Source organism: Mastigoproctus giganteus, chromosome 4 (genome assembly GCF_048544385.1).
Source record: "Mastigoproctus giganteus isolate SK-2022 chromosome 4, ASM4854438v1, whole genome shotgun sequence".
Taxonomy (NCBI): Eukaryota; Metazoa; Arthropoda; class Arachnida; order Uropygi; family Thelyphonidae; genus Mastigoproctus; species Mastigoproctus giganteus.
In genome coordinates this window covers 239087054-239159142 of record NC_143578.1, presented here as the reverse complement: position 1 = coordinate 239159142, position 72089 = coordinate 239087054, and the positions used below count along the sequence as shown (strand labels likewise).

Genomic DNA, 72089 nt, shown 5'->3' with positions numbered 1-72089 from the left:
ACACCAGGCTAACAAATCCTTATAGAGGATTGGTTGGCCTGGTGTCGCATGAATATTCATTCATTCATGACGCCTCACCTTACTTTGTAACATCACGAGGGAAAATCTTTGTCTCAAGGTCGAACCTAACTACAGAGTGAGCGACTATCAAAGTATTGGCGCTGATAACACAGCACAGATGGAGTCAAACAAACCGAAACAAGGCGCATACTTTGTTTGTCTCTTTTGTCATCTTCTGTTCATCAGAGAAACAACAAATTATCTTAGCCACTAACCTCAGGCCACCAGGAACAATCATCAAACCATACATCGACAGCGACAGCAGAAGGAATAGGTCCACCACCGAAATCACATAACTTTATAACATACTGCAGTAAAATCAATGGATTCTGCATAACAACCAAAACCCAGGTATATATCAATCCCAGATGCCTCCTTTAGACATTTATCCAAAGTGTCAGAAGCCTCATAAATAAAAAAAAAAAACAATGCAATTCATGGTCGTAATAAAATTATTTGTATCACAGGAACCTAGTTAACTATGACAACCACCGAGGCACTGGTTATCTAGCAGCGCCTAGGTGGTTGTCAACTTTCAGACCATATCCATAATTCTGCCTAATAAAGATGTGCAGATACCAGTTTGTGTAATACAGTGTCCAGTCAAAACATTAAGAACGTGATTTGACAGATTAGAAAAAGGGCTGATTGTCGGTTACCAGGTGAAAAGTAGCAGTATTACGGAAACTGCTGACCTTGTGGGCTGTTTTCAGAGTGCTGCAGTTAAAGGTGTTCTAAGGGTGGATGGATAGTGGAGAGAGCAGCAGCAGCCGGACAAATGGTCGTCGTGAACGCAGGCTGTCCTCTTTTGTGCGAACCGATAAGCAGAAAACGGTGGAGCAGATGACGATGGACTTTGTGGAGGGGACAGCCAATAGTGTTTTAAAGACGACGATCATCAGGAAATGACAGTCCAAAATCTCCCAGAACTGAAAACCAACCAGAGAAAAAATAAAAGTAAAGAAAATTGATCTTCTCGGCAAAATTCTTTCAACCAGAAATCATCCCACACTTACAAATTCTTTTAATGAGATGGAAAGTAAATAGTAGGATAAATTATTGCTTCATTCTATTATTTTCTTATATTTTATTCATTTAATAAAGATATATCTAGATTCGTATCGCTGCCATGTTAAAAATTTGTTGACATGCCATGATAGCAAATGATAACTCCTCTTGATAAGTAAAAAGAATTAGAGCACGTGCTTGAGCGTCGGTGCGGACGCAAACTCTATGTGCTCCGCGTTTGCGTTTAATAGTGAAAGAAATTCTCTATGAACGGTTCCATGTGTAGTATCTACATGATCCCAAGGACACCAGTTACATAGGGATACTCTTCGTTGACCTGTGCCTTAATCAGGTAATTATTTATTAATATTTTTATATTAATAGTAATTGAACTATGGACGCTGGCCATAAAACCGCCTGACCTTGTTTCAAGGTTAACGTTGATCCTGCATGAATAGAGCTATTTGACCAGTTAGCCTCAGGAGTCGACAACGGCCGCAACCCTTCCTCAGGGACTTTTTTAATCTTTTAATTCAGCAATAACAGGAAGATGCTTGCTAACGGCAATGATGACTAAGAACACAACACTCGTAGTAACTGCTGAGACATGTGACCTCTGTCATACTTCTGCAGACGAAACCATAATCTGCAGCAAATCTCTCGCTTGTCACTGAGCAAAAGGAAAGGGTTCTTGGGGAAATGTTGTCTAAAGAGTAAACAAATAGGAACCGCAGCAACGGCCAGTAGGAAGGATGATACCACCCCCTCCGCGAAGAGAAGACAATCCATCGGTAGAAATACTTTGGAAGAGGGCAATTCCGTAACCCCTCACCGTTTCACTGATATGCAAAACATTGACCTCCAGAATACAGAAAGTAATTTGGATCAGGAAGGAAGACTTCATTTGGAATATGAGCGAGACAGGACAAATGACTCACCTAGCGATGGTAAGGGAAAAGCCATGAGCTCACAAACGCAGCCTGACACCCCTATTATAAACAAATCGTGTTGTTGTTATTTCTGTCCTGACAACTGCCAAAATGTTTATCCACTCTACTCAGTATAAACCAAGAGCTTCGCGCACAGAACGAGGAAATTAGAAAGGAAATGAGATTGTTGAAAAACGAGATGATAGATCTGAAGAGCAACGTTATGCTTTCTGAGAGATCCGCATTGAGATCATTTCTGCGGGTTCCTCAGACCTCAAAACTAGCTAGCAGAGATTGACACTGTATCTCCTCAATTGGGAAAAGACTGTGTTGAAAGTGTATCCTTCCCGACGACTAGCTCTGGCGTTGAAGCGGAAAACCGACCAAAAGGGGCTGTCGCTAACACGCCGCCTATTACTGTCTATGAGCGTAATAGAGGAACAAGATATTGCATTGTATTCAGCTCCCTGTGATTTTTTTTTCATCCAAACTTAAACCCTAGTACGATCAGAGATTTTCATCCATTTCTGGAAAATTATTCTGAAAGCGACACAGGAACTATCATCCACACTAAAATAAGACTATCAGAATGTTTCCTGAAGAGGATTATTTAATATTTTTTAATTACCTACTCAGTTGAATCCTGTCCTTTTCTCCAGGAGCAAGAATTGCTTGAGGGTTGGGATGTGAGCAGAATACGGGCGCAGAAGCTAGATGAAAGGAAAAGAAATTAAGATCATTACTTGGAAATCTGTTAAAGCCACACACATTTCAGTAAAGTGGACTGGTTGAGGGTTGCGAAAATGAAGAAACTGAGTAAAATATGGTGATTCGAATCCCGTCAAAAAGGAGGAATTTTTATAGGTACTTGGTATCCTAGCCACCTGGTAATTGAGGTGTTTTATGAAGCAAAAAAAAAGGCAAATAGATAATAAAATATATGCAATTCACAGGCGTTATATATAAACTCTCAAGACCTTAGTTGTTTGGTGCAAATATAAACACCCTTTTAACTACTGTCCTCCATGATATATCCTCAGAGAAATTTCTGTTGGGGTACTGTCCCTTAGTCACAGAACCCGATGTGCAACTTACGAATATGCCATTGAACGATGAAGTCACTCTTAACACCATCTGTACAATACAGACTTGTCCGATGCGGTTTTCATATATTTGGTGCATTGAAAACAGCTTTAATAGGACGCTTCAATTCGGATGTTGAAGTCAGAGCAAAATACCCCAAAATCAGCTGAGCTTGGTCTGTAATTACTCGTGTCACCCTTCGATCCCCCTTTGTGAATTGGCGATACATTTGTACATTTCCAGTTCGTGGGAACCTCTCCTGAGTCCAAGGATGCTCTCATAATCATGGCTAGGGTTTGCTTAGTTGCTTTGCCGCCTTCTTTAATATAACTGGATATACAGCTTTTACGCGTTTCGCACAAGTGCTCTTCAGCCGAAGGAAATCCTTATCTACAGTTCCTGTACCGGCACCACAACAATCCCAAGGAAGACAACAGACGGTTTGAGACCATGATGGACTTTCGTCCAGAATAGACAGTCTTGAACTTGACCGTCACACCATAAAACTGACAACTATCCGACGACTGGAGTTTGAAAGCTACCATTGGATTGAATTAAACCCCTGGATTGGACGCCACCCGATGTCAATGACAGAGGCGCCAAATGGCAATCTTATCTGTGCTCCCTTGTACAGTCACATTCGACCCCATTCCTTCCCCTTTATTCTCCTTCGCCTGGTGGACTGTGTCCACTGATTGGTTGGGGATGTCTTCGCCTATATCCCCTTACTCTTACTTTCATTCCCCCTCTTCATCTGAACATCTCTGCGAATGTTCTATGTATCGGTGACAGTACCCTGTCAGAGCCAGAGATTTAGAAGTGTGTGGGTCATGAGTAGTGTTATATGTTGTGCCCATTGTTTATCCGGCTTAGTGGCCGCCAGGCCCCTAATGGGAACCGACGTTGCCTATACCTTGCCATGTGGAGGCTAGCCGGGTGTTACCAGTGAGTCAATTGTACTCTGGCAGGTCCTGCCACTTACTTTCCTGGGATTTTAGTGGCTAGGACCTAAAATAAAATTGGAACGACTGGGTTGATTTTAGTTCACTTACATTAAAGCTCTAATGTGGGGATTGACGCTGAAGTCCTGTTTCTGAAGTGCCTAAAAAGTTGGGCGAAATTTTTTTGGTGTATTTTAAATTTAGACGTGTAGGGCTATGCATTGTGCAAGAGAAAGTGCTGGGAGGGGAGAGTGAAGGCTGGGGATGAAATAGGAAGAAGAGGGTCGATAGGGTAGGTTATCCCCAATTATTCAGTGAGGCATGCATATGCCACAGAGGGAAGGAATGGTGTGACAGGGAGGAGAGGAGACAACGAGCCGTCACCTCCCCTCCCCCCTGCCGGGTGTGGGAGTAAAAGAATTGCACTGCACAAGAGAGTGTAGAGCCTTGAGCCAATATGACTAAGTCAAGGCAGCAACTTGGAGTTTCTCTATCTTCGTCGGTCTTCTCTGTCATCGGTAGCCTTTAGTATCAAGATTTGTTCTCAACTATGAATACTAGTCAGGTCCGTTGTTAGTCTGTTATCAATGGCTGTGGTTCGTTTCATCATGGGAAGGTCCGCATCTCCATGGGGTTATTCTTGCGATCGCTGGTTTTAGATGATTAGTAGTGAGCAGGTTCTTGAGAGAGGTCTCCTTGAGTCCTATCTACGCGTGTTCTGTGTCTTTTTATTTATTTATTTTATTTTAGTATTATTTTTTTTTTATCTTCTTCTTCTGTAGATGGCTATCAGTGTTTTACGCCTAGCAAATAGTTTTTGGGCATATTCCTTTAGCTCCCTATATTCCTCTAGTGAGTCTAATAGATGTGATTCAAAGTTCTTGGGGAGGTACTGTATTGCAGTGATCAGTCTGCACCTGAGGTCCTCATAATGGGTGCAATCGTACAAAATGTACTCCCAGCACTCAAGCTCCCCACAGGCACAGCTCGGATCCACCTCAATCCCCAGCGCTGTCAGCTTGGTTTAAAGGCCCCGTGACCAGTCAGTAAATAGGTGGTGTATAAGCCAGGTTGAAACCAAGTTGGGGGACCGGGGTACATCCTGTCGATGTTCGGAATGAATTTCCTGGTGATATTTCCCTTATTTGAGTTGGCCCAGCGCTCCTGCCAAACTTGCATCAGGTGTTTTTGCAGTCGTCTTTTCCTTTTTTGTGGTGCATTAACGTCCACAGTATAGCCATGGTATGTACAATGTATTCCTTTCTCTATGTGGTAGCTCATCCACTGCGCGTGATCTCTAAGTCAAGGTGGAGGGCCCCGGCCAAGACCTGCAGTGCGTGGGTACTGGTCGTTCTACAAGCACGTGTAACTGTCAGTATTAGTATTAGTATTAGTATTAGTAACGGCCGCATGGTGCAAGAAAGCCTATGGCTTATGCTGCACCAGCCAAAAAAAAAAAAAAAAAAAAAAAAAATTAAAAAAAATAAAATAAATAAATAATAAATATAAATAAAATAAATAAATAAATAAATAAATAAATAAATTCGAACAAAACAATGATAAAAACAAAAAAATAAAAAAAAATAACTAAATAATAATAATTAATAAAATAAAAAATAAATAAAAAGGAAATTAAACCTATCATCCTATGTGCTTCCCTTACCCGAAAGTACTATCCAGATGACCTTTGAATTTCCCCAAACTGTCGGCCTCTACCACCCATGAAGGCAACTTATTCCAGTAATTTATAACTCGCTGGCTAAAATAGAACTTCCTGCAATCCAATCTAAACATTTCCCCCCGTAACTTGAATTTATGTCCCCTAGTTCTAGCATCATTTATAATCTTGAAAATTTTGTCCTCATTCATTTTACTGATGCCTCTCAGAGCCTTAAACACCTCAATGAAATCTCCTCTAAGGTGTCAAGTTTCCAAACTCTGCAATCCACATATTCGAAGTCTTTCTTCATAAGGACGCCCTTTTGCCGATCTCACCAGGCGAGTTACCCTTCTTTGCACCCTTTCAAGAAGCTCGATGTCTTTCTTTAGGTGCGGTCTCCATACTTGAACACAGTATTCCAAGTGTGGTCTAACATAAGCCTTATATAATGGGATTATCACGTCCCTATCTCTACTTGCAAAAGTTCGATAGATCATTGATAGGACACCATGGGCCTTCCTTGCAACCTGTTTACAATGCTCAGAGAATTTCATGTCTGACCGTATCGTAACACCCAAGTCCCTTTCCTCCAGTACTGGCTTTAGTTGAACTCCACCAAGTGAATAAGTTTTTTTGGGATTACTGTTTCCCAGGTGTAATACCTTACACTTTGTTGGATTAAAGCACAGCTGCCATTTTTCTGACCATTCCTGAAGTCTATCTAGGTCTCTCTGAAGAAGCTCAGCTTGACAGTGATCATTAACTACTCTCCCAATTTTAACATCATCTGCAAATTTAGACATCACGCCCTCTATCCCTTCATCAATGTCGTTTATGAAAATTAAAAACAACAGTGGTCCTAATACTGATCCTTGGGGAACCCCACTTCTTACATCAACCCAATCTGAGGAATAGCCATTTATCACAACCCTCTGCCTCCTGCCCTGAAGCCATCCTTCTATCCATCTAAGGATTTTCCCAGTGATTCCAACCTGTTCCAGCTTATAAAGCAACCGCTCATGTGGGACTGAGTCAAAAGCTTTGCTGAAATCTAAATAAACAATGTCGAAATTATTCCCTAAATCCAGCTCGTGAGTGACCCTTTCGAAATAGCGAACTAGATTTGTTAAACATGATTTTCCCTTTACGAAACCATGCTGAGTATCCTTGAGAATTTCAATTCGATCCAAATGATCCTGAATTCCACCCTTGATCATTGCCTCCATGATTTTCCCTACTACTGAAGTCAGACTGACAGGTCGATAATTTCCAACTTCACTTTTAGAGCCACCCTTATGTATGGGAGATACATTTGCACTTTTCCAATCCAAGGGAATCTCCCCAGAGTCTAATGATGCTCGCATAATTAGCCTCAATGGTTCAATGCACTCGCTTGCCGCCTCTCTTAAGATTATAGGGTATATTCCATCAACTCCAGGAGCCTTACTGGTCTGTAGGCTCGAAAGTTTTTTCATTAAATAATCTTGCGAAATTTCAATATCATTAATTACATATTTTTCAACTTCGCTACCACAATTTCCGATTGCCACAAAAGGCTTTTCATTTGTAAATATCGATGCAAAATAATTGTTGAGTTCATCTGCAACGGCAGCTGGTGTATTTATTACTATCCCCTTTCCCTTACATAAAGGTCCGATCTGGTTTGTCCTGCTCTTCTTGGCATTTATATATGTGAAGAATTCTTTATCCCCCCTCTTTGCTCTGTTTGCTAGTGATTTCTCATAAACTGCCTTTGCCTGTCGAACCTTTTCTGTGGCTCTATTACACATCACCTTGTAGCTGTTATAGGCTTCAGTACTTTTTGTTGTTCTGTAACGTTTCCATGCCACCTTTTTCTGCTCAAGTAATGCGGCAACTTCACTAGTCATCCAACTTGGAACCCTCCTCGTGGAGTATTTTTTTAATGGTATATACGCATTCAAGGCATCTGTGATTAATGTTTTAAAAGCGTACCACAGTTCAATTGTATTCATTCTCTGCGCGATATCTACCCAGTTAATAGAGGCCATGTAGTACCTTAAGGCATCGTAATTTCCTTTTCTGAAATTAAAACCCATTCCTTTGCCTTTTACTTCTGCTACCTCTCTCGTCATCATCCACCGTAGAACTCCGTGATCACTTCCTGCTACTGGTTCCTCTACTGTCAGCCCTGTTATGTCATCTGATTCATGTGTGATGATGAGGTCTAGGATACTCTTTTCTCTAGTATTTTCCCTGACATGTTGATACAAATAACAGTCATCTAGTTGATTTAAAAATTTTGTTCCCCATGTCGAGTTTCCTTCCCATTTACTCCAATCAATTAGAGGCAGATTGAAATCACCCATAATAAGGCATTGACGCTTACTTGCCCATGCCATTTGCATGTAGAGGCTTTTGTCATAATCTTCACAATCACCTGGTCTGTAGATTACTCCTACTCGCATTATACCTTTGTTTCCAACTATCTCACACCATACAGACTCTATACTAGCATGTGAAACGTCTGAATCCGGGAAAGTTATCGTCGCACTCAGGCTGCTTCTGATAAGAAGCATTACCCCACCACCCCTTCTATCTAACCTATCCTTCCTAAATACATTATACAAGCCGTACTGAAACTCATCATCCCCAATTTCCGGGTGGCACCACGTCTCTGTAAGCCCTATTATGTCCGCGTTACTTGTTTTAACCAGCAGTTCGAATTCGCTCATTTTATTGACGACACTTCTAACGTTACTGTATAAACAATTAAGATTTACTGTTCTTGTATATTTAACAACCCTAACACAACCCTTGAAGTTTTTTAGGCTCTCTTCCCTCGCATTAGCTACCCGCCCACGTGAAACGTTTGTGCCCCCAGAACATCTAGATAATACGTCCAGTTGGGGTAACAGATAAGAACTCTTGAGGTATGTGCAAGAGTTACTTTGACCAATATTATCAGATAAACGCGTGTCAGTATTACCCACATCCCCCCTAACTAGCAGTTTCCCTGAACCTTTAAGGTATCCTCAATAATACTGGCAAAAACTTTTGCACCACCTTTGTTTAAGTGTATCCCGTCTCTACAAAACAAATTCCTTCTACAGTAGATATGGTTCTGTGCGTTGCATCAAGAATGCGTCGGTTTACTACAGTCGCTGTTTTGGGAAACCATATTGCTGAGGCGTAAGTGATGATCGGTAGAAAGGTTGTTTTATAAAACAATGACAGGGTGCGTTGGTTTAACCCCCAGTCCCGCCTGGCTCTGATATAAGTTAGATGGTGTTTAAAGGTAAGATTACCATCCAGTATAACTCCTAAATATTTTAACTGGGTCACTAATTTTATTGTGGTAGGTCCCACCTTTATTTGTGGCGGTCTACGTATATCCAGCTTGCCTTTTAGCAGGATGGAGGACGTCTTTGTTGTTGATATCGTCAGGCACTGTGTTCTCGTCCAGTTTTGCAATATCAGCATTGCCTGATTGGCCTTTTCCTCTAGCTGGGCCCGGCTATCTGCAGCAATGGTGAGAACCAAATCATCAGCAAAGGCCTGGGAGCGCATATCACCGAGGTGCAACGCCAAGAACCCGCCCAGAACCATGTTCCACAGGAGTGGCCCCAGAACAGAACCCTGGGACAGCCCCTGCGGACATCGCGATTCACTCTACTATAAGGTGCTTCCACGATAGAGGATGTGCAGCTTGACACTAGTGAAGCCGTCAAAGGGACCCTGACAGCTAATGTAAAGGAGCAAATGAAGACTGTCAAGATTAGGAGTTCCGGAAGACCAGGCATCCAGGCATGGTGATAGAAACAGACACCAGGGAGGAGGCACAAACTATCCTTAACAATGTCGATTTGACCAAGTTTGGACTAAGGGCAGAAGCTCCCAAGAAAAAAGGGCCTTCAATCGTAGTGTTTGACGTAGATCAGGGCGTCACCTCTGAGGAACTTGCAGAAGAAATTTACAGTAAAAACCTTAGCCTGCACTTACATGAAAACGTAGATGAAGATGACGTCACTCCAAAATACAAAAGACTAAATCAAAAACTCACTCTAACGTAAACTGGGTAATCCATCTCTCTCTACTAGAGCGTGGTAAATCCTAGCAACGCAGAGCCGTATTTTCATTGGCTGGGGAAGCCACAGATTTAAAGGACATATTCCTGTCCCCAAATGCTATAAATGTCTTCGCTTTGGCCACACTTCGCACACGTGCAACCGGCGAGAGTCGAACTGTGGCCACTGTGCCCAAAAAGGGTATGGATACAGGGACTGCCCAGCAAAAGATCAACCACCAACCTGTGCCAACTGTAAGGCGGACAAGGCATCCCACCAGCACTCAATCAGGGATGGAAACTGTCAAGTATACCTAAAAACTAAAAGACTGTGCCAAATAAGAATCAACTATGGATAGAGCCCCTTTAACCAATAACTACAAAGAAATAAGAATTGTCCAACAAAATGCACATAGAGATCGGGGGGGGGGGGGTACCCGACCAGCTAAAAGTAAAAATAGATGAAAATCAAATAGATGTGATCTTACTTCAAGAATCGTATGTCCGCTCGGGAGCGGTTAGAGGGTATCCTGCAACGTACAAAACAGTTTATAGCCCAACAGAGAACCCTTGGGCTGCAATAATAGTCATTATTATTATTTTTTCATTATTATTATTATTATTATTATGTCTAAGGCGGCACCTAGACTTCCGTCCATCTCCACCTGATAAAGTTGACTTTGTGCAGAACCTCTGCAATAATAGTCAGAAATCAAGATATCACTACTACCAAGATAACGCCACTCTGTACTGCAAACAGTGCCTGCGCACAAATTATAACTCCGCTGGGCCTGCTCTTCTTGTTGTCCTTATATACCCATCCTGGAGAAGATATTTCCCCAACATTCTCAACTATCCAGACAGCTCTCCAACTTCTTTCAGGGGGGCGGTTGCTGCTAGCCATGGACGCAAACTACCGATCTGTGCTTTGGCACAGTCACACACCTGACAGTCACACACCCTCATAGGAATGGTGCACGACTCGAAGATTTCTTCCTCACAACAGGGCTTCTAGTTATAAACCGCGCTGGTCATCTCCACACCTACAGCGGCCCCCTCTGGGAAAGCAACATTGACGTTACAGCGGCGACTCCAGATATTGCTGTCAAGCTTACCAGATGGACTGTTCAAGAATCCTGGACTACGTCGGACCACAGAGCGATATCATTCTCCCTGGTTCGCTCTCTGGAACGTACCCCTTAAGTCCTCCAGAGATGTGATACGTTATAAACTTCAAGAAGGCTGGCTAGAAGCTCGAACTGAACTGTCAACGAGACTCCCTGAAGATATTCCACTCCCTGACACACTAACTCGGAATGACTGTGTGAAAAGCATTACCGCTACTATCAGAACCGTCTGCGACCTTTCCATCCCACGCAGAAGGCCCTACAGGTATGCAGTCCCTTGGTGGAACCACCACCTAGACGACCTAAGAAGAAAGATCCACCATGCCAGGAAAATGTTCCAGCGGGCAAGGGCGACGATATCCACTCCTCAAGAGATTACGACAGCCAGGGAAGCTTACCGCACAGTCACGAATGAATATACTAAAGAAATTCGCAAAACCAAAAAAGCAATCATGGCAAACTCTGGTGTCTACCTTCGGAAATGAGAACCCCTGGGGCATCGTTTTCCAAATTGTAACTAATAAATGGCCACTTGGTGAGGTGCTCGATGCAACACTGAAAATAGACGGTACTTCCGCCCATACTTGGGAGGACACTATAAATAACATTCTTGATACCATTTACCCTGTTTAAGAGGCACCCTTGACGCAACAGCAACAAGAAATTATCAACCAGAATTTAAAAAGCCACACAGCAACGGTGGAGCCCCCGTTCACCGGTTTTGGGATGGCCTGGCAATTAACAAGATGAAAGACGGAAAAACACCAGGTGCAGACCTGCTGGAGGTAGAAGTTCTCAAAAAATTCGCTGAGGCCTGCCCAGCTATACTTCCAAGCCTACTGAATAAGTACCTGGCAGAGGGCACCTTCCCAGCTTCATGGAAGACTGCAACCTTAATACTAATTCTGAAAAACTCGGACAGGTCACCACAGAACCCAGCTTCATATCGCATGATTGCCTTACTCTCCGTGATGGCCAAACTACTGGAGCGTCTACTCTTGTTTCGACTTTCTGCCTGCTACGAGGAACACCAACTCTCCTCAGAAAAACAATATGGCTTTAAAACAGGCTGCAGCACTGAAGACGCTATCAACAATCTAATCACCCAAGCAACGCACTCAGCTTTCAAGTACTCTCTTGCTATATTGGTGGACTTTGCTGGAACTTTCGACCGCCTGTGGTGGCCCAGTGTTCTTCGGAGACTTCGGCAATGAAATGTTTCTAAAAATCTATATAACAGTTTGAAGTCTTATATAACCAACAGAAAAGTACCAGTTACTAACAAATATCAGGCAGTTACAAGATTCATCCTCCGGGGATGTCCGCAGGGCTCTGTGCTTGGCCTGTTCCTCTGGTCTATTGTCTTGGACGAGTTCCTGGGCTTGGACCTTGGGGACGCTGAGCCATTGGCCTTTGCGGACAAACCTCTCCTGTTGGTGCGTGCGGACACTCGGTCGTCCTTCGAAATTATTGCAAATGCGGCGCTTGTGAAGCTCCAGAACTGGGCAACCTTGCACAACCTTACCATCTCGGCAGAAAAAACAAAATCCATTCTCCTCAAGGGCAGACTACAAATTAGAACACCACCTACAATGAAATTAAACTTCACTCCCACCCGACTGTACAAAGAGGTTAAATACTTAGGTATTTACATTGACTCGGGTCTTACTTTCCATAAACACCTGAAATATTTAGCCACCAAAATCCGAAAGTGTGCCGCCATAATCAGGAGAGTGAGCGGAGCCGACTGGGTCCTGAAGCACAAAGCTCTGACCCTCATATACAAAGCAGTATATGTCCCGATTGTTTGCTACGGTGCCTCCACCTGATACAGACAAGCTACACTAGCAAAAACAAACAGAAGCTGGATACAATTCAAAGGTTCATGCTGCTATCAATTCGTAGGGCGTGCCGCACTGTTAGCACCCCTGCCTTGCAAGTTTTAACAGATTGTCAGCCACTCTACCTAGAAGTAGTCATGCAACGTCTATATTACCACATTAGGAAAGGAACACCAGCTGAAATAGTAAATCTCCAGCTGGATCTTGCAAATGACCCCATGATAGAGAAGAGGAGAATCACCCAACACCTACAAGCGATATGGCAACAGAGCTGGGAGACATTACGAGGCGATTCCTCCCAACTATAAACCATACTCACCCAGAGCTCCCTCCCTGGTTCTCGCCTGGTCTGCACATGACGTTTATTATCACTGTAAACGGCCCCTTCCGTCAGAAACTCACAGCTATGGGGACTGAAAGAGACCCGCGGTGCTATTGGGAAAAAGAAGAATCCGGGGGGAATCTCATGTATGAGTGCCCTGCCTATGACAACAGTAGAATCAAATTTGTTACCGCAATTCAAAGGAATCCACGTAATCAAGAGTCCTCGCTGCTGCTCGATGAAAAGACATACAGTACACTAATTGTGTATGCACAGGAAATCTTCGCAGTGAGGCTAGCCAAGATTGCTGAAATGAGAACAACATTGGATAATGCTGCCCAAGGCCTGACTGGCGTGAGTTAGCTCCTTCTCTGCAAGGGGACACTGCCCTGACAACTTGCTAATCCTTTAAGGGTAGGAACACCGCTGGCACCATTCTGGTGCGGGACTGCTGGCACTCATCGAGTGCGGGATACTGCTGCAAGCCCCTTATAGGATAGGATCAGCCGGCACCGTTCTGCTGCGGGATTGGTGGCACTCTGGAGAACTCCTGAGTGCGGGATACAGAGTCCAGTGGCTTCTGGGGATCATGCAGGGACAACTCCCACCCCTAGACCCTTATTTTCATCTCACAAAGAGCGGACTGCCACTCAACTTCAGTTCGTCCTCCTTTTACCTCTTTCTGTTCCTTCTAACTCGTACCCCTGTTCTATGTCCCCCCTTCTTTTTTTTTTATTTTTAACTTGGCCTCTGTCAGGAAGCTCAGGCAACCCTGGCAAAGGCCAGCCAGAGTATAATGGGCAGCCTGGCTCATCTACCAGTGGTGGTGGGGAACAACGTGGAGTCCCACTAGGGGCTCTGCGGCCAAACAGACAGAGACACAATTATAAAACTTAACACTACTCTGACAGAAACCAGACATTACACTTTTTCGGGCTTTTACAGAGATCCTGTACTTCTTTACAAAGTACCGTGGTGCAGATGTGGGAAACCACAGGTGGCGCCTTTCACAAAACACTATGCCACTATATTCCGTAATATAGTCTCCCTTTTACAACAATAGTTTCCAAAGGCGTTTTCTTAAGTTTTCTTAGAGAAATTGGGCAAGGGAACCGGTTAGATACCCCGTCACTCTTTTTGAAACTATTTGAATTTTGCTTGAACACTGGAATGCAATATTTGTTTAAAGTTTCATGTTACTTGTTTATCAGGTTACTTGTTACTTGTTATTGGTTAATACGCTGCTACATTCTTACATTAGTTGTTTTGTAAAGATTTATTATTGTGTTCTTAGCACAAAGACAGTAAACTTTTTTTAATATATTTTAATAATATTTATTTGCATAATAAGCAGAAATATATGCGGATTCGCAGCTTGAAATTGTGGGGAGGCCGCGATTCCACCAACTCTGCAACTCACGAGTGCCAAACTTAAGTCTCTGTCAAAATTTGCGCATAAATCTTACAATAAAATCGGAGCCAGAATTTCTCCTGTGGATGAGGAATCTTTGAATGAGGAATGAATCCTAACATGCTGAACTATACTCTCAGAATTGCTAGTATATTCAACCAATTTCGATTTCACTTTTACTTTTGATTGAATACTACCCATTGAACAAGAACCATTGTGCACAAAACACCACCTATGAACCCAAGGACTTGTATTATATATGAGCTGCTCACCATCCAGTGTCAGCAGCTGTGATGGAATTCTTAAGCTAGTGTAACACAAGTTAGCAAAGAAAATGAATCCAAGCCAGAGAGTACACCTTACCTCTGTCATCGGCAGTGTATGAGTGCCACGTGGAAGTCGCGGTAACGCTTGGACAGGAATGCTACAAGTGTTCAGTCAGTGCTAGCTTGGACAACAGAAAGACTATTCAATTTCAAGACACTGTTTAATTGGTTTTTCCAGATTTGAAAGCATCTTTCCAATCTCTTCTCTATATTATAAGTGTCATGCGTTCCACCAGATCGTGCAGAGCTCTTAGTACGGGATAACAAAAAACTTGAAAGCCTTCTCACAATTAAAAAACCCTATAATGTTAGATCAAGTGAATGAGCTGAATACGGTAATCAATTCCACTCTAAATGGGATGGTACCGAAGCGATGTCGTAATCAGTTGAGGATGGAATCAACTTCACCGTATGAGACGATTAGCTCATTGATGAATAAAATTTCTTTGGACAAAGTCTAAAGATTGAAACTCCCTAAATCAGAGAACTAAAAAATTACAGTAACTGTCCAAAAAAATGCTAACCATTGGCAATTAGCTTCAACCTATAATTGAAGAGACGGAAATCACTGAAATCACGGATGGAAATCACTGGTGTATCGAAGTAACCATCTCAAAAATACACAATGGGTGGAAAACGAATGGAGAGTGCTCGAAATGAAAGATGCGGCAAGCAAGTCAGTACTCCAAGAGCTGCAGTTCCGCTATGCAATCAATAGACGGATGGTGAAATGGTCAGTTTCGATCTGTATTTCCTCAAACACTTAGTAGAATACGTACTACATGGTCTGTGGGATGTAATTTGGGTTAAAAAATAGATCTGATTAAAATACCACATGTCTTTTGGAGGGATCGTGCAGATCTTCTTGGGACTTTAGATCAGTCATTCCGGATGTCCTTCAGAGAGGATATCCGAAAGCATTATCTGTTTCCGTAACTAGGTATTATTGTAAGATGTGTGTCAGCCAGTAGTAATAAAGATTATAAGTCAATTAATATTCTAAAATCTTAAAATCTCATCTAACCAGCAAAATTGATCACTGCTATACTCACCTATCAGACTATTTCCAATAGCTTAAGTGTACCAAACACAACAAATAAACTTGGCAAAAATTCTTTATTGTGAACTACAAGGTTGGAATTAATTGCTACATTTTCTTGTGGATTCAACAAGGAAAGCCGGTCAGTACGAAGTTATCAATAGCAATCACATGATCGCCCCCTGCGATAGCATTGGCCCTGAAGGCAATCTACAAAACACAAAAGAAACACGTGGATTAAAATTACCTGCTCAAATGTTTTCGTAATAAAGGATTGTAAAAAATTCTGGAAAATCGCTCTTACCTGGGTTGTATCAGTTGTCATATCCACTTCAGCTGATATGTGTTGCCAACTGTCAGACCGAGTTCTTGCCAAATAAATATTTCTTCCGGTACCTCCATTAATGGCGCTGAAGTGACTATTACTGTTGAAATAAAGGTCAAAGTGTAAACATCCTATCCTTGGCCACTGCGTTTGCAGCAACTCTGTTTGAGTAGCCGCCTTTTGATTTCCGAGGGTTCCTATTTCGACATACGTGAAACTACCTGCAGAACAAAACCAATGAATAATCCTGAAAACAACCCATCGTTTGGAGTTGTTCATCAATTTGTAACTATTCATGGTTACAAACAAAATGATACTGGTATATAAAATAGAATAAAATTATATAGTAAATAATACAGGATATAGAAAACATATTTCGCAATCTGCAAAGATGACGTCTTATGGGTATGTATTGTAAATCTTGGGATCTTCCTCGAGCCATTTAGATGTTTAGCACAGTGAATGGTTGTGTTGTCATGATGAAAGAATCCATCTCTTATGGTTGCAAATATGAAGCATTGCAGGTGAACATGGTCCGATACGACAGAAAAATATTCATATGAGGTAAAGCGACCTTCTCACGGTATGAGTGGACCCAGTCCCATAGTACAAAATTTTTGGGGAGAGGGCGCCACCGGTGGTTTCCTACAACTGCGCCATAAGTACCCTTGTGAAGTATACATCACTCTGTACAAGCCAGACAAAAGTATTGTGTGTTGTATATGAGAAGTATTACGTTGGGTTCTGTTGTTGTGGTCTGGCTTTTGGCTGAAGGATCCCTAATGGGACCGCGCGTTGCCCGTACACACCGCTAGGAGATAAATCAAGCTGCCCCTTATTCTCTGGCAGGTGCTGCCACCTAATTGCCTCAGGATTCAGTGAAAGGATCTATAAAAAAAAAAGAACAGTTGAGATTGGGGAACATGAAAGTCAAGTGGGAGGGAAATAGTAATAAATATTGGGACGTAGATGAAGTCGTCCTCAAAATTATTCGGTGGGGTAAATTGCACTAGGCGAGTTTGTAAAGGGAATGGGAGTCAAAAGATACGTCAAGAGAGTCTAGTATTGATTGCCACTTTGCACACTAAGCATGGTCAAGAAGCAAGGTCCTTTTTGTGGTTTAGTCATGTCCAAGTAACTACCACAATTGAAGATGTGCTGGACACGGTTAGGAGACCAAGTGTCCTCAGTGGCTTAATCATGTCTAGAAATTTTTCATGGTCCAAGTAGCTGTTTCAGTTGAAGATGTGGAGGTCACGTTTCGGAGATCAAGTCCCATCGATGGTTTAGTCAGTCATGTCCAGGTATTTCTCACAATTGTTGGGACACCAAGGCCCCTCAGTGGTTTAGTCATATCCAGGTATTTGTCAATTGGAGGTTCTCAGTATGTGCCTTGTTTACGGCTTTTATTCACATCAAGGTATTTAAACGCATCCAAGTGATTATCATAATTGGTAGGTCACAATATCAGCAGGTGGATGTATATTATTCACTATTCAGTGATTACTCATCGGCATGTATGTTCCTAGACGGGTTGAAGGGTTCTTTGTCTTTAAAGACCTCCTGTGCAAAATTTGCTAATGCCGTATACTCCACAATATTATCCAATAGGGGGAATTCCTGATTTCTGGGTAAGTACATGATTTTGGTGATTAATATAGAATGAATGTCCTCGTACATGGGACCATCATACATTAGATGGTGCCAGCTTTCCAGCCCTCCACAAGCACAAGATGGATCTTCAATGATGCCCAGTGATGTTAGCTGGGCTTTAATGGATCCATGGCCAGTAAGTAGGTAAGTTGGGTACAAACCCGATGAGAACCATGGGTGAATTCTGGGGAAGATAATTTTTACATTCGGCAAGAATTTCCGGGAGATTTCACCTTTGTAGAGTTAGACCACCTACTCTGTCACTCCTGCTTCATGTGGTTAAGTAGGCGTTGCTTCTCTTCCTTACATCCATTAGCCAGGTTGGTTGTGTAGTTGAGAATGGCATGCGAAACTCCTTTTGAGAGCTGGTATAGCAATCCCCTTAGTACCACCTCCAAATCAATGGGCAGAGCACCTACAAGAAGCTGGAGGGCATGGGTGCTGAACGTACAACAGGCGCGGGTAATAACAAGCAGAATGGACCGCTGAATGGTATCGAATATTTTCCTATTGGAGGCCATAACTCCTTTGGTGAACCAGATTCCTTGTGCATACCTGACGATCGGTATAAAAACAGCCCTATAGAAAAATGAGAGGGTTCTTCGCTTAAGGCCCCAGTCCTGGCGTGAGACACTGGCAACAAGAACAGCATAGTTCCGGATTTTGGTTCGGAACTATGCTGTTCTTTGCCTTGAAAGTTTAATGGTCTTTCCATCTATTTTAATTTGGGGTGGTCTACCAATATTTAGTTTGCCTTTCAAGAGTATAGAATTAGTTTTGGTTGGAGATATTTGAAGGTTATCCTCTTTTGCCCAGTTTTTGAGAATGTAAAGGGCATGATTAGCAAGGGTAAAAAAAAAAAAAAAAAAAAGGGGGTCTGAAGGCCGGTTCTGGAGTCCGCAGTCACAACGATGAAAAGATCATCGCTGTGGCTGCGATTTCATGTGGCTGAGATTTGATCCCTCCCAGATCAATGATGAGGAAGTCATCCAAAACTATATTCAATTAATAAAGGTCCCAGGACCAGACCCTGCGGGCAGCCGTGGAAGACATTTCTGTAGACTCTCTTATCTGGAGCATTAACTACGACGGTTATGTTGGAGAGATATGATTTGATGATCTCATAAATATTTTTAGGGATGGAAACTCTGCGAAGCCTGCCAAGGACGCTAGGCCACCAAAGTGAGTCGAATGCCCCAGCGAAGTCGATACCAATAATCAAGAAGTACTTCTTGTCTGTGTCAGCAGCCGCTGTGAGAAGATTCTGCAAGGCACCAACTGTGGAGGAACCATGTCTGAACCCATTTTGTTTTGTTAAAGGCACGTTTGCACCATCGCAGTTCTGTAAAATTCTGTTGTGGAGTAATCTTTCGAATAGTTTACTAAGGTCTAGAAGAAGTGCGATTGAGCGGTATGATTCTGGTAACTATGGAGGTTTTGTGGGGTTCTTAAGGATCAGTTTGAAATTGGCTGTTTTCGAATGCTTTGGGAATATTACAGCTGTTGAGGAGAATTAAAATAACCTCGGGGGTGTATTTGACATTCTTTTTTATTATTTCAGGCTCCAACACATCTGATTATGGGAATTTTCTATCCCTAATCAGATCACTTGCAGCGTGTACCTCATCAACACTAAATGAGGGCTCCAGGTTTTACATCGTTCTCATGGCATAGTTTGAGCTGTTACTCAGTAGAAGGAGTTGGTGGCTTTTGGAACGTCACATCCAGTAACGTTCCAAATATGTTACCAATAGATTGTTCCCAGGAGGTGATCATTGTGCCCTGTGGGGTCCTAGTAAAAGTAACAATCTCACCCGTAGGGAGTTTGTTGGTGGTGACTTTTTACATCACACCCCATGGGTCACTATTCGCTGAGGCAGATACCAATGCCTCCCTGGATTGCTGCTTACACGTCCTTATTTCTGCTGTGTACGTGTTCCTGACTTCGCTGTTCAGTTGCGTGAGGGCTTCAACTTTAGCGGCGGGCCAAGATCGTCGCGCCCGTTGGAAGGCCTTTCGCCTTGAGTTCACCTCCTTGCAGAATAGTTGAAGTTCCTGGTACCACCAGGAATGGCTCCACGAGCAGCGTTCTTCTTTCTTATTGCCTTGTCACACGAACTAATAATTATCCTTATTCTATCCCGCTGGAATTCATTTGGCTGTTGCTGTTGGTTTTACCCTATTGTAGTCTGATTTGTAGAGGTCATCAGCGAGGTCATGAAGAGCTCATAGTTGGCCTTGCTTATTGCGTATCTGTTAAGATCTCGCTTAAGAGCAGGAAATCTGACAAGGGTTCTGGAGAGCTGGTATGTAGTGGTCCGAAGTGGGGAACGAGTCCTGATCTGTCCATCCAGTGATTCTACCCGCAATACTTCTAGTGGCAAAGGTGATGTCAATAGTTGCCTCCCACATCGTGTTGCAGAAGGTTGGTAGATTGTTTGGTTGATTTAACACTGCAAAGGGAGAGTTGGACAGGAACTCTTCGAATCGCTGACCGTTCCTTGTACCCTGCCGAAGTGGTGCTAATCCAGACAGGCAATCTGCAATTGATATCTTCTAGAACCAACGATAAACTTTATCGATTGGAAGAATTTGCAAGACATTCTCAAGGTAACTAGTGTCAAAGGCAATGTCCTCCCCTGGCCTGCAATACAAAGATATAACATAGCAGCTTCCCATTGAGCTAATGACGTGGGCACATACTGCCCAGGCCGTGCATAAGTGGTAGATTTTGTTAACAGTGATTTCGGGGTTTCGTATCGTGCTTGTGGACCACGGTGTATCCTTCTATGATTAAATTATTTTATAGGTTAGTGGGTATCGTCTGACCTGTCACATTGTGAGTATCCCGTTCTTAGAGGATTTTTATATCTAAATTTTCTTCAGCGGCTTTTATTCTGATTTGGTCGGCCACTGCTCTTGCCCGCTGAGCATTAATTTGAAAGAATTTGGTTATACACGTATATATATCTTTTATGGCGTACTGCCATAGTCCAGTTTTTATTGGTGATAACTCTCGGCCTTTAGGTACACAGGGCATTTGTTATCCCGGATGGAATGGGCATGATCAATTTTTAGGGATTTACATATAATATCAAGAGCACATATAATATCAAACAACACAGCTAACCACTAGTGGCGTTCATCGGGACTCTCCCAGTGAACATACCTCACACCGATATCACCTTGAGCCGCTTGAATAGTGGACAAGAGAGAGTCTGGATGGATGGCTTTATGCGGTTCGCACCACACTTTCGCCGTACCATTGGAGCAAAAAATGTGCATCGAGACTCGTCAGACCACATGACCATTTCCGACTGTTCCACAGTTAGCGTTGGCGGTAACACTACTTTTGAATCTTTCGATTTTTTACAACCTATTATAGAAATCTGAAGGAATACTTTCGTGAACATCGATTTTCAAGCTGTAAATGGCTTTTTTGAGAGACCAGAACAAAGCCTTTTTCTGTATTTCTCCTTTGCCTTCAAAATGGAGGTCATTTGTTGATATCCAGGGTATATGTTTCAGGAAAAAATAAGCTGTGTCTTTGTTTCACAGAGATAAATTTCTAAGTAAGCAGCGTCTACTCATGTAAAATAAAGCAATATTATCTGTTGCACTGTTCAATTTGAAATTTTCCATCTACACTCAAAGATTCATGTGGTGTTTTTACAAAATAAAAAGAAAATTTCTAAAAATATAAAAAATAGTAAATTACTTGTTCTTCCTCCAAGTGTTCCTTGTCCGTATGACCAATTCAATTGTCTATTAAGATATTTAGTAAAACCGCAATCGTCTTCTTCGAAATCGCAGGTGATATCGGGCATCACAGGAGGATCGGGGACTTTCACACCTAGAAACAGAAGTTCATCTGTAAATGCAAAGCTTTCAAGCGGTAATCCAATGATATAACGATAATGGATTATTTGATCTGTAAAAACAACTTTAAAAGTTATACACTTCCGCCTAACGTTTCGGATCAGAACGTAACAGTTTTCATCAATGCATTTGAAATGAGTGATGACAATGTGCTGAAGACTACTAAGCCACTCAGGAGTCTTCAGAAAATTTTCTAGAATATTCTCCAGATTTCTTAAATATTATTTCCTGATTTCGTATTTTTATATTTAACACGAGAAAAATGCAATGTGGTTACAAACTATTAGGCGGAAGTGCATCTAGGGCGGGCACCCTCAAGGAAGGATAATTGCACATACCCGGGACACACTGGTACATTGTATTCACACGCCTGATATCACTTGCGCTCATTCCTGGCTTGCGTATAATGTTTGGTAATGCTCTCCCACTTTTGGCCTCCATGGTGAATGACTTCCCATCCTTTGAAGAGGCTGTGTTGTCATACAACATTACGGAATCGTAATCGAAATTATCTACTAGTATGTTCATCCACTTCTGCCTTTTCACAAAGTTGTGAGCTTGACCTGAAAAAAGAATAAAAATGAGTATAAAAACACTCGCATAAATTTCATTTTTCATTAATATTCGGGTGTCCGGGTATTAATGGCATTTCCGTGCACATTGCAAACATACAATCAATGGATTTCTCCTCACCCAATAGATGACGCAAAATTGATTGAAAAATTCGATTCTCACCATCTTTAATGTTATTCAGTGAATTGTGAGGTACTCGTCTCTGTCTGATCTGTTTTGTTCGTGGTCAAATCCTAATGCGTGTAGAAGTTCGTGGGTCACTATCTGCTTCCAGTAACAATCATCATCTAGTGAGACATCCTGTCTTCCAGTTTTCATTCCTAAAACAGAATAACATCTGAAAGCAAAAGAAAACAGAAGAGTATAACAGAAGGGAACCATTAGATGAAAGGAGAAACAATTTTCCCAAAGGAAAATCATTTTCAAACAGCTTTATGAATATTCTGTAAGAAGAAAAAAACTATTTTTTTGCATTTAAGTAGTCTGTTTTTAATACACAAAATGTTGAAGTGTGGACAAAGATATTTACCCTTTTATGCGCTTCATTATTATATAGTTGCTCTCTGTTGTTCTTTTTATGAACCGAACACAGGTGTGGTTATGGATGTCTTCGATGCCCTGCATGATGACATTAGTATATTGAGCTAAAAACACAAAATATATTATATGTGAGGAAAGTTCAGTAACCATTTCGATTCATGGTAGCAAAGAGTAGTGAAAACTTCATCAGTGTATTCAAAACCAATTTATTACGAAATAGGATTTGCAAACGTGTACTACTTATCGGAAGGTGTAGTCCAGCCTTCTTCATGTAGATATACAAAAGCACAAATACAAAAATACTCTTATTGTGCCTTATAATTTAAAATAATAACCTTTCTTAAAGAAATTAGCAGTGTTTCAGTTAGAAATAATTCACTTACAAATTGAGGAGTCAATGATGTATGGGATCACGCCTTTTGGCCAGTATCTCTTCATGTTCACAATGGCGTTCCTATCCTGAAAAATGGGTGTTGTTTAGTGGATCGCATAATTAGAATCCATTATCATAACAATCCAAAACAAGAATACTTACTCCATGTGGATCAATACCAGCAATATCTCCTTCGAACAGATCTGCAATGAGATTGAGATGTTACCAATGATTCTTAGCGACAAAAAATAACCGGGACATTATTCAAAAACTTAAAGAAGAACAGAAAGAAATGCATTAAATAACTTTATAAAATTAAATTTAGGTGAAGATAGCTTTCTTTTGCAAATACGAGGGGGGATCATTTAATTCGCGGATTGGTGCAAGATTTTATATTTACCACTCGAACTTTCCATAACTGCATCTAGAGGCATTCTCCCAGATCGCTTCTCAGCAGACTCTGTGTGCGCATGCCAGTACTTGTCCAGCTAGTGTTGCGTGTAGTTTTTTTTTTTATTTTTAAGGGCGTGTCACTGACGATCGTTTTGAAGCAAGTATCATGTCGGACATACAGATTAAACAGCGATATGCGATTTGTTATTGTGTCAGATTGGGCTTAAATGCATCGGAAACAGTTAAGGAGATGAATGAAGCATATGGTAACAAGTGGCTTGGTAGAATGGCCATATTCTAGTGTGACCGAACTTTCTAGTGTGAAGTTATTTCTCCATGAAGACAATCAGAGAGATTCTGCCACATCCATAACAGAAACACTTTGAAGTCTTTTGAAAAATGTCTTGCAAGCAGCATTAAATGAGTGGGCAGGACGGTGGCCCAAGTGTGTAAAGTTGAAGGGAGAGTATTTCGAGGAGAAATCCACAGAAGATTCAGATGATAGCAGTTAAGATAAGATCTTGCACCAGTCCGCGAATTAAATGCCCACCCCTCACATTCAAATATGTTTCCATCATAATATATAACAAAACTTTCTCTCCAGTGTAATATATACGAATATTTTTAATATTCATAATTTTAATGGTATATACGCAATATATGAATGCGTATATACCATTAAAAACATACTCCACGAGGAGGGTTCCAAGTTGGATGAATAGTGAAGTTGCCGCATTACTTGAGCAGAAAAAGGTGGCATGGAAAGGTTACAGAGCAATAAAAAGTACTGAAGCCTATAACAGCTACAAGGTTATATGTAATAGAACCACAGAAAAGGTTCAACAGGCAAAGGCAGTTTATGAGAAATCACTAGGAAACAGAGCAAAGAGGGGGGATAGGGAATTCTTCACATATATAAATGCGAAGAAGAGCAGGACAAACCAGATCGGACCTTTACGTAAGGGAAATGGGATAGTAATAAATACACCAGCTGCCGTTGCAGATGAACTCAACAATTATTTTGCATCGATATTTACAAATGAAAAGCCTTTTGTGGCAATCGGAAATTGTGGTAGCGAAGTTGAAAAATATGTAATTAATGATATTGAAATTCGCAAGATTTAATGAAAAAACTTTCGAGCTTACACACCAGTAAGGCTCCTGGAGTTGATGGAATATACCCTGTAAACTTAAGGGAGGCGGCAAGCGAGTGCATTGAACCATTGAGGCTAATTATGCGAGCATCACTAGACTCTGGGGAGATTCCCTTCTATTGGAAAAGTGCCAATGTATATCCCATACATAAGGGTTTTTTTTTTTTTTTTTTTATGAAAACCCCAAACACAAAAGGTGTCAAAACCTATAGTACTTAGTACCGTACATGGGTTGAAGGAGAAGTATTGGGCAAGGGGATGCCGGAAACTTTGCTCTAGAGTGGCTCTGTGGGAAATTATCGACCTGTCAGTCTGACTTCAGTGGTAGGGAAAATCATGGATGCAATGATCAATGGTGGAATTCAGGATCATTTGAATCGAATTGAAATTCTCAAGGATACTCAGCATGGTTTTGTAAAGGGAAAATCATGTTTAACAAATCTGGTTCGCTATTTCGAAAGGGTCACTCCCGAGCTGGATTTAGGGAATAATTTCGACATTGTTTATTTAGATTTCAGCAAAGCTTTTGACTCAGTCCCACATGAGCGGTTGCTTTATAAGCTGGAACAGGTGGGAATCACTGGAAAAATCCTTAGATGGATAGCAGGATGGCTTCAGGGCAGGAGGCAGAGGGTTGTGATAAATGGCTATTCCTCAGATTGGGTTGATGTAAGAAGTGGGGTTCCCCAAGGATCAGTATTAGGACCACTGTTGTTTTTAATTTTCATAAACGACATCAATGAAGGGATAGAGGGCGTGATGTCTAAATTTGCAGATGATGTTAAAATTGGTAGAGTGGTTAATGATCACTGTCAAGCTGAGCTTCTTCAGAGAGACCTAGATAGACTTCAGAAATGGTCAGAAAAATGGCAGCTATGCTTTAATCCAACAAAGTGTAAGGTAACAGTAATCCCTGGGAAACATTAATCCCAAAATAACTTATTCACTTGGTGGAGTTCAACTAAACCCAGTACTGGAGGAAAGGGATTTGGGTGTTACGATACGGTCAGACATGAAATTCTCTGAGCATTGTAAACAGGTTGCAAGGAAGGCCCATGGTGTCCTATCGACGATCATCTATCGAAATTTTGCAAGTAGTGATAGGGACGTGATAATCACATTATATAAGGCTTTTGTTAGACCACACTTGGAATGCTGTGTTCAAGTATGGAGACCGCACCTAAAGAAAGACATCGAGCTTCTTGAAAGGGTGCAAAGACGGGTAACTCGCCTGGTGAGATCGGCAAAAGAGCGTCCTTATGAAGAAAGACTTTGAATATGTGGGTTGCAGAGTTTGGAAACTAGACACCTTAGAGGAGATTTGATTGAGGTGTTTAAGGCTCTGAGAGGCATCAGTAAAATGAATGAGGACGATATTTTCAAGATTATAAATGATGCTAGAACTAGGGGACATAAATTCAAGTTACGGGGGGAAATGTTTAGATTGGACTGCAGGAAGTTTTATTTTAGCCAGCGAGTTATAAATTACTGGAATAAGTTGCCTTCATGGGTGGTAGAGGCTGACAGTTTGGGGAAATTCAAAGCTCATTTGGATAGTACCTTCCGGTCAGGGAAGCGCATAGGATGATAGGTTTAATTTCCTTTTTTTATTAATTATTATTATTTATTTATTTAATATTTATTTTTTTATCATTGTTTTGTTCGTTTTTTTTTTTTTTTTGCTGGTGCAGCATAAGCCATAGGCTTTCTTGCACCATGCAGCCATTACTAATACTAATAAGATTTGGTAATCTTTAGATGTTGTGGATACTGCTCTTTGATATACACAGTCGAAAGACCTTTTTCAGTAATACTTTAACCAACTCGGGGTACTTTTTTTTCTCGTTTACTTTCTTTTATTCGCGAAGCCTGATAATATTCGAAAATAGAAGCAGAATTATTTTATAAATATTCATATGAACTGCGCAGTTAGATGCCCTATCTCTGGGATAAATGAAAAACTGAAATTTTTACTCACCTGGGTTTTCCATCGCAGCTGCTGCCAGGGCCACTAAAAGAATAAAAATAAAAGAAAATGTGGTTAATATTTCCGATTGTTAAATCAATTTTTTGCTATTTTGCTTATTGAATTATTTAAAAAAAAAATACATTAATTGCATTTTGAATAACCTACCATCTTCCTCTGTAGGGATTCGGTCACCTCTGGAGAGGGCTACCACCGCTAGAATCAGGGCGAAGAGAGTTGCCATTTTCGGACCTTTTTGGGTGTCCTAGACTTTATTTATACGTTTTGGTCCCTTGTTAACCGTACCAGGATCTGTTCATGGTAGATAATTAGTAACTTCATGAGGTTGAATCTGACAGCAACTGGAGTTGTTCCCGAATCACGTGGTGGTTTTCCTTTGCTGTGTCAGCAGATACGTTATCAGAATTATCTTAATCATTCAAAAAAAATATGGTACAAAACACATATGCCGGATTCTCAACGTTCGTTTCACTTTGATAAATGTGGTTTCATGGTTGTGTGCGTGGCCTCGATTTCGACAAAAAGGAAGTTAGTTCATGTTGCACGATAACCCTGACTGCTTCTGATCTGTTGATTTCGAATACAAAGTTGGTTTTTGCAGGCTATCCATATACTGTATATTCAACTACAATATGCCTACTGTATACTGTAGTTTAATCAGTGGATATTATGTTTGTTCCTGTGCGCTGATTGGAGGAATGAACATATAATATGGTGAACACGCTGAAACGAAATGTTCTAAGTCTTCGGTTCACTGATAAATTTTTTGCACTTTTTCCCGTTTTTGTTATCAGTTTACTAAATACATAAATCATGAAAGTTTTATTATTCATATAGAAGAATAGTAATAATTCATGATCTACTGTAACATTAACCATAGCAGAAAAGTTAAATACGGGTTCTATTACAACTGTTATTAAAATCGAGGAAGAAATAAGTAAATTGTAATACGAAAGTGTAACTCATTAACTCTATTCTTTAATTTGTTAAATCGCAGAGCCACAAATGCCTGTTACATCTCAAGCGATGTTGATTACCAAGTATAACAAAATGTGGAGTGAATATTGCGTCACTAACCTTACACGGTTAGTGATGCAACCAACTAGAGCGTGTCAAGCACTGGACCTAATCTTCCAATTGCATGTAAACTATCCTTACAGAGCAATTCTCTTGGGTTGCCTGACGAGTACTCTGCTGAACTGCCTAGGATTGCTTTCTCTACCAAATATCTGAAGCCAGAGATCGTTCTCCAATGCTTGATTGGGTTTGACTGGGGGCGTCTCTATTCTGAGCCGTTGGAGGATGCCGTTATGCTCTTGTCGGAACAACTGAAGTTAATTGTACTACATGGTGCAGCCGGAATCACCAGGATTGGTAACAGGTCGAATCGGGGTTTCAATAAGGAAACTAAGATGGCTTTCATCAAGAAGCAGAAGGCCTACCGGAAATGGCAGAAAAACCCAACTTGCCTCCGACCATTCCATCTTTAAGAAGGAAAGAGCTTGCTTCTTGAAAAAGAAAAGGCTGGTTCTTAACCAAGCTGTTCTCAATAGGTTGAAGAGTGGTAGAAGGATCCTTTCGCATCATCATCATCATCATCATCTAGCCATTGACAAAAAGCTTATCCAGAATGGGCACATTTCAGCTTACAGCAGGCAGATTTTCCTGACTCTGAATCCTTTCTCTCGCAGGAGGACTGATTACCTAGGGAACACTTGTCTGAAATAGAAATAACTAGAGAGACCCTAATTGATGTCATCAATAAACTACCCAACAAAGCCACTGTAGGTCCGGATGGTTTCCCACTCTTTATTATCAAAATTTGCAGACCATATATAGTCGACCTTCTCCTTCACCTTTTCAGACAAATTCTGCAATCTGGAATAGTTCCTTCAATTTGGAAAACCTACCATGTTAAACCCATTCCAAAGATCAAGAGACCCAAATCTCCTAAAGACCTGAGACCAATATCCATCAGTTGTTCTTTACTCAAAATTTTCGAAAAAGTAATTCAGCCAACAATTGCCCAGCATTGCTTTGCACACAGGCCCGAGTACCTGCATACCGTTCTACAAAGGAGATCAACAACTACCAATCTTCTTGATACCCTCGTCAGAATTCAGCGCACCCTTAACAACAAATCACAGATTGATATCATATTCCTCGACATAAAATCGGCTTATGACAGAATACACCTCCCAGCTCTTTTTACCATTCTGAAACACTACTTCGGCCTGGCGGACCTTACTTCAAATTTTGAAGTCTATTTTACTCCCTAGACATCTGTCTGTGACCCACAATGACTTTCAAGTAACTATTCACGTCTCAAGAGGCATCCCACAAGGAAGCGTACTGTCAGCTATCCTGTTTACAGCGGTTTTGGAGCCTTTCTTTGCTCAGAATCCGAACTTTGGCTCTTATGCCGACGATCTGAAGTTCTACGTGGGCTCAGATCATAATCATCAGATTCATAATATCAACCAACAAGCTTTAGGCAGATATTGAGCTTGGAAAGTTATCTTGCCACAATAGGGCTGCATCTGAGCCCTTCCAAATCAGCACAACTGACGATAACCAAGAAGAAAGTCAAAAATGATATCCAAATCTTTGTTAGTGGGGAACCGGTGGAAAAGGTGACCTCTCATACTGATCTTGGCCTCACCTGGGACGTTGGACTCACATTTCATCCTCACTTTGCCAGGATGAGGCAGAAGACGCAGTATTGGCGCTGATAACACAGCACAGATGGAGTCAAACCCACCGAAACAAGGCATCCTTTGTTTGTTTCTTTTGTCATCTTCTGTTCATCAGAGAAACAACAAATTATCTTAGACACTAACCTCTGGCCACCAGGAGCAATCATCAAACCATACATCGACAGCGATAGCAGAGGGAATAGGTCCACCACGAAATCACTTAACTTTACAGCATACTGCAGTAAAATCAATGGATTCTGCATAGCAACCGACTAACCCAGGTATATATCAATCCCAGGCGCCTCCTTTAGACATTTATCCAAAGTGTCAGAATCCTCATAAAAAAAAAAAACAAAAAAACAATGCAATTCATGGTTGTAATAAAATTATTGGTATCACTGGAACCTAGTTAACTAAGACAATCCCCGAGGCGCTGATTATCTGACAGCGCGCACCTATGTGGTTGTCAAATTTCAGACCTAATAAAGATGCGCAGATACCAGTTTGTAAAATACAGCGTCTTGTCAAAATGTTATGGACGTGATTTGACAGATTGGAAAAAGGGCTGATTGTCGGTTACCAGGTGAAGAGTAGCAGTATTACGGAAAATGCTGACCTTGTGGGCTATTTGCAGCATAACTTTACAGCATACTGCAGTAAAATCAATGGATTCTGCTGCAGTTAAAGGTGTTCTAAGAGTGGATAGATAGTGAAGAGAGTAGCCGGACCAATGGTCGTCGTGAACGCAGGTTGTCCTCTTTTGTGCTAACCAATAAGCAGAAAACTGTGGAGCAGATGATGATGGACTTTGTGGAGGGGACAGCCAGTAGTGCTTTCAACACCACGATCATCAGGAAATGACAGTCCAAAATCTCCTATAACTGAAAACCAACCAGAGAAAAAATAAAAGAAAAGAAAATTTATCCTCTCGGCAAAATTCTTTCAACCAGAAATCATCCCACAACTACAAATTCTTTTAATGAGATGGAAAGTAAATAGTAGGATAAATTAAGTGCCTCATTGTATTATTTTTCGTATATTTTATTAATTTAATAAAGAACTGGATGCAGGGAATAACTTTGATATTATATATTTGGATCTTAGAAAGGCTTTTGATACTGTTGCACATGGAAGACTGCTGCACAAATTGGAGCAGTGTGGCATTGGAGGCAAATTGCTGCTATGGATAAGGGGATGGTTGAGTGGCAGAAGACAGAGAGTGGTAATCAATGGACACTGCTCAACGTGGACTAATGTTATTAGTGGAGTTCCTCAAGGTTCAGTGTTGGGTCCGTTGTTGTTTTCGGTGTTTATGAATGATATTGATGATGGGATATCAAGTTTAATGTCCAAGTTTGCAGATGATACAAAGGTTGGCAGGGTCGTTAAGGACAATACTGACGCTATGCTGCTGCAACAGGATCTGGAAAGGTTGAACAGATGGGCTGAGAGGTGGCAAATGAGGTTTAACATCGACAAATGTAAAGTGCTGCATATGGGAAACAGTAACCCCAGAGCAACGTATCAACTCTGCGGTACTACACTGACAGTGGTGGAGAATGAAAAGGACCTTGGGGTAATTGTGCAGGCAGATATGAAGTTCTCTGAGCAGTGCAGACGAGCTGCAAGAGTAGCTCATGGTGTCTTGTCAATGATATACAGGAATTTTTCTAGCAGGGATAAGGAGGTGATTATTCCCTTGTATAAGGCAATGGTAAGGCCACATCTTGAGTACTGTATACAGGTCTGGAGGCCTCATTTCAAGAAGGATGTAGAGCTGCTGGAACGGGTACAGAGAAGGGCAACAAGATTAGTAAATGGAACAAAGGGTTGCTCTTACGAAGAAAGGCTTAAGTTTTGCAAATTACAGAGTTTGGAGACTAGGCACCGGCGAGGTGATCTGATAGAGGTGTATAAGGCTTTGAATGGTTTGAGCATGCTCAATGCCAATGGGATTCTTCATCTTTCTCAGAATAATCACCTCAGAGGGCATAAATTCAAATTGAGGAAGGACGGATGTCGGATAGATGTGCGGAAATTTGCCTTTGGCCAGCTGGTGGTTGGTTGGTGGAACCGACTTCCATCACTTGTTGTTGAATTTGATAGCCTAAACAAATTTAAAGCTCAACTGGACAGGTATTTCGAACGAACGGAGGGGTGAAATGGGAGTGGGTTTTTTTTTTTTTTTTGGCTGATGCTGAATAAGCTTGCTTTCTTGCATCATATGCCTCTGCTAATGCTAATGCTAATGCTAATGCTAATATGTAAATTCGTATCGCTGACATGTTAAAAATTTGTAATTTCAAATATAATTAATAAAATAAATTAAAATTCAGGTGCACGTTTATGAACTTTGATCGCAATTTTTTTTAAATTTTGAAAATTTCTTATAAAATTGAAAATAATATCAACATGCCATGATAGCAAAATGATAACTCCTCTTGATAAGTGAAATAAAAGTACAGCTTTACCTGTGGCGCCACCTAGCGACCCAATTTATAAATTGCTAGTGTCTGCTGTTCTGATTCCTTTAAATACAAGAATTAAATGGTCCTCACAATTCCTTTAAATACAAGAATTCTGCTTGAACAAAAACTGTCATCGGCTGTGTCACCCAATGAACTCCGGAATGTAAACTATCAATATCCCCGGACGAAACAAAAGCCATCTTTTTAAAGGGAAAAATGAATATTAGAAGACCACCTGTCATTAAGATTGGCACAACTTCCATTGCTTTAGTTCCGGACCTCATGTAGCTTTGAATTATAATCTGCAGTTATAGCAAACCACCATGCACAGCACCCAGAAGCTGATGATGAATCCCAAAACCAGGACTAGAGAAAACCGGAATACACAAGAAAACTGTACCAAATAACCCACAACCACGAACATGACCATCATTTAGCCTTGTTCACAAGGGAACTGACAACCAGGAAGACCTACGTCTGAACCAGAGACAACCTGACACAGGACTTGATTCATGTATGACCCTGCGACTGGGATCTGACTCCTACATTGAAAAAGAACACCAAAGAAGATCCGTATCAGATCGCTTGGATCCCCACGTGCTCACAACTGTCAATGCCTGATGGCGATCTGTACCGGGCTCCCTTGCCTGGTACCTTTACTCGATTTCCCCTGGTGGGGAGGAGGAGACAGTCTTGTCTCCTCTCCACCCCTGCCAACCCTGATTCTTCTCCTGGTGGGGCTTGGGCCTGCCTCACTGAAAATCCTGGGGTCGCCTTCTCTATCGTCCCCATACTTCTGTTTTTCCCCCCAGTCTTCAATCTCCCCCCCTACTCTGCCTAATACGCCAGCGTATAACCCCACACAAACTGCAAAACTTAACTTCGTCCAAATTAAACCACATACACCTCAATTGGCTTTTCTAATTCCAGCGCTCACCCCTACCGAGTCTTTCTTTTTTATTATTTTAGGCCCTAGTCACTGAAATCTCTGGAAACTAGGTGGCAGGGCCTGCCACAGTAAAACTTCATTCTGTGTACCTGGTCTGCCTCCACGAGGCCAAGTGTGGACAACGTTGGGCCTCAGTAGGGGTCCAGCGGCTAAACGGCCAGATGAACAACGATACACAATACTACACATATACAAAATCCACACACTTTTAAATCTCTGGCCTTCCCAGTGAACTGGTACACCTACAATGAAAGCAACGCGGAGATGGGAGAAATCCCTGGTGCCGTTAGACATCAATACACTTTACACATTCTGCGGCTGAACAGCCAGAAGGACAACACAACTCTACACTATACTAACACAAACCATACTTTATACACATCTGGCCTTAGCAGAGTTCCATACGCTTCACAGAGCAACAAAAGCGGAGTTGTGGGTAACCATCAGTGCCCTGGACAAACAGCACTATGTAACTATGTGTGGTGCGCGCAAAGTGACAACTATTAGTATTAGTAGTGGCAAATGATGCAAGAAAACAAGCTCATACAACATCAGCCATAAAACACTTTTCTCACATCCACTCGAACAATTTTTTTTTTATTATTATTAAAATCAGTTTATTTCCCAATAAACCTTGGGTCACCCCGGGACGGCTCTGTGCCAGAAGGGCGTGAATATTTACAGATTAAGGTGAAAGGAACACAATGTACAATAAACAAGAGTACATGCGTGCTCGACCCGAGATTTTTACAGGATTAAATATACAATAATATATAAAGTATACAGTAATATACAAAATGTGATTGCATGAAGAGAAAAAGTCTTTGTCATATACAAATAGGCAAGTTAAAAAAACACAGTCAGTCATATCCAGGAGCAGGTGAGTATTATAGATTCATTATCTGGTAGCAGTTCTTGAGGATTTCCTTCCTGTAGGGCTTGTCTTCACAGAACCTATCAGGGTGGATCCTAAATTTATTGAAGATCCGAAGACAATTGGCTGGAAACATGTTCCTCAGGGAATCAATGCTTGACAGCGTAAGACGCAAATGGAGACAGGAGTCGGGGTGCTCTCCTCTTGCCCTCCTCGGGCCAGAGATTAATGTGGATACCGATGGAGCATCAATTCGCCTCGTTATAAGCCGTGCAAGCGTGAGGACATTTTTTGTCATGATAATATGTCTCCAGGGAATAGTGCCCAGATTTGCTTGTAGGATCGATCTGGAGATAGTTAGGGGCTGGCCTACCACCGTGTTCATCCATCTAAGCAACCAGTACTCTAAACCGAGATACTTCTGAAAGTATGAGGCAGGGGCAGATGACCAAATTTTCTGAAGCATAGAGAGGAATCGGCGTAATACACCCCAGGATGTGTCGAACAAGCAGCGCTGGCTGATGCACACCAACGAGCTCTTGACGCACTGCCCAAAGAGCAGCGAACGTCTTTAGCATTAGCATTAGCATTAGTAGAGGCATTTGATGCAAGAAAGCAAGCTTATGCAGCATCAGCCAAAAAAAAAAAAAAAAAAAAACCCCACTTCCACTTCACCCCTCTGTTCGTTCAAAATACCTGTCCAGCTGAGCCTTAAACTTATTTAGGCTATCAACCTCCACCACAAGGGATGGAAGTCTGTTCCACCAACCAACCACCCGCTGGCTAAAGGCAAATTTCCGCACGTCTATCCTACATCTGTCTTTCCTCAATTTGAATTTATGCCCTCTCAGGTGATTTTTTTGAGCTAGAGGAAGACTCCCATCAGCATTGAGCATGCTTAAACCATTCAAGGCTTTATACACCTCTATCAGATCACCTCGCTGGTGCCTAGTCTCCAGACACTGTAATTTGCAAAACTTAAGCCTTTCTTCGTAAGAGCACCCCTTTGTTCCATTCACTAATCTTGTTGCCCTTCTCTGTACTCGTTCCAGCAGCTCTACATCCTTCTTGAAATGAGGCCTCCAGACCTGTATACAGTACTCTAGGTGTGGCCTGACGATTGCCTTATTCAAGGGAATAATCACCTCCTTATCCCTGCTGGAAAAATTCCTGTATATCATTCACAATACTCCGTGAGCTACTCTTGCAGCCCGTCTGCACTGCTCAGAGAACTTCATATCTGCCTGCACAATCACCCCCAAGTCCCTTTCATTCTCTACCACTGTCAGTGTAGTACCACAGAGTTGATACGTTGCTCTGGGGTTGCTGTTTCCCATGTGTAGTACTTTACATTTGTCAATGTTAAACTTCATTTGCCACCCCTCAGCCCATCTGCTCAACCTTTCCAGATCCTGTTGCAGCAGCATAGTGTCAGTAGTGTCCTTGACAACCCTGCCAACCTTTGTATCATCTGCAAACTTGGACATTAAGCTTGATATACCATCATCAATATCATTTATAAATACAGAAAACAACAATGGACCCAACACTGAGCCCTGAGGGACTCCACTAATAACATCAGTCCACGATGAGCAGTGTCCATTGATTACCACTCTCTGTCTTCTCCCCCTCAACCACCCCTTTATCCATAGCAGCAATTTGCCTCCAATGTCACACTGCTCCAATTTGTGTAGCAGTCTTCTGCCTCATCCTGACAAAGTGAGGCTAAAATGTGAGCCAACATTCCAGGTGAGATCAGTATGAGAGGTCGCCTTTTGCACCGGTTCTCCACTAACAAAGATTTGGATATCATTTTTGACTTTCTTCTTGGTTATCGTCAGTTGCGCTGATTTGGAAGGGCTCAGATGCAGCCCAGTTGTGGCAAGATAACTTTCCCAGCTCAATATCTGCATAGAAGCTTGTTGGTTGATATCATGAATCTGATGATTATGATCTGAGCTCACGTAGAACCTCAGATCGTCGGCATAGGAGACAAAGTTCGGATTCTGAGCAAGGAAATTTGTGTGGTTCTTCTTTGAATTTATTACAACCACCCATCTACAACATCAGGTGGGTGTTTGTTCCAACGATCAGTCAACCGCAGGCTGAAGGAAAACTTCCGCACATCTATCCTGCAGCCATCCTTCCTCAATTTGAATTTATGTCCCCTACTGTGTGCAGTCTGAATAAGAGGAAGGATGTTGGAAGGAAGGAAGGACTCCAAACGTTGCAATTTTCATAACTGAAGCCTTTGTGTTCAGAAACCCATTTGCTCCCCTCGCCTGTTCTAACCCGTTCCAGCAGATCCACATCCTTCCTAAAATGATACTTCCAGACCTATAAATGGTCCACCCAGGTTAACAAGTATAGATGGTTCCCCTCCTATTTCTAATCTTTTTAAATGTTAAGCGTACGCAAGATAGGTTGTTAAAATATACTGACGATTTGAGGTGAAGAGGGTAGTTAACAATCCGAGCCAGAGCTCGTTGCTTCAAACAGATTTGGATCTGTTCGATGTATGGTCCAGAAAATACCAACTAAAGTTTAATGTAAAAAAAAATCCGTACTCATTGGATTCAGCTCCCTTTGATTTTTTTACCATCCAGACTTAAATCCCCCTAGTAGGATCAGAGAATTTCATTCACTTCAGGAAATTATTCTGAAAGCGATACAGGAACTGTCATCCACTCCAAAATAAGACTATCAGAATGTTTCCAGAAGAGGGTTATTTATTATTTTTAACATACTTACTCAGTTGAATCCTGTCCTTTTCTCCAGGAGCATGAATTGATTGAGGGTTGGGATGTGAGCAGAATACAGGCGCAGAAACCAGGTGAAAGGAAAAGAAATTAAGATCATTACTTTGAAATTTGTTAAAGCCATACACATTTTAGTAAAGTGGACTGGTTGAGGGTTGCGAAACTGAAGAAAGTGAGTAAAATGTGGTGGTTCGAATCCCATCAAAAAGGAGGAATTTTTATGGGTGCTTGGTATCCTAGCCACCTGGTAACTGAGGTGTTTTATGAAGCAAAAAAGGCAGACAATAAAATATATGCAATTCACAGGCATTATATACAGACTCTCAAGACCTTAGTTGTTTTGTGCAAATATAAACATCCTTTTAACTACTGTCCTAAATGCTATGTCCCCCGAGAAATGTCTGTTGGGGTACTGTCCCTTAGTCACAGAATCCGATGTGCAACTTACAAATATGCCATCGCACGATGAAGTCACTCACTCAAACACCATCTGCGCAATGCAGACTTGTCCAATGCGGTTTTCATATATTTGGTGCATTGAAAACAGCTTTAACAGGGCGCTTCAATTCGGATGTTGAAGTCAGAGCAAAATACAACAAAAGCAGCTGAGCTTCTGATCTTAAAAACAGCATTCTGACGCCATATTTGGATGACCGTTTCTAATCTTCTTAATTGTCTGGGTTATCAAAACGGAACTTAAAATTCCCCACGCTATTGTCGAGAACACTTTTACGATCTGAGAGAAAAACTTTATTTATTTTCTAATCAGAAATCCATTTTCTTTCGCAATTTATCTGTTTGATGTTTCCATCTCCATGAAAACACAGATAACCCATACATAGGTGGGGTTATCTTAGTTTGACTTTACTCTGCAATCGAAGCAAAAAGCTTTCAACGTGTAAGAAAACCAGCCATTTTGATAGGTGCATTCTCGAATTTTTCACTCTACAGATATTTTTCCCAGAAATATTCAAAATGAAAAGTTTTATTTGGATATTGGGACTACTTTCTATTGTGACAGGATTTCCTGCATTACCCGATGGTGAGTTTCTAAATATAAATATTATATTTTTGTGAAGTGCATTTTAAAATTCTACATCTTCCAAAAAATAAAATAGCGTAATAAGATTGATCATTTAAAGTAATATTTGTCGATGATTAAAAATTAGTTATTAACCTTCATTAATTAATTATTAGATATAAAAACTATAGTTTTTTCTAGCCTAAAAACCTATAAAGCATATATTATATAAACTAATATATATCGTATATTAGTATCAATGGACACTGCTCATCGCGGACTAATGTTATTTGTGCATTCCAAAAGTTTCGGTGTTGGGGCCCATTGTTGTTTTCTATATTTATCAGTGATATTGATGAAGGTATATCAGGCTTAATGTCCAAGTTTGCAGATGATATAAAGGTTGGCATGGTTGTTAATGATAGTAAAGACATATGACAGTATGCTATTGCAAAAGGATCTAAAAAAGTTGGACAGATGGGCTGAGGGGCGTCAACTTTAGTTTAACACTGACAAATGCAAAATACTGCATATGGGTAGGTAATCCCAGAGTAACGTACCAATTTGGCAGTACTACACTCAGAGTAGTAGAGAATGTAAAAGACCTTGGGTTTATTGTGCAGTGAGACATAAAATTATCTGAGCAGTGAAGACAGGCTGCCAGGATAGCTCATGGATGTAGAGCTGCTGGAACGTATACAGAAAAGGGCAATGGGATTGGTGAGAGAAACAAAGGAGTGTTCTTACCAAGAAAGACTTCATTCAGTTCTGCAAATTGCAGCGTCTGGAAACTAGGCACCTGCAATGTGCTCTAATTGAGGTGTATAAGGCTTTGAATGGTTTCAGCAAGCTCAATGCTGATGGAAGTTTTCCTCTTTCTCAGATTACGAACCTGAGAGGGCATAAATTCGAATTGAGGAAAGAGAATTGTAGGATAGATGTGCGGAAATTTGCCTTTAACCAGTGAGTGATTGATTGCTGTAACTTACTTCCATCTGTCTTAGTGGAAGTTGATAGCTCAATTAAGACTAAAGGCAACTGGGCTTAATATTTTTAAGAGTTATAATTATCTATATAATAACGGTGTAAAAACACCATGGACAACTCTTAAAAGAAAAACTACGATAGTAGTGTAAAGGGCATCATTTCAACTCTATCTCATATTGTGCTCATCCTTCACAACGAGGTACCATGTATTGCACAACCTCGAATAAATAACGCTTCACTAATAGAGAAGGCTATTGTTACTTATTCTCAGTGGGCACCACCACCCAGATGCCACCGTTTCAAGGCTTGTTGGTCTTTCATCAACAAAAACCTTTTTTTTTTCGGCTGATGTTGTATAAGCATTGTATTACTATTATATGTATATAATAATAAAGTATTTTCTTAATGTTTCAGAAGTATTGTCATAAATACTTTAATTTAAAAAGTATCTCTATTAGTAGATGCTCTAATCAGACCTATTTTAAATTTTAACATAATTTTGCAATAACTTTGTAAAACATCTCAATCCAGCTAAAAGATCGATTCCGAATGTCCACTCAAAAAGAACACACACATTTGTAGATTTTGATTTTTTTATTATTATTTTGGATCAAATTAAACCAAAAAAAAAATCTTAATTTTCTTTTCAGAACAACTGATGCATAGGATGATGGAAAACCCAGGTAGGTCCGTATGCACGTATATGATAATTGCTGGTCTCAAAAAAATAAAATAATAAAATTATTAAATATGATTACTGCTTGGTAACTAAAAGTGCTTAATAATTATAGTCGAATTAAATAAATAAACATTTCAGGTACCCTTCCGGTAATTTAATTTACTTGCTACAGAAAAGTCCATTTACAAAATCAGAAAAAATGACTCACTGCAAAAACTTTTCTGTTTCAGATTTATATCAAGGTGACATTACTGGAATTGACCCTCATCCTGTAAGTCAAAATTATTTGTTTTCTTAAAATACATTTCTGAATCTGGTTATTTTTTTGATTTAATATCGTAGATGGAATTCAAAATAGAGAATAACAAATTCAACACTACAATTGACATCTTCTTTCCAGGACAGAAATGCCATCGTGAATAGTCTAAAGTACTGGCCGGATGCAGTGATTCCATACCTCATCGATCCATCCATAGGTATGTATCGATTCAAATTACAGGATGGTATAATTTCTTTTCCACTTTTAAAAATATTAGTAACTCGAAAACGTGTAGTTATTACAACATGTGCGGAAAAGGCTCTAAATTGTCAGAACCTATGAGAACAAATTGGATTAAGCAGTGATTATTCTACAACAGGCCATCTGCAATATATCGTGTAAGGTGCACGAGGGGAAAGGTAGATCTGAACATTGGATTCTCTAATAAATTGATAGGCAGTGTATCTTCGCTTGTAGAAGATTCCCTATGACCAGAACCATAGAGGGTTAGCCCACATGTAAGCAAAAATCTTGATGAAACATCGAGCAATCACCAAAACCTTCACCACTGTGTGACAAAACCCAGGCCGTGAAGGCTTGCTCTTGCCTCTTGTTGTTTGGTACGTCTTTTATTACTTTGGTAGGCAGTATACAAATATCAAATAATAATGGACTAAGAAAGAATCAGTTCCTTTAATCAGTGTTATTTCCACATCTAATAAAAAAATATATATTTTGATAATTACATTCTAATCACCGAGATACAAGCACGTATAAAATACTTGGTTTCCAAAAAGGGATATCAGTGAAGATGAAGGCATTGATTTCGATTTTTCAGAACTACTGATAGCGACATTTCAAGGACGTTTTTGCAATCACAGTCTCAAATGTATAGAGATTGATTATTTCAATTGCAGAACACGTGTGGATAAAACAGCTGAACCTTTGTTCAGCTTTTTTATCGCAGTAAGAAGTCATTAAATGAATTCATGACAGTTGTTAGGCAGAGTTTTGTTAATCAATTGTGAATCATTTGGGGTTATATAAATTTGTGGGAGCTGTTCGATCCTCAAAATTTTCATAACCCCCAAAGGATGTGTTCTATCTGTTCTGAATAGCACTATGCACAAACTATATTGATATCACTAGAAGTTATGAAAATTTTAACACTACACTCACTGGCTACTCTATTAGATACACCAACCCCTTTTCATGACATGTAGTGCTCCACCAGTAACAGCATCGTGTTCGGACCATGCAATATAAAGCAGGTGGTGGGCAGAACGTAGGGATGCTGTATGTCTCTTTAAGGAAAGGTTTCAAGTTATTTGAACATGGGCTATTCGGTATGAGAAGCTTTGAAGCTCCAATCCTGCTGTGGGTTTTCATGCACAGCTATATCGAAATTGGTCCAATAACCAAATAACATCCATTAAAAGGAGTTAGCTCCTATGGAATGAGGTGAAACGAACCCTTTGGAGTATAGATCTGGTGACATGCAATTTTCAACAACTGTGTGTAAAGAACTGATATAGTGTGGACCCGCATCCCTATGGTACGTTTTCGACAGTTCATTGAGTGCAACGACGAACCCTGGCTGTCTTCAGAACTATGGGAGAACCTTCTCGCTATTAGGTAGGTGTACCTAATAAAATAGCTGCTGAGTTTAGAATGTAGTATTAAAGTGTTTTAAAACTCCATTTTTTTTAATATCAACACACACGTCACAGGTTGACACTTATAATGCATGCCAAGGTGTATTACTACCAACAATAAAATCTCAATACATTGGACGCATGAAGAAAACTGTAATTAAGACTAGTTTTCCTCAATTGTATCATAAGTCGCACTTCAGATTTGCGTCTTATGATCCTTTTACTGCGGTAATAGAAATGATAAAAATATTTATACTTTTATACTTTAGAAAAATACCGCAATACGATACTGGATGGCATTGAAGATTACCACATTTCTACATGCGTCCGGTTCCGAGCCAAAACAGATAGTGACCAGAATTATGTTGTATTCAAGCCTATTAATGGGTAAGTATGTTTATATTCGCTGTCTACATATCAATATAGCAAATAATAATTTATTTTCAGGCAAAGAAATCTTCAGTTTGCTTACATTACTTTTTTTCCCACTTACGATCAGATTTAGAAAAAGTTGGGCTAATTTCAGCGAATAGAGTTTGAAACATTTTTTTGGGCAGTCTTTGCATGTTGATAAATTGTGAAATCTTTTGACATGGCTCAGCTACTTGGAATAAACCTAGCAAAACATAGACTAAGTGGTCACTTTATTAAGGATAGGTCATCTTTCACTTTGTTTCTTAACTCCCTCTGCTTCGTTTGTCTATGTTCTCCCAATTCTTCAATATATTTTTACCCATTTCTGCCATCTTATTCTTTAACAGTGGATGAATTGATTACTGCTTTAATCAATCTATCCGTTGTTAAATTAAAAAAACAGTTGAACCCAAAGAGACTCCTTTTAGTTTCTTTTACCTGCTGTGGTTATGCACGTATTGTCCGTATATACATATTTTTAATACACAATAATTTGCCATATAACACAAAATAAGGTATAGAAGAAAGAAAAATTTATTATGATATTAATGCGTTCTCATTTTTTTAAACAAAATCCATTACCACTGTCCAGTATTGGTATTGGATAAAATTTAAGAAATACATGAATGCATAAGTAGAATCCTTTTAAGAGACAATAATTTCCTTTAGGTGCAACTCCCGTTTAGGGATGCAAGGAGGTGAACAAGTCGTCTCGCTAAGCAATGGATGCTACTGGAAACAGACGGTGATTCACGAACTAGGACATGTACTGGGTTTCGACCACGAGCAGAACAGGTCTGACAGAGATGACTATCTCATCATTCACTGGGAAAATATACCGGCAAGTAAGTCTTTATTCACCTGAATTTAGAATGATCTGGTCAAAGGTGGAGCTACGGAAATAAATGGTGCTATGTGTTGATTGTATTTACTTATAATTTGCAGACCAGACCCATAACTTTGCCAAAGTGCCTCCGTGGGGTAATAACTTACTTGGAGAAACGTTTGATATCGACTCCATTATGCTCTATCACAACAGTGCTTTCTCAATGGATGGCAAGTCTCACACCATGGACGCAAGAAATGGCAAACCTTTAATACCAATTCAGCGCAAACCTGGATTAAGTGCTAGTGATATACGGAGGGTTAACAAACTGTACCAATGTTTCGGTAAGTTCCCTTATTTCATGTACTAATATTGGCTTTAAAATAGTTGAATTCTTTTCATAAGTATTTCAATTATTATAAGACGAAGACCCAAAATTCTTGTCTACCCTAAAGACCTTGCAAATACCATCTTGCACTTAATATTTCCAATAACTCTCCTTCCAGACAAACAGTTCCGATAAAGGAAAAACATTGGAGATATTTATACATTGACACTATTAAATATTGCCCGATATTTTGATGCAGTTGTTTATAGACCATTAAACCTTCTTATAAATAATAAATTGTAAATAAAATATATATAATATTAATGTCTTAAATTCAAGTTTAGAATTTTATACTCGGCGTATAAGTGGACCTTAAAATTTTAGACAATTTTTAGTACTCAAAGGTAAGCCGGAATATATGGCAATAATAAGTAATAAATTAAACCATAATAATAGTTCTGTTTCTTGTCTTCCCACAATTAATATTTAGGTAATAATCGCCCTGATCCCCCGAAAATGCGTAACATCACGTGTAGTTTTGAAAGTTCCAGATGTGGCTTTGTGCACTCGGATTCGGCTTCTTCCCCACTCGACTGGAGTTATGGGCAAGGGAACATTGGAGGCAAATCAGGTACCATGTCCTTGCTCTGTTCTCAATTTTAATTTTACATCTCACTTAATTATAAGTAAAATGAAATAAAATGAAACAAAACAATAAAAGGTAAAAAAATAGCTAAAAATAAATATAAAACATTATAGTCTATTTTTTATTTTATCTTATTTTGCTTTGCTTTGCCATTTTTTTAAATTTTATAAAATAAAAACAATTAAACAAGTTACAGCGGCCTTTTATACGACAGCGCATTATTTTTTTCTCATTTCATAATTACTAAAATTTCAAATTCTATATTTCTAATTACAGTAGCCATTAATAATAATTATTAACGCTGTATTTCAGAATTTATGAGAAGCTATTTTCCCGTCAGAGGGCACTGTATATCACTAGTGCTGCAGATCGTTTGTATTTTAATCTTATTTTGCTTAGCCGTTTTTTATCTTATAAAATAAAACAAGTTGCAGTGTAATTCGTTACGTGATATTTTAACAAAAAATACAAGGCAGTTAATATATTTACCAACTTATAGCCGACTGTCATACTTAGGCTGAATGCACCGGTTCTTGTCCATCTTGTATTCAGAGGAACAACTTTGACATTTAACTTCTGTGAATTTCTGACGTCAGAGCTAAGGCGTCGTTTATAGAATAAATATGATACTAAAAAATTTTATTAATTGAAAAAAGTTGGATTTAACCTGTATCGATTTTATTATCACTTAAAATTAGTGAATGATGAATATACTGTCCAGATTGACGCAATAACCACTTGCTAATTGCATCTTTTAATAGTTCTTCCTTTTTTATTCACTCAAGGAAAGTTTCTGTTTGTTCGAACAGAAGACACTAATGGTCAAACATCGGCTGTGATGACCCCGCTATACAATGTCCAGTGGCCACGAGAAGCCTGTGTGAGATTTAAATTATACTTTCAAGGAAGTGGAGCTAATGCAGTGACCATTTTTCAAAGGGATTATAAGTATTCGAAGAGAATTTATACTCATAAAACTCGCTCAAAACTTTGGCAGGATATCGTCATCAACGTGCAGTTGAAAGATGATGTAGTGATGGTAACTACTCAGTTTATTCTTTTTAAAGTTTATTATCAGATATATTATCAAAGGATTGTGTAGCCTTGGATCTATTTGTTGTTGTGTCCCTCCAGACTCAGTGTATAAAAGTAGCAATGCTCTGTCTGTATTTACGCAGTTCTTAATTAGATTTTTGTTTCTTTTCAGTTTATGTTTGTTGCCAACAGTTTGCCTGGTGAACAAGGATTGATTGCCCTGGACAGTTTCATGCTCACTCCATCTAAATGTTGAATGTATAGTAGTTACTAACAAGCTTTTTGACTCAGTGAACCAATATTTATGGCGGATATCATTTACATATACAGAAATCGTATTAGTAGGGATACCAATACGGTCCCTCTGTGCACTCATTAAAAACTTTTACTGACCTCATTAGTATCAGACTGATCTCGAAAATGATTTTCCAGCATGTAGAATCCGGAACTTCTTATCTCCAACTGCTAAATAAGCAATGCTTTCTGGAGAACAGTAAAATTAATCGGTGCATTAAAGAATAAAAGGCTTCGAACAGTTGGCATGTTTTTGATTCTAGTTGCTAACTGAACCTCCAATCCGTGTTTTCAGAAACAGTTAGCGATGACCCACTGATCCCTTGATGCGCTCTAATAAAGTTCAAATGTGTCGCAGTTGCATGTAAGGCATATAACTGACACGACATGGAAGCCCACACTGCCACCTATTGTCTATTGACATCTGTAGTGCTCGATTTACAATTTTGTAGCTTTATTAAAAAATCTATGAACTGATTTGAATGCCTCTGTCATTTTTTTATAAAGAAATACAAAGCTGTTTATACTATTGTGGATTTCTCACCATGCGATTGCTGAGATTCTTTGAATATCACGCAAAATTTAAATTTAATTTATATAAATTTGCTTATAGAATCTTCTAATATATTCTAAATTATAAGCCAATAAATCTGAAACTATAAAAATCGTTATATTCGACATCCTTGCATAGCTACAAGGAAGTTATTAAACAAAGTATTAAATAGTTTGAACACTTGCCTCAAATAGTTCGGTTTCGATTTAAGACCCTCCAGAATGTTCAAATTATTTGCATCTTATACACTCCATATTTGGTCAAAGACCAAATATGGATAGTATAACCAGTATATATGGTATTCTGTGCCATCCACCTTATATGTTGCAAGAGGTCACATGTTGTGTGACGTGGGCAAGAGAGTGACATTCATTTGAGATTCAAAAAAGTTTGAACACCACAGATTTATACAATCCTTTATTAACAACTCATTTGGAAAAAGTTTCTCTCCGCAGTACCCTACAAGAAGTTATTTGTTTCGAATGCTGAAGGAGTGGGAAAAATAGTTATCCCTTAAAAGCACTGCAGGAACCACTTCGAAATCGAAAACTATTGATTGCAACCAAACCCTCCCCTTCTGGTTTACTTCTTACTGCAAAAATAAACTGAAAAACAAAAATAAACAGAAAAGGATCACTTTATGTAAATAATGTGATCTTAATGTAAAATAAAATTCATGTATAAAATTTGCGTATGTTAGACAACAGATGAAAAATTTTTCTTATCTGAAATATTAACCTTGGCTCTGTTTTCCTCGAGGTTAAGACTTATAGAGGGCGAACTCCAACCAGAAACGACAGGTGGGCTTTGTAAGACAAGCGTATAACCTGCAATATATGATTGGTAAATGTCCAACCCTTCAATTCCGTTACCATTGAAGCTGAAGTACAACTGAAGCTGAAGACATGCTTCCCTTGTCGTATAGGTGTCGTACCATGGAGTTTCTACAGCAGATATTTCTCCATTTGTATACTCCGTATCCACATACAAGAAGCTCCCTTAAAAGAGATTAAATGTTTCAGCTAATAAAATGAGCATTATCAGTTAACGTTAATGCATAATGATTAATTAACTATCAATAATTATTAAAAATTTGTACAATCAAACTCAATTTTTGCAATCTGCTGAAACGCATAACAGTATCGGTGTTTGTTGATTTGATTTTGTTTTTTTTTTTTTGTTTTTTCCAACAAACACTGATAAACAACGGAAATTAGATGAATAGCTAACGTCTCAAAGTATGGTGAATAAGCGTGGTAGAAGGAACGGACGGACGGACAGACTTAGTCAGTTAGTTTGCCAATATTCTTACATTAGTAGAATTCAGTCACAAAGAAACAACGAAAATCAAAAATAATATAAACATTTTGTTAAGACTAGCGTTACCTGTTCTACCTCCCAGGGTTCCTTCCCCTAATTCCCAATCTAACGGGTAATTTTTCGCCTGCTCCAGACCACACCGTGATTCTTCGAAGTCGCAGAAAATATCAAAGTCTGGAGAATCTGCAAATATAACATCCATGTGAGCAAATGTCTCTGGTTATATTTCTAAGAAAAGAAGAAAATTCTGGGTAATAAAATTCAAAAACTTGCCTTCTTGAGCCAGAAGCAGTGGAGAAATCCCTACTGTGGCTATTACGCAGAGAATAAAACGTAAATTCCACATTTCATCGGCTGTGTATGCTACACTTTCTGAAACGCTCTTATCGAATTCTTTGTTTATATAGAGAATATAATTTATACGAAGTACTGACAACAAAAAGTTAAGAAATGACGTCATCTGGGCTTTTGTCCTACTGATAAAACTTTTATCTCTCTTTCTAGCCGGAATCCAGTCTCGCAGACTCTAAGGTATTCTTTGAATAAATGTTTTGTTCATAAATTAAACTCTTCCATGAAATCTCTAATCCCTTGAAAGTTCGAAATCGTTATTGTATTGTATACAGGAAAAAATTACACATATACCATTGCCCTTAACTTTCAACATCACCATTCTGAGCTCACCCACTGCCTTTTTCGGTAAATGCTGCATGCCTGGGACATTCGCTATCCGTCCCTGTGGATTTACCGAAAAAGGGAGCAGGAGCATCATGCTTTCTTAGGCTCAATAGCGCTTCAGATAGGTGTTTTTCCGATACCATTATGCCACTCATTTTACAATGGCATGTAGTTATGCAGAGCAGCTCCAAAATGCTAGTTCAACTCCACCATGGTACACCGCGATGACACAGAACTTTGTAAAACAGCCAGGAACGTGTGCAATGTTGTTTGAAGAGCGTGTTGTTTAGTTGTGTCTGGCCATTTCACATCAGGAAGACAATCACCTGGAAAGCCTGCCCAGTACCTTCTAGGATATGAGGAGGCGGGCCTGAACTAAGCGTGAACCGTAAAGAAATTCAACTGTTTTGTACTGAATCTCCAAAACGAATTTGAAAAAAAATATGCAACTCGGCTTAATTATACTCCCTTCTTAAAAAAAAGCAAAGATCGTTGCATAATAAATCGTCAACTCAGCCGCCATTTATACTGGACTGTCGATTAAGCATCCCTTTTGATCTTACCTGGTGCCTATCGAATCCAAATTTATTTTTCTGATTTATTCCATTCATATGAGTTAAACTTTTCCCCTCTTAGTCTCTTCGCCAACAATAGGAGAGTTGCTTACAGCGTTGGTGAGTTATCACGTTATAGCCTCTAAAGTTATAGCGTGACAACTCACCAACTCTCCATATAATTTTTTAGCCTGTAATTTTTTTCACCTAAACTTTATACGAGGGGAGATTAAAAGAAGATTTGTATCACCCAGACGTAGTTGTAGAAAGAAAAATGAATTTTTTGTTTAATACTTTGAAATCTTGGTTTCAATCTGCAACCACACAAATTTTGGTTTCGATTCGACAATTATTTATTTATTTATATATATATATTTTTGTTTGTTTGCAGTGATGAATGAATTGAAGTGTTACCATGGATAAAGTGGAATACAGATCAATGATTGGGTTCCTCTTTCTACAAGGGAAAACACCGAAAACAATCTACGAAGAAATGGTGGCTGTGGAGTGCTAACCTAGGCTATGGAGAAGATAGCCCAGGTTACAGTGTTCTTGCACATTGATATAAATAGTTCAAATGTAGAAGAACCTCCGTGCATAATGAAGAGATCCGAGCAACTGCTGCAACAGAAGAGAGTATTACAGAAATTGAGGCATTAATCCTGGAAGATTGTCGTATTAGCGTCAAAGAGCTAGCTGCAGAGCTCCAAATTAGTGTAGGGTCTGTGAAGAGCATCATCCATCAACTGTTGCATATGAGTAAAGTTTCTGCTAGGTGTGTTCCCAGATTTCTGGCCCTTTACCAGAAGAAGGAACGGACACAATGTAAACATGAAATGTCGATGTCAACTGAAATATTGCCGCATCCCGCTTATTCTCCCAACATTGCACCCTCTGATTTCTTCCTTTTTAATGCCCTGAAGCTCTTTCTTCTTGTCAAACACTTTACTGTTGTTGATGAGGTAATTTCTGCTACCCAGTCATGGTTTGAAGTGTATTGAAAGTATTGAGAGTGTATTGGAAGTGTATTGAGAGTACTGAGGGTGTATTGCAAGCGTATTGAGAGGTGGAAATCCATGGTGCTGTTTCAACCTTCAATCACAACTACTTCTGGGTGAACACAAATCTTATTTTGAATCCCCTCGTAAAAATGAATAATTGAATAATTGATTTCAATGTTTAAAATTCAACACGGAAATCCATTCCATCTAAAGTGACACTTGTATACATATTTTTAAAAACCCTTTCTGCTTTTGAAAATAGGCAACCTTAGATAATTTTAGATGCTAATTCGAAAGTTGTAATTGATTTTTTCGGTATTCCATCAAAATTTATTTTAAAATATTAAATAAACTGTGTTGGATTAGCAAATACTTTATTTAATTATTCAACAGTGACTTTTGCGTATGTACGAATAGGCGCTCTTTTGAAACTCTAGCGTTGATCACATGAATACTTTCAAATATTAAAGTCTTTGAAACACAGAAGTTGAGAAATTTTCATCTTGCATCAACTGTGTGATTTATGGTCTGTCGAAAGCACCTGAGTGGAGCTTAACGTCTCTTATCTCAGGAAATTTTGAACACTCTTACCGAAAAGTGTCCCTTAATATATGGCCCCTTAATAACTGTTTGATTAGTTCCAGTTTATATGTAGTGGTAGTAGAAGCGCTATATTTGGAAAGCGACAAGTATCGTGAAGGCAATCCGAAAAATGGAAACACCTAGACATGAACCACCACTTTCTATTTCTTATCAAAAAGTATAATCCAGTTTATACTTCAAAAAATAAAAACTTGCGCCTGCGCAAATAACGTTGTTACGCTTTGATGTTTCTCCTGTTATGTTGAATTTCATTAAATTGGAGTCTCACCATATATTTTTATATTTATATTTTATTTCGGATACTGAAGAGGACTCGAGCTAATCAGTAATAAGCACTGCAGGCTGAACTTCGAAATCGGAAGTTATCAATAGCAACCAAACCCTCTCCTTCTGGTTTACTTCTTACTACGAAAACAAACTGAAAAACAAAATAAATCAATCACTCCATTTCCCAAACTATTAATAATTTTATCATAAAAAATTACCGTGTTAGGAAACTGAGATGAGCAAACTTCCTTATCTGAAATACTAACCTTAACATGGTTATCCTCAAGGTCAACATCTATGGAGACGCTCTTCCATCCAGTGATCTGGTCTCTCTGTTCTAGAATTTTCTTGTTGTAATCAATATTATCTGATTGGTAAACGTCAAATGCTTCAATGCCATCCCCTTTAAAGTACAATAGAAACTGAAGACACGCTTTCCTTGGAAATTTAGTAATGTACCACGGAGTTTTAACAACAGCATCATCTCCATTCGTACTCGTTGTTTCAACGTACAAGTGGCTTCCTTAAAACAAATTAATGTTTCAATTAATGAAATGTTAATTATTAATTAATTATCACTAATGCATAATGATTGAGTAAATTTTAGTAATTCGTCCTATTATGAAAAATTTCAAAAACTCAACTCATGGTGGGAAGACTACCAAAAGGACAGATGGATGGACAGACTTTCCAAAATAAATTCACCAACTCATGTACAAATATCTAGACTTAAAGGCTTATATTACCACTTCTGCCTGCCAGGGTTCCTTCTCCTAGTCCCCAGTCTAATTTATAATTTGTCTCATGGTCGATATTACACCGTGAGTCTTCGAAGTCGCAGAAAAAATCGAAGTCAGAATCTATATAAACAAAGACAGCAACTATATAAACAAACAGTTACAGTTATATTTCGGACAGTTACAGTTATATTTCGAACAGTTACAGTTATATTTCGAACAGTTACAGTTATATTTCGAATTAAATTACTTTAGAATCATTTCGTCTCACATCTAATTCTCAGACTTACCTTTTTCAGCTTGAACCAGTAGGGAAATCCCTACTGGGACGATTAGTCTTACAATCAAACGCAAGCTCCACATTTTATCAGCGGTGCCAAGCTATTGATATCTTTCCTTATATAGTTTTCTTTTTCAGGAAGTGTTCTTACGAAATCGAAACTAGAAAATGACACCATCTGGACTTTTTCCCAATTATGACATTTTGATCTTCCTCTTGCAAAAATCTATTGATTTATACATTTCCGCCATGCTGTGCTTCTCACGATATTCCGGAAGTTGGATTTTTTATTTGAACAAAATAAAAATGATATTTTTATTTACTTTTTATTCTTTGGTTTGCAGTTGTTATTGTTGGGTTTTAGGAATATCAGCGCAGCAAGGAGGAACCATACGATATCCTGTCATCAATTGTCTCTTAAGGTTGCTGCGGCCACAGATGAAAACATTTCCGACAGGACTGTGTTAAGAAGGCTCAATTCAAGTGGAGTCTAAGCAAGGAAGCCAGTAGGGAAACCCTGGAGACCGCCTCAAAAAACAAATCCCATTAACCCATTGGATATCAGACGCGAGCCACAAATCCTAACTGGGATATTTGATTCGATCAATTCGACTCTGTTCTTAGAGAATAAAGGATAATTTTATGGCTTCATTTGAATATGCAGATAAAGCAGATAAGCTGTTTAACAGAAGAAAATCTATAATGAATAGAGATATACCTCGAAGTGACTAACACAATTGTGGTGCATTATGTAATTAGTATGTATTTGGATTCTAAGATTAATAGAAGACAAAGATTGGATATTGAGCTGGTTGTTTCATGAATGGAATATAATATTGTACATAGTTGCGAATAATCTTTGGCCCGAAATTAAGGGTCCGTGTTTCTGTCCAGATTAATGATTTTGGAAAAAAACTTGGAAAGAGTGTTAAATGTATTAATGCGGTATTGCAAAACATTAAACTACAGTCTTAGTAATATTAGGACTGAATCAGAAAGATGAATAGTTTAATTGTTTTTGAAAGTGATATGTTACTGAGTATTATGTTTATTGAATTTGGATTGCATTGCTGATACCTAGCTGCTCTATATGGGACTTGGTTGGATTTCTCTTCCATGTTTGCGACATTGGCTCACAGAAGTTTTGTGGAAATTGATGATTGGTTTGTCCAAAGTGTAGATATGGCAGTTGTGGATGAGACAAGATCCTTGGGTCTCTGTGTTATCTAGCTTAGTGTGAGTAATAGATGTTTTTTTTTCTGTTTTGGTCTTAAGTTGATTGTAAGGGCCAAACTTAGGATAAGGTTTGATTCGTTGGTGGTAATTGTTGATTTGTGGGGCAGTATGGTAAAGCTTGACGATTTAAGCATGGAAAGGATAAATGCTGTATGTTATCTTTTAGGTGTATGTGTTAGTAAACCTACTTGATAGGGTTAATTAAATTGTATCCTCTAAAATGGATGGAGTTTACATGCTAAAGCTGATTTCATCATTATTTCTTCGTTGTAAAATATTAGAGCTTTCTTTACTGTCTTATTATGAGTGTTCTGATTTCTTCGCATAAGCGCAGAGTGAAAGCACCCTTCCTTTAAATTCAATTAATCTCCAAAAATGATTGTAGTTTTGATAGCCAAATTTAGTACACGTATTTACTTATTGCTATAAATAGTGATTTGTCTAGAGAAATGTAAAATTCTTAGCTTTGTAAATAATGTGTATATTAGTTTTACTTTTTATTTGGTTGTGTGGCTTTACTGAACTGTATAAGCTTTGTCCACTAGGGTCCTATATCCTTTATAAGACCCTAGTAAACAAAGTTCATTCACCCAGAATCATTTTTCCTTATTTATTGGGATAACAAATTTTCTTGTTAGTCCACTAAGAGTCTTTGCCTATTGATGGTTCCTGACAGGCCTCCACGTAGCATGGGATGGAAGTTAGGGGGGCAGCGGACCAGGCGTTCACTGCCCTCTGGCTGCGAAGTTGCCAGGTGCCAGCACTCAACACTCAACAGACGTAAACTTTACACACGAACACTCATTCACACTTGCCGGCTTTGGCATGTTTGCTTTTCAGACGTTACTGCGGTACATAAGGAAAACCCTGGAGACCGCCTCAAAAAACAAGAATACCTTAAATCCCATTAACCCATATGATCTCTAGGAGGACTCTGTTACAGATTAAACAAAAAGATTCGTGCTAGTTTTCTCGGAATTACCATGTATAATAGCAAAGACATATAGAAAGAAAGAAAGACAACGTTGCTGGAATGAGTTAATAAATGAATAGCAGGGTAGCTTGGACATTGGTCCCAGGAAATTGTAACTAAGTTCTTCGTACCAGATTTGACATTCCTGTTGAATTAAACAGTTTCGAAATGGTTTAACCTTGATCTGTATCATCATTGCAGGACACGGATCCCTTAATGACAAACTGTTTGAATTTGGATTATGAACAACAGATTGTTGTTCTTGTGGAGAAGTTGAAACCTGAAATCATGTGTTGTTCTTCTGTCAGTTGTATGAAAACCATAGGAATATTCTTAAAATTAGTCACTTTAAGTTTATAAACTTAAAGAAGAGAAGTTATAAGTTTATAATTTTTCCAGGAGAGAAGTTATAAGGTTATAAGTCTCTCCAGGAAATGAGTCTAATCTACTAATCAATGTCTCGACTTTTCAGACTTTACAGAACTTTGCTAAAAATGTCTTTGAGAGGAGAAAAAATTTGGATTTAAGACAACTAACAACACTTAGAGAAACTTGACAAGAGGTTTTAGGCAACTTCTGCCATCTCTTTTTTTGAATCAACAACCATAGCTACTACTGATTATGATTCTTTTGGAACCGCAGTGTTCCTGAATTTGACTTACTGATAAATAAGCATAAACAGTGCAGTTTTACACCAATAGCAAAAAAAAAATTATTATTATTATTATGTGTTTATTTTTCTTTTATTTTATTATTATCTTTTATTTTTTCCCTACACCACGGGTGTTTTATTTTACTCTGGAATGGGCACAGAGGATCCTGTCCCACATTCTGGGACACCAGGTGGTGTCCCAGAGTCTTCTTTAAGATAATACGTATTTTACTGAGACTGCCCACCTTCCCGTGGTGTGGACGAGTACCCAGAATCATCTCTAGAAGTAATTGATGCTTCTGGGTAGCCAGGTGGCCAGAACACGACAATAGAACGTTTCACTGCTCACACAAATCTACACCAAACACATTTCTTACCCTTTTACAGTGATTACGTTCTTCTTTTTTTTACGTAAACCCCAAACACGAGAGGTATTAGAACCTATAGTACTCAGTACCGTGCTTGGGTTGGAGGTTGAGAAGACGAAAGAAGATATTTGTTGACATTGGACTTGAACTTCTGTAGATTGTAATTTTCAGGAAATACGTACGAAGGAAGGTTGTTCCAGAAAACGGCAGTTGAATGAATAAACGAGGAAGATGAAAAGTTGGTTCTGTGCGTTTGAAGTTGGACAGTATATGAATGTTTGCTGGTGGCGGCACGTGTTCGGACTGTTTTGAAAGAGAGAGCGGGAATTATAGAAGCCAATTCAGAAGAACAGTGCCCATGGAAGTATCTGTAAAAGAGGCATGCAGCAGAAACAGTGCGTCTATGAGAAAGCGAGTGGAGAGACTCTGTTAGAGATGAATCATTAATTAACCTTCCTGCCCTCTTCCGAATGGAATCAACAAGCCTGAGAGAGATTTTGGGGGCACCACCCCAGATGTGGGAACAATATTCCATGGCAGGGCGGATTTGCGATTTATACAGAGTGAACAGCTGTTTGGAAGAAAAGTAACGCCGAGAGCGAAAGAGAAAACCAAGTTTTTTAGATGCAGAGGAAGCAATATTTGTAATGTGCTTGTGCCAAGAGAGATTAGAAGTCAGGGTAATCCCCAAAAGAGATATATCATTTTGCCTAGAAAATGGAATGTTACCAAAGATAAGCATAGGAGCAAAAGAATCCTTTTTGCGAGATATAAGAGAAGACTGATTTTTGGAAGGGTTGAAATCAACTAAGTTGTCTTTGCTCCACTAGTGCTCGTGTCTCTTCACAGAGACACGAGCTTCACAGACACAAATTATTTGCTTCCCTCCTCACACAGGTAAAAATTCATATAACAGAGAACTTTTAAACTCACTCAAAGAAGAAATTAACAAAAATAATTTTTAAAAATTTCATTAAAATTCTTAAAGTGAAACAAAATTCTAGTTAACCTTTGAATTCATTCACTCTGTCATCTTCAACTACCTGCAAGAGCAATTTGTTCCAGCAATTAACGACTCGCTGCTTAAAAGAAAACTTCCTTCAATCTAATCTTCCCCTGTAATTTGAATTTATGTCCTTCCGTTTATTTTACTAACCCCTTTCAGAGCCTTATAAACATCAATCAGGTTCACTCTAATATGCCTGCTTGCCAAGCTTTTTAGCCCACAAAGTCCAAGCCTTTCCTCATACGCTTGCCCTTTTGCCGGTCTCAGCATTCGATTGCTCGTCTTTGGACCCTTTCAAGAAGCTGAATGTCTCTTTTTCAAATGAGGTCTCCACACTTGAACACAGCATTCGAAATGCGGTCTTACAATTGCTCTATGCAGTGGGACTATGACCTCCATATCTCTACAGGATAATGTTCAATGAATCATCGAAAGGACATCGGTTAGTCAAACTATCCGATCTGTAGTTACCAACTTCGCTCTTAGATCCGCCTTTATATATGGGTGAAACGCTGGCACTTCTACAATCCAAAGGAATCTCTCCCGAGTTCAAAGATGCTTTCATTATTAATTTCATTGGTTCAATACACTCCCTGGTGGACTCCGTAAAAATTAATGGTATCATAAACTCCAGGAGCCTTACTTCCCTTTATGCCGGAAAGTTTTTTAAATTAACAGTCATCTGTAATTTCCAAATCACTAATTTCTTGTGACTCGGCCTCACTTGCACAGCCTCTTCTCAGCATGAAGGGTTTTTCTTCAGTAAATACAGATGCAAAGTGCCTATTTAATTCATCCACAACATCAGCTTGGTTGTCTACGAATTTCTCACACCCAGTTCACAAGGGTCTGGTCAGATTCGCTTTTTCCTTCCTTGTAAAACGTGAAAAATTCCTTGTCCCCATTCTTTGCTCTCTTGTTCAGTGCTTTTTCATACGCCACCCTAACCTTATCTGTGGTACTATTTCAAATAAATTTGTAGCTGTTATAGGCTTCACTACTTTTCATCGCTCTCTAACTGTCCCATGCTATCTATTTCTCCTCTAATAGACTGGCCACCTCCGCATTCATCCATTCTGGCATCCTCCTTCTGCAATATTTTCTCAAAGCTATGTATACCTTCATGCCTTCTATGATCATTGCTTTAAAGGTATTCCATAATTCAAATGTATTCGTCTTCACTCTGCAATCCGCCCAATTGATAGATGCCATATAGCGCCTTAAACTGTCAAAGTGTTCTGGTCTGAAATTAAAATCCGTGCCTTTATCTTTGAACTACTGCAACATCTTTCTTCATCTTCCAACCGAAGAGTGCATGATCACTACTTGCCAATGGTCCTGTACTTTAAGCCCTGTGATATCATTTAATTGGTGAGTGACTAATGATGCGGTCAAGAATATTCTAATCCCTAGTATTATCGCTAACATTCTGATCCAAATAATAGTCATCTAAGTTTAATAAGAAAAATTTTCTCGTAAGTTTTTCTCTCACTTATTCTAATCAGTCTCGGGTCAGCCTTAATAAGACATTCGCGCTTTCTTGCCCATTCCATTTGCATGACTTATTCTTAACAATGTTCTGGTCCGTAGATTACTGCCACTCGAATTATACCTTTTCTTCCAACTAACTCACACCACACAGATTCTACACTGGCAGACGTAGCTTCAGCCTCATCAAAAGCTCTTTTGGAGCTCAGGCTACTTTTGATAAGAAGTGTCATCCAACCACCCCTTCTATCGTTGTTGTTGTTGTTGTTGTTATTGGGTTTTAGGAGCATTAGCAACTAAGGCTATATTGCTCCGTGTATACTGTTTGTAAATTGCGTGTGTTCTGAGGTCGATTTTCTGTTTTCTGGACGAAAAACCCGAGTTTCCAGTAAAAAAAAACCATGCTAACCTCATCTGAGACCGACTAACTCAGCCACATTGTGAAAAAGGCCATAAAATATCTCTCGTCATCGACGGGACTCGATCCCGGGTCATTTCCACCCGGTGTGGGGAGGATGACGATTCCACCAACTGTACTAACCACGAGGCTATCTTTCCTAAATGCGGTATATATACTATTGTGGAACTCGTCATCCCCAATTTTCGAGTGGAACCACGTTTCTGTTAGCCCTATTATATCAGCATTAGTTGCACTAACCAGGAATTCGACTTCAGCCTTTTTATTGACAACACTCCTGACATTGTAATAGACACAGTTAAGAATAAATATTCTTCAATAGTTTGAAACCCTGTCACACTCCTTGAAGCTATTTAGGCTTGTTTCCCTATCTTTATCTTCCTGCTCATTTGAACTGTTGCAACCTTCAGAACCTCTTCCCAACATCGGCTGTTAAAGCAAAGAACAAGAATTCTTCAAATGACTGCAAGCATTACTTTAACCCATATAACCAGATAAATGCGGTTCTATATTGCCCTTTCTCACTCTAACTAGCAATTGTTTGCCAGTATCCTCAATGATACCGGCAAAAATCCTTGAGCCACAATTGTTCAAACGAATACCATCTCTGCAAAGTATATTCCTTCTACCTACAAGTGCGGGACACGCTAAAAAATCCCCCCCAAAGACTTTCTGATTCCCTCAAATCTTGAGTTAATCCAAAAGGCTTAACACAACTTACAATGGCATGTACAGCAGGCCGTGCTAAAATGTATTAGTCCTTACATTCACTGACAACTCCTAGGCACATTTAACGCCTTACACCATAACCGCATCTCTCCAACACTGAAATATCTACTACCTTATACTTGGAGCAAATTTGCCATCGCCAGCACATCTGTAATCCATTGGCCAATCTCAAGGGTATCTATAGCAAAAAACATAAAATGCTGAGGTTGTTTTTGAGGGTAGCTGTGCCTAAATTTTTTTTCCACTGAATGTATTTCTCTATCAGAAATTATAATCCGGTTTACAGTTTACAAAAAAACTTGCCCATGCACAAGTAACAGTGTTGAAGAATATTGGACTTTGTAATTCTTTCTGGGGAGTCCAGAATCTGAACTGGACTCCCAACTTTATATTTGGGAGTCCAGTTCAGATTAGTTCAAATCTTTTGGTAATAACACAAAGTTAACTTGTGCTAATAGGAAAGCTGGACTTGGTGTTTTTATTTTCTTTAAAAAACTATTAAAATTGGACTCTCACCATAGATTTTAATATTTCTTTATTTCTGATACTGAATTGGAGTTAAACTATTTCGTTATAAGCACTGCAAGGAGAACCTCGAAATCGGAAGCTATCGATAGCAACCAAACCCTCTCCTTCTTCTTTGCTTCTAGCCACAAAAACAAACTGAAAAAAACAAGGGTGAATCAATTCACTTTTTAAACTAATAATTTTCAAGTAAAGTGAAATTCTCTCGTGTATTAGAAAACCGAGATGATGAACAAATATCATCATCTAAAATACTAACCTTAACTTGATTATCCTGAAGATCAAGATCTATGGAGACACTATTCCAACCTTCGATCTGCTCCTTCTGTTGCAGAATATTCTTGTAGGTAAGATAATCTGATTGGTAAACATCGAGTGCTTTAATTCCATCACCTTTGAAGTACAATTTAAACTGAAGACACGCTTCTCGTGGCATGTAGGTATCGTACAGTGGTGTTTCTATAGCAGAATTATCTCCATTTGTGTCCTCTGTTTGCACGTACAAGAAGCTTCCTTAAAAGCAGATTAAATGTTTCAATTAATAATAAAAATCGACAGAATTATAGTTGATCATTATGATTAGTTAACTATTAATAATTACGCACACTGGCCAAGAAAATGGACCCTTTATATTCAGATAGTCAGAGACAGAAGAAATGCGAATAAATGCAAAGAAATCTATGACGTGTTGCCTAGTTGAGTATAAAGACTGGAAGAGGCTGTTCAACTGTAGTAATCTGAAGCCACTATTCAAGAAACGAAAGACATAATTGGTTTCTCAAAGCATCTCAAAGGTTTTTAATGAATGAAAAACAAGCGGTTCTTTCACATCTCAAAGGCGTAAATGTGGCAGAAAAACAATACTTCAATAGCGAAGTGGTCGTACTCTACAGAGGACTATATGGAAAAACAGGACATCCAGTGTGCAGAAAATAACATCTGAATTCAACCAAACCAGAACTGCCTTATTTCAACATGTACCATCGCTGACCAATTCGAAAGTCACTTATTTCAGAGAAAAACAAAAACTCCGCTTGCAATTGTTCCGAGAACTTCTGATTGGACAATGGAAGAAAGCGATGTGGTCAGACGAATCACGATACCCTTCGTTTTGCAGTGATGGTAGGCAGAGAGTGTGGCGAGAACCTTACGAAGCGATGGACCCTGCTTGCCTCGTTAAGACAACCCAAGCATCTGGAGTGGTATCATGGTATGGTGAATGTTTCGTTGACATGGACTGAGTCAGTTGATACAGATGGAAAGTTGAATGTCATCTATGGAGTACCTGAATTTAGTATCAGATCTATTGCATCCTGCAGTGTTACACTTTTATCCGAAGGCGATGTCCACTTTATGAATGAAAATGCAACAGTTTATTGTGCCACGTTCGTGCAATAATGGTTCAGAGAACATGACACGGATTTCCACCATCTTCCCTGGTCCCCACATTCACTGATCTCAATCCTAATGAGAATGTATGGGATATGCTAGAGAACTATTTGGCAACGCAGTCCTCTTCCTTCAACTTTGTCGTAGCTGCGCGATTTTTGTTGGAAGAATCGTTGCGATTAGACCAAAACACACTAAACACCTTATAGAATGTATGCCACGCTTCATTCTTTAAGTTTTGCTGTTATTTGAAACAAAGGTCAAAGGTGGCCTGATTCGATACTGATCGTATATTTTTGGCAATGTTCGTAATTCGTCATTAATGTAATTGCTTATTAAATTTTTAAAAAAATTCCAAACCATGATGAAACAAGCGAGCCAAAAGAAAGGACGGACAGACTTCGAAATTAAGATTACAAATCATGCGCAATCATGTTTATTGACAATTAATATAATCCATTCAGAATGTTCGCAATCTGCTCACATTAGAATCAAACCCAGCCACAAAGAAATTCGGCAGTAAAGCCAAACATTTTAAGAATAACATTACCTGTTCTACCTGCCAGGGTTCCTTCCCCGAGGTTCCAGTCTAATTTATAAATTGTCGCATGATCGATACCACAACGTGAGTCTTCGAAGTCACAAGAATAATCAAAGTCACCTGCAAAGAGAACATTTATGTAAACAAACGCCTCCAGTTGTATTTTAAACGAAAGTGATATAACAGAGTCATTTAGTCTCTCATCTTAATTCCCAGACTTACCTCTTTCAGCTCGAATGAGTGGAGAAATCCCCACTATGGTCAAGAGTTCCACAATCAGACTCAAACTCCACATTTTATCAGCTATGCTAAGGTTTCTGAGAGGTTTCCTTATCGTATTCTTCGCTTTTATACAGTAGTTGCTTAAGAAACCGCTGACAAAAAATGGGGTTATGAAATAGCACCATCTGGGCTTTTTTCCCAGCAGTGGAACTATATTTCTCTTGCAGAAATCTACTCTTCTTACATTTACGCATTTCCTACGTTATTCGACTAAATCAGATGTTTATTTGAATGAGAATGAACTTTAGAATCATTAAAATCACCAAGGAAAATTTCCTCAAAGTTAGACGAAGAAAGTTGAGTTTAGAGAAAGGATTTCAAAGTATTTCAAGCGAATCGTGGAATTGGAAGGGCTAAAGAGACAACAGATGATTTTGTCAGAATTTTACATCTATCACAGAATGCAAAGATTAATCAATAAGAGGAATTTGAAAATATTTGATACCCGTCGACACTTAGAGAAACAACAATCTGTAAATACATCTGAACTTTGAAAATTTATTAACTTCTCAAATTTATATTAATAAGAATTTTTTAATGTAAGAAAAGAAAATCAAATGTACAATTATACGCTCTTCTGTACACAATGGCACTACTGATATTAAGAATAGAGATCTAAGGACTTACTGAACAAGTGCAGGGCAATGTTGAGAAAAAGTCACAAACTAGGATTGAAACTGAATGTGTCTGCAATGCCACCGAGACACAATAGGAGGGAGTACACGTTGAGAGCCTTGTCAATCAATTCTACTCTAAGATTGTGCAAGGTTTATGGGGTAGAATTTTTATCAGGATGGTGTTTTAACAGGAGAGATTGCTTCTACAGGGATGGAATACACTTTAATAGAAAGGGTGCAGGAATATTTGCTGATGCTATCGAGACACTGTTAGGTGGGTCGGAAAACTGCTAGCTTTAGGGGGGGGGATTCACGGACTAAACGATTAACAGTAGTCGCAGGCAGAGGTGGAAGTGATTCTTGCACTGCTTCTATTGGAACGAACAGCAAAGCATGGTTCTGGGAATTTCAAGGACTGCTGGGAGTCATCATGGAACAAGTAAATACATGAGCTGTGTTCGTGTAACTAAGAGTAGAAACAGTATGTATACTTGAATGTATAACAATGCTAGGAGTACAGTTAATAAATTTGATGAATTTGAAGTGTTGATTAAGACATCCAAGGCCCATATTATTAGGATATCAGACAGATGGTGTCACTCAGATATAAGGGATGCAGAAATTGAATGTACAGAAAGGGAAAAAAACAACTCATTTAGGGCTACCCGAGAACCAAATTCAGGTGTTCTTTGGTGGATTTACCTGTTTTTCTGGTTGAAAAACCTCTCAGCTATGGAGTGAAAAAAGGCGTTAAAAGTTCATTGCGTCATTGAGGGGATTCGAATCCTGGTCTTTTACACCTCGTGGCAGGAGTAAAATGATTATAACTACCATACTACCCGCGCAGACTGTACAGAAAGGTCATAGAGGACAATGGGGTGGAGGTATGCTCCTAGTTAAGAAACACATAAACTCTAAGGAAGTGCATCCTGTGGACATGGGTGGACAGTGCAATGTTCAGTCTGTTTGGTGCGACATAAACACTGGGAAAGAGAAAATGAGAGTAGGAGTCTGTTATAGGCCTAATGACTCTGATGAGTACAACGAACAGTTGCGCAGAGAAATAGAGTGTGGGCCAGTAATTCAGAATTCCTGGTAATGGGGAATTTTATCTTTTCAGATATTGACTGGTACTTGTGAGTTGGTTCGAGAGGTTCGAGAGGCAACCAGAGAGGGTAATACTCTTTACATGATCATCTGCATTAATGATTCATGCATTAAGAATCTGCAGATAAAGGAACCACTAGGTGGCAGTGATCACATTGTACTGGTGTGGGATTTACTCACAGATGAAATTGCCACCAAGAGTAAAGGGAATGGTTTCTGCTTTCGTATAGGTAACTACAGGGATCTCAGACAGTTTTTAAATTCGATTCATTGGTCATATCTAGTGGACCAATGTGAATCAACCCTTTCCTTCTACTCTTAATATAAGTAAAGAAGTCTTTGCCGCTTTTCTTCGCATTCTTTGCCAGAGATATCTCATAATCTGTCCCTCGCTTGCCTAACCTCCTTTTTGATTTGATTGCAGACTACTTTATACCCACCACAGGTTTCTGTATCATCTGTTGGATGGAAGAGAGAACTTTGATATTATACGCGCCTAGATATCATATAGGAAGGAGATAAGAGGGAGGATCGAGCGTTGGGATTCACTGAAGAGTGTGGTAATCAAAATTTTGCCAAGAATACTGTTTCGAATGATCTCTTTTTTATGAAGTTTTGTGTTTTATCTGAAAAGAGATATAAATGTTAATGTATGCCGTAATCCCATAGAAAGGATTGAAAGAAAGACTTAAAGTGAAACTCAAGAAAATATTTATTTTCCTTACGATTGCACGACATATGTTTAAACAAACGTTAAGATACCAAATGCTTTCGGCCATGTTCCCTCCACCTTGTTACCATCTAACCAAAATTGAACAAAATTGTGTAAAGTCCGTAAAAATGATCAGTTCTCCATAAAAGTTCAGTACCAATAAATTTTCATGAGATTAAATAATATATTGCACAATTCCTCTTGTAGACAAGTATTCGCATATGGATTCATTGGACTGGAACCATTGTTTAAATGAATACCTGTGACTTGTTTAAACCACCCGTTATGGATCTCATTTAAATTAAAGAACCATCGGCGCCATTTGTGAACTCCTGCCCTGAACTCATTGTATATTACAATCCACAAGCAGTTATTTAAAAAAAAAAACTTTAAACCTTAATCCTCATAGCACCTTGAAGTCACTAGGCCATGGATTCCATGGATTCCACTAATAATTTAAATGTTTCATTATAAAGCAGTTGGATGGAAGAGAGAAAGTACACATAGCATTCCACAGGGATGTTGACCTTTGCAGACTCGATCGCATTCTGCAGTTGCATCAGATTGAAGTGCACGCCAATGACGTATGTTAAAGTCGCTCTCACGTTTCAAGAACTGTTCCCAATCGAACCCGTTTTTGTGATCTTCAGGAAGTAACTATTACTAGCGCGAAGGGACGTACCTTTTCAGCAACAGTTTTCAAGTGGACCATGGTTAGCAGTTGTTGATCCACCGATATCAGAGCACTGGACGTGTGTCCACAACACTGTTCACACCACCCCAAGCCTTCATGTCGATTCCTGTTGATTCCTGTCATGAAAGGTAGATTGATTCATGCTGCTAGTTCTATACTCAGGCCCTGCCTCCAAATATGGAACAGATTCCTGTTCTCGCGGTGTGTTCAGCGAATTTTGTTTCTTCCCATAAATTCACAGGTCTAAAACTGATCATAGTCCATACGAAAACGACTGTTATTTCTTCTAAGTTTTATCATCTTTGAGGACATCTTTGATAAGAACCTTGAAACCACGACATTAGTGAAGTTGTCTCACATTATCTTCGGCTGCAACTTTGGGAAATTTCGCAGTTGTTATTCCTGTAACCGATTCTATTTCGTCTAGAAGATATCTGTTATCAGTAACAAAATGCTGGCTAGGTAAAAAGAATTTGAACTGTATAAATAGTTAACTCATCAAACCGGGCTTACACAGAGAAGTGCCCATGCTGAAACTACTTGCTTTAGTCCTTGGTTTGGGGGCAGCCCTCTCTTTGGGCACTCCAGTTCCCGCAGAAGAACACGGTAAGCTTTATCTCATTATACTAATTTCCATTTAAGACATTTCCAGCTGCTTCTAAAAATATCAGATCGTGGTTTCTTTCGAAAACATCCCAGAGCAGTCATTAATAAACTAGATTATTATCTCACGTGGTAAAAGAGTGGCCAATACAACAATTAACTTTTTACCTTTTTGGTTTTTACTTGGTACTGTATTCTTCACAAGGGTACTGTACTTCAAACGCAGATATGGGAAACCACCAGTGGCCCCCGATCATTTATGTCTTTCTTACGGATGATCTTCACTTTTCCACTCAACTTCCTACGTCTGTGACCCAGTTAGTATTGGATCAGTTGGCCTTCCCTCTTATTTCTTCTAGCTTCTTCTGTGGCCTACTTGGTTGTTGTTGAAGTAAACCGACATTATTCGCCGATTGAGGTGGTCCACTTCATGCTCCACTTCAAGCATTGGCTTCTTCTTCCTTCCTGGGTGGTAACTAGCGCAATTGCTTCCAGTTGGTTGGGCTGGATAGTCTTGCTCTTCCCTTGAGGTAGCCATACGAGGGACAGCGCAACTTGCTTCACTGTCTTCTTGGGACTGTCTGTGACTCTCGAGACGACCCCTCTGCCTAAGACCTGAACGCAAGTGACTTGATCTGAGCCACTCTCGGTGCAGTACGTTCATTACTTCTCTGCGATATCATCACCCATCGATGGAGGTGGAACTGTTTATCTGCGGCTTGCATAATTCTGCTAGCGATGTTAGTTCCTGGGTGCGACACCAAATGGCGCAACTATCTGCTCCAGCAGTCACTTTAACCATGGGAGATGTACGTTCAATGAAGCAACTTTCGCGATGTTTTTTTTTTTATTATTATATTTATTTTTTTTATATAATCATTATGGACACGCGTTCACTCACGCCTAAGGTGGATTCGAACCCGGGTCCATCACGCTGGCAATCCAGTGTCATAACCATTGGGCCATCGCGCTCCTTTTTTTGTTATTATTAATATTAGTATTACTCATACATTAAATAACAAATTATTATTTCATATAATTAAAATTGTTTGAATTAAATGATTTATAATTAAATTAAATAATTTGTCAAAGAATAATCAAAATATTACTTTGCAGAATTGCTTGATTGGGACATCGGTGGTTACCCATCTCGTTCTGTAAGTATTGGTTATTTCAAATAATTTTTGGTTGCAGTAATTAAGATAATGTGCACGTTTATAGCAATTATTTTACTTCAATTACATGGAAAACTTTAACTATAGATCAAGCCAAAAAGTTTATTCTAAGCATTTAAAAAAAACTTAAAACACTCAAACCAAAAAATATTAATTAAGAAACGTGTTATTACAACTTTAGACATTTCATTATTGCAGGGTTTCTGTGCTCTCGTGGGTCAGTTGGTAGAACAGAAGTCCTCCACACACGGGGTGGAAAGACCGGAGTTCGAGTCCCGTGGATGCAGTGTGGAATTTTATGGGCCTTTTTCACCACGTGTCTGAGTTAGTCGGTCTCATGCGAGGGTAGCATGGTTTTTTCTTCCGGAAACTCGGTTTTTAGTCCAGAAAACAGAAAATCTACCACAGAACACACGCAATTTACAAACGCTATAAACGGAGCAATATGGCCTTAGTCGCTGATGCTCCTAAAAACCCTACTACAACAGACAGGATTAAAACTGAGGTCTTTTCCACCAGGTGTTGGGATGGCGGTCATCCTGCCAACTGGTCTAGCCAACGAGGGCATACAATTTGTATCAGCAACACCCCTTGTGTAGAAATGGACTGGTTGGTTTGTTACGCTGTTGAAAGCTAAAAGTCGAGAACGGCAGTTATAACGCCCGACAAGCTAACTGGTTTCAGGAATATGACAATGAATTCTCCGTCCTCCCATGGCCTCCAAACTCAACCGATCTCAACCCAATTGAGCATTTTTGGGATCTACTACAAAAGGACATTCGATGCTATGACTACGTATCGGACAATGTGCTGGCATTACAGGGCACATTGTGCAATGTATGGGTAGCACAATCACAGGACACTTGAAACACCCTGTGGAGTATAAGACTGTATTTCGAGAAAAAGGTCGCTCCACGAGGTAGCCAACTCAGGTAATTTCATATTTTTATTCCAGTAGTTGTTTTAAAACTAATGTTGTTTTCTTGACATGAACTGCAATGAAATTAAATTTGGTGCTGTATTGAAGACGCTCTTAAATACAACACAACACAATAAGACCACACAACACAGCACAAAGCTCTTACTTTGCATTTTTTTTATAGAAAAGGGGTGCCATCGTAGACGAAGCAAAGTATTGGCCGGATGGTGTGGTGCCCTACGTAATTGACCCTTCCATAGGTGAGTACATTGGAATCTACTGTTTCATTACGTTTATAATGAAGATCAAAATGTTTATCTATATTTATTTGTTCATTTATCTACTGGAATAAACAATTTTTAATTTTTTCTCTCTCTCTCCCTCTCTATAGAACAACATCGAGATGTTATACTGGATGGCATGGATTATTTCCATGACCACACTTGCATTAAATTTAGGCCGAAAAGGGATGATGACGTTAACTACGTGGTTTTCAAGCCAATGAAGGGGTAATTTCATTATTTACAAATTGTAAATGTACGAAGGTTGTTCAATTAAAACATGTTCTATATGATCCCTGCACTGCCTCATTAAATTGGAAATTTCAGGAAAGTGGAATGAGGGGTATCACCCATATTGGTCCCGCAGGAACTCTGCTTGCTACACTGGTCCACCCTCAGGAATGTCCATTTACTACTTTCCGTTTGCTTTCTTTAGAACGAAGGATCTTACAATTAATCCGTTTGATTCTATTGCAGCCTTTAACTGGAACCATATCAAAACTTTACTAAGGTCAAGGTAAATAATTCCAAAGCTGTTTCTTGGATCCAACTGTTTTATGACTTCCTTATAATGATTCGATACATTGCCAACTAGATTGTTTAGGCAAGGCTTGGTCTTCACGCACTCGTTCTCTAATCCAGCAAGGATGCCGTTCCTGAAATTATGTACAGTTGCTCATCATGCCTTTATCACCTTCTTTGAGGTGAAGTAGACTTCTTCAGTCCAGGAGATCGTTCAGGAGTTTAATGACGATCTCATTAACATCCCCAAGGCCAAAAGCTAGAAATGTCATTGACAATATTCTTGATTTAGTTTGAAGTTTACTTCAGATTGATTGTACCCGCGTTATCCAACGTGTTTTTTCATAAAACAAAAAAAATTGCAAAAATTCTACACTACCAGATAAATGGTAAAATATTCAAGCACATGATCAAGTACTGAACAGTTTCGTAAGTTATATACTGTGCATTCAAAAAATGTATATACAAGGTGCGTTTGAAAAGTTCGTGGCCTGAGTATGAAACATAGTGGTACAGTGTTAAACATTTTTGTACTTAATGTATAACATTTCAAATAATAACTCATCACGTTTCATGCAGTTTCAATAAGTTGTTTTTAGTGACAGGTTCTGAAGTCAACAAAGTTGTGTGGATGAGGAAGGATGGACAAAATCACTCACTGTGCATAAGAAAAAAAAGAAAAAGGCAATTCATGAGGTTATGGTTACAACATTGGGAAAATATACCCTTTCCTGTTCCATGGGACCATGAAACAGTTAAGAAGTGGGCAGTAGAATTTAAACGAGGGAGGGAGAACATGGAAGATGACTGACGCTGTGAAGGACCTGCAACAATCATCACTTCAGAAGTTGTTGACAGTGTGAATGATCTGGTGATGACTGATAGACGAGTGACAGTTCGGTACATTTCAAGCGTCTTGGGCATCTCATCTAAACGTGTATACCACATTATAACAGAGTTCTCGCTATGAAAAAGGTGTCAGCATGATGGGTCCCGAAGTTGTTGACAGCAGATCAAAAACGCACAACAAGTCAAATGAGTATTTGCATCGTTTTCAAACAGACCAAGTAAATTTCCTTGCAAGATTTGTAACCATAGATGAGATGAGGGCCATTATTTTCAGCCAGAGGCAAAGGAGTATTCCAAACAGTGGAAACAGAATTCTTCTTTCCCCTTCAAAGAAAGCCAAATCGATCCCTTCTGCTGACAAGGTGATGACATCGGTTTTTTTTTGGATGCTGATGGAACGTTACTAGTGGACTACCTTCGGAAAGACCAGACAGTCACAAGGGCATATTACGCAGACCTTGTGAGGCTGTGTATTGTGAAAACGAAGATTCCGTGTTGAAGAAGAAATATTCATAAATTCCTTCTTCAAAGATATACGTCCAGTTGCTTCTCATGAAGAATGGGACATATGTCTAAATGCTAAAGGTGACTTTTCTTTAATTTTCAAAAATATAAATTTTTAAAAGCCCTTAAAAGTGTTTTAATTGAAGTTCTTATAATACCTATAAATTTCAGTTTAATTTTAATACTCCTCAACGATTGCAGAACTAAATTTCTGTGTTTGTTATTTTGAAATGATCTTTTGTTTTATGTAGATGTAGTTCTGCGGTAGGAATGCAAGGAGGAGAACAGTTTATCTCTCTAAGTGAAGGATGTTATCACAAACAAACTGTTGCACACCAGCTGGGACACACACTAGGATTTTTGAACGAACAAAACAGATCTGACAGAGATGATTATCTCATCATTCACAGGGAAAATATTGCACCAGGTGAGTCCACAGAAACTTACAAGCATACCTCGTTAGCAACACATAATCAGCAACGACTGCAGCTTCTGAAATTCTAAATATTACAAAGAACACAGGAAGTGTTTACTATTTTAGAATTCATGAATACATTTAACAAATAGTTATTAACTAATTAATATGAGATTATTGACGTTACTGTAGTTCCTTAAGCAATGGTTTTCGTGTTAAGTCCCTCTAAGAAACTATTTTTTGTTATTTTAGGCCAAGAACACCAGTTTGATAAATGGCCAGCATGGGGAAACAATCTTCTGAATGACCCTTTTGACATTCACTCCATTATGCAGTGCCACAGCTCTGCATTTTCTTTTGATGGTAAATCCCACACAATGGAAGCAAAAGATGGAACTCCACTGCTGCCATTTCCGGAGAGGGAAGGACCAAGTGAGAGAGACATAGAGAGGGTTAACAAGCTGTATGAGTGTTTTGGTAAGTCCACGTATCCTTGTACACCAATAGCACTCTCGATGCCATTACATTTACAGTACTTATCAATAACGTAATTAATACTATATATTGCAGATTATTGGCGTCCGGATCCGCCAGATATGCCAGAAATCAAATGCGATTTCGAGGAATCCTTATGTGGATTTTCAAAGTCAGTTGACCATCCACTAAGCTGGAATTATGGAGAAGGGAGCCTTGGAGGAGCAAGAGGTGATCTTCTTTCTTTCAATTGTACATTATATCTCTTTTCCAATTGCTTTGTAAACACATCTTTAGATTTTATGAGACTGTTACCCCAAAGAGTTCCAGCAGTTTCAGTTATTTCTATAACTGTTCTTGCATTTCAGGAGAAAGTTTCATCTACGTTGAGAATGAATATAGCTATGGAAAAGATGCAGGAATAGAGACTCCGCTGTACAACATTCAGTGGCCAAGAAAATTATGCCTGATGTTCAAAATGTACTTAAATGGACAAGGAGCAAAATCGCTAACCGTCTTTCGGAGAGATTCTAAATCTGAAAAAATCTTAGTTGGTTCATACGAGAAGCAATCCCCAGCATGGCAAAAGGTATTCATTGACCTCGACGTTCCAGATGACGTCATATCCGTAAGCTAACATTCTTATCTAAGCTAAATCATCAGAAATACATTACTACTTCTTATTTTTAAAATGCTGATTTTTTTTATATTTTTTTTCAGTTTATCTTTGTTGCATCCAGTAATACTGAGGGCGACGGATACACAGCCATTGATGATTTTGTACTGAATCCTTCTACCTGCTGAATATTACCAAGAGATTCCACCAGAAATGGCTAGCTTGTTATCTGTCTTAGAAGAAATCAAATTAATCTATTTGCGTTCAAGACTTCTTAGTCATTCGACATTTTAAAATAGCCGTTAAATAAATAATAAATAAAAACTGAAAATGATATATTTCTTAGAATAATGAAAAGTTAATTTGTTTGAAATTCTCTGCTGTCTTCCACTCAACAATCCCTTTATCCATTGCAGCAACTTGCCCTTAATGCCATACCGCTCCAATTTGTACAGCAGTCCTCCACGCGCAACCGTATCAAAAGCTTTCCTGAAATCCAAGTATATGATATCAAAATTATTTTTAGCATCCAGTTCCTTTGTGACCACATCGTAGTATCCAATCTAATTGATCAGACAAGACTTCCCCTTAACAAATCCATGCTGTGTCTGAACTATAGCTGCTGTTTTGTCTAGGTGATCCTGTATCAAATCTTTAACCAGTGACTCCATTATTTTCCCCGGAACAGAAGTTAAACTAAGAGGTCTATAATTATTTCTGCCACCCTTTGAACCCCTTTGTGAATTGGTGATATATTTGCACATCTCCAGCCCATGGGGACCTCCCCTGACTCTAAGGATGCCCTCATAATTATGGCTAAGGGTTTTCTTACTTCCCTTGCTGCCTTCTTCGTTATAACTGCATAGATTCCATCTGCCCCCGATGTCTTTTTTATGTTTAACTTCAACAATTTCTCCTCCACTTTGGTCTCAGTTATCAGAAAATCACTTAGCTCCCTGTTACTTCTGCCATTCCCCTCATTGAATAGCTCCTCATATGTGAATTTAGATGTAAAAGACTCAAATTGTTTATCAGTTTTTTGAGCAGAATCATCAATAATCGAACCATCTATGTTAAGAAGACCAATCTGATTCATCCATTTCCTTCTAGAATTTACCGTTTGCTGTTTTTCTTTGCGTCTTTTGCCAAAGGTTTCTCGTAATCTGCCGTCACCTACCTATCCTCCATTGTGACTTGATTATAGACGAGCTTATATCTATCGTAGGCTTCTGAGTCGCTTGATAATTTATATGCATCCCATGCATTTTTCTTCTCTGCCACGAGCCTCATTAATTCATGCGAAATCCATTTAGGCCTGAACTTTGAACAGTATTTCTTAGTTGGTGTGAAAAGCCTAGTAGCCTCCCAGAATTAGTCCCTGAAGGCTTCCCATTTAGAATTCACCGTTGGAAAAATCATCAGTTGAACCCACTCTATAGAATTTAAAAATTGTCTGAGACCTTTGTAGCCACCTTTACGAAAACGAAAACCCTTCCCTTTACCCTTGATCGTAGTTACATTTTTAAGTAAATCGCACATTAGTACACTGGATCACTGTCACAGAGTGGTTCCTTTATTTGGAAATTCCTAACGCATGCGTCATCACTGCTGATAATCAGATCAAGGGCATTACTCCCTCTGGTTGCCCCTCGAACATGTTGCTGTTCAAAAGAGTCCTCCAATAAATCTACAAGTCTTACTAGCGTGCGAGTGACCAATCCACAAGTTCCAGTCAATATCTGGAAAGTTAAAACCCCCCATTACAATACATTCTGATTGACTGACCCTCTCTATTTCTCTGCGCAACTGTTCATTGTACTCATCAGCGTTATAACATACTCCTACTCTCACTTATCCTTTCCCAGTGTTTATGTTACACCAAACAGACTCAACATTGCACTGTCCACCCGTGTCAACTGGATGCACCTCCTTAGATTTTAGATTTTATGTTTCTTATCTAACAGCATAACCCCTCCTCCCTTCCTACCCTCTCTGCCCTTTCTGTACACATTGTACTCCCCAAATTCCAATTCTGTACTGTTTATATCTGTGTGGCACCATGTCTCTGATATCCCAACAATATCTGCCTTTGTACAGTATTTATCAATGTGAGTTCAGTTTATTTTTGAGGTTATCGTGTCAGAGTGGTCTTCACGAAAGTGTTTGAATAATCCCAGGTTATATTGTTGTATTTATGGTGGTTATGTAGTGCTCGTGCAAAGACAAGATATTAGAGGATAAAAAGTTGCTGATCCTGTGTTAGAGCACTGCAATTGTGGAAAAATGGTAAAAAGAAAGCTGTGCCATTTGCTGTTCCCATGATTTGGTGGGAGCCTACAAAGCACTGTGATGACTGTTACTTTAACTTAAGGTAGAGGGATGCAATGCAAATAATAAGAAAGGCATTGTGTATCCTAACATTGCATCTGCCATTACACCATT

At 39.3% G+C, this 72089-nt stretch overlaps 2 protein-coding genes, 1 long non-coding RNA gene and 1 pseudogene across 3 annotated transcripts; 2 read left to right on the top strand and 2 right to left on the bottom strand.

Annotated features, from left to right (window-relative positions):
- Positions 1-21922: 21922 nt before the first annotated feature.
- On the bottom strand, positions 21923-26892 carry LOC150087536 (astacin-like metalloprotease toxin 1; annotated as a pseudogene).
- Positions 26893-39301: 12409 nt separating this feature from the next.
- LOC150087535 (astacin-like metalloprotease toxin 1) lies at positions 39302-44521 on the top strand. Its single transcript, XM_090372519.1, has 8 exons — positions 39302-39373; positions 39503-39578; positions 41286-41403; positions 42100-42275; positions 42376-42600; positions 43075-43215; positions 44016-44269; positions 44438-44521. Exons 1-8 carry the CDS (start codon positions 39302-39304, stop codon positions 44519-44521), a joined length of 1146 nt encoding a protein of 381 aa, XP_090228645.1.
- Positions 44522-45514: 993 nt separating this feature from the next.
- LOC150087534 (uncharacterized) lies at positions 45515-46611 on the bottom strand. The gene is made up of 3 exons (XR_016546886.1): positions 46499-46611; positions 45851-46110; positions 45515-45717 (listed from the first exon to the last, which is right to left on the bottom strand). It is a non-coding gene; the product is annotated as an uncharacterized LOC150087534 (long non-coding RNA).
- Positions 46612-63822: 17211 nt separating this feature from the next.
- LOC150087533 (astacin-like metalloprotease toxin 2) lies at positions 63823-69835 on the top strand. The gene is made up of 9 exons (XM_090372518.1): positions 63823-63895; positions 65009-65049; positions 66171-66246; positions 66378-66495; positions 68394-68569; positions 68810-69034; positions 69128-69262; positions 69400-69659; positions 69752-69835. The coding sequence occupies exons 4-9, from the start codon at positions 66407-66409 to the stop codon at positions 69833-69835; spliced, it is 969 nt and encodes a 322-aa protein (XP_090228644.1). The 5' UTR covers positions 63823-63895; positions 65009-65049; positions 66171-66246; positions 66378-66406.
- Positions 69836-72089: the final 2254 nt, after the last annotated feature.

Bases quoted from the DNA above. Each gene is read 5' to 3' on its own strand.
- LOC150087535 (XM_090372519.1), top strand. From the start codon at position 39,302: ATGACTCACTGCAAAAACTTTTCTGTTTCAGATTTATATCAAGGTGAC. The intron at 41,404-42,099 runs GTAAGTATGTTT...AATTTCCTTTAG, and splicing joins GTATTCAAGCCTATTAATGG to GTGCAACTCCCGTTTAGGGA. The intron at 42,276-42,375 runs GTAAGTCTTTAT...TATAATTTGCAG, and splicing joins CTGGGAAAATATACCGGCAA to ACCAGACCCATAACTTTGCC.
- LOC150087533 (XM_090372518.1), top strand. From the start codon at position 66,407: ATGGATTATTTCCATGACCACACTTGCATTAAATTTAGGCCGAAAAGG. The intron at 68,570-68,809 runs GTGAGTCCACAG...TTGTTATTTTAG, and splicing joins CAGGGAAAATATTGCACCAG to GCCAAGAACACCAGTTTGAT. The intron at 69,263-69,399 runs GTGATCTTCTTT...CTTGCATTTCAG, and splicing joins GAGCCTTGGAGGAGCAAGAG to GAGAAAGTTTCATCTACGTT.